This window comes from Erigeron canadensis, chromosome 5 (genome assembly GCF_010389155.1).
Source record: "Erigeron canadensis isolate Cc75 chromosome 5, C_canadensis_v1, whole genome shotgun sequence".
Lineage (NCBI taxonomy): Eukaryota > Viridiplantae > Streptophyta > Magnoliopsida > Asterales > Asteraceae > Erigeron > Erigeron canadensis.
Genome location: NC_057765.1, coordinates 34,803,043 through 34,875,131, shown reverse-complemented (window position 1 = coordinate 34,875,131; position 72,089 = coordinate 34,803,043). Strand labels below are relative to the sequence as shown.

General features: G+C 33.5%; 5 protein-coding genes across 6 annotated transcripts; 2 read left to right on the top strand and 3 right to left on the bottom strand.

Moving 5' to 3' along the window:
* Positions 1-25,010: 25,010 nt before the first annotated feature.
* LOC122600782 (pollen receptor-like kinase 2) lies at positions 25,011-28,006 on the bottom strand. The gene is made up of 3 exons (XM_043773543.1): positions 26,782-28,006; positions 26,105-26,489; positions 25,011-25,995 (listed from the first exon to the last, which is right to left on the bottom strand). Exons 1-3 carry the CDS (start codon positions 27,703-27,705, stop codon positions 25,343-25,345), a joined length of 1,962 nt encoding a protein of 653 aa, XP_043629478.1. The 5' UTR covers positions 27,706-28,006; the 3' UTR covers positions 25,011-25,342.
* Positions 28,007-29,209: 1,203 nt separating this feature from the next.
* Positions 29,210-34,489, bottom strand: LOC122601671 (cysteine-tryptophan domain-containing zinc finger protein 3-like). Its single transcript, XM_043774411.1, has 9 exons — positions 34,478-34,489; positions 34,018-34,368; positions 32,880-33,931; positions 32,467-32,804; positions 30,856-32,387; positions 30,490-30,647; positions 30,215-30,366; positions 29,945-30,093; positions 29,210-29,557 (listed from the first exon to the last, which is right to left on the bottom strand). The coding sequence occupies exons 1-9, from the start codon at positions 34,487-34,489 to the stop codon at positions 29,336-29,338; spliced, it is 3,966 nt and encodes a 1,321-aa protein (XP_043630346.1). The 3' UTR covers positions 29,210-29,335.
* Positions 34,490-39,025: 4,536 nt separating this feature from the next.
* LOC122600861 (BI1-like protein) lies at positions 39,026-41,932 on the bottom strand. Its single transcript, XM_043773637.1, has 4 exons — positions 41,547-41,932; positions 40,271-40,384; positions 40,019-40,176; positions 39,026-39,435 (listed from the first exon to the last, which is right to left on the bottom strand). Exons 1-4 carry the CDS (start codon positions 41,830-41,832, stop codon positions 39,229-39,231), a joined length of 765 nt encoding a protein of 254 aa, XP_043629572.1. The 5' UTR covers positions 41,833-41,932; the 3' UTR covers positions 39,026-39,228.
* Positions 41,933-44,219: 2,287 nt separating this feature from the next.
* LOC122601959 (F-box/LRR-repeat protein 4-like) lies at positions 44,220-50,353 on the top strand. Its single transcript, XM_043774687.1, has 8 exons — positions 44,220-44,703; positions 46,404-46,649; positions 46,766-47,172; positions 47,494-47,679; positions 48,300-48,492; positions 48,699-48,775; positions 49,262-49,415; positions 49,765-50,353. The coding sequence occupies exons 1-8, from the start codon at positions 44,434-44,436 to the stop codon at positions 50,059-50,061; spliced, it is 1,830 nt and encodes a 609-aa protein (XP_043630622.1). The 5' UTR covers positions 44,220-44,433; the 3' UTR covers positions 50,062-50,353.
* Positions 50,354-52,152: 1,799 nt separating this feature from the next.
* LOC122600918 (protein FAR1-RELATED SEQUENCE 7-like) lies at positions 52,153-58,931 on the top strand. Of its 2 annotated transcripts, XM_043773694.1 has the most exons (3): positions 52,153-52,486; positions 55,629-57,946; positions 58,532-58,931. In XM_043773694.1, exon 2 carries the CDS (start codon positions 55,637-55,639, stop codon positions 57,926-57,928), a length of 2,292 nt encoding a protein of 763 aa, XP_043629629.1. In that variant the 5' UTR covers positions 52,153-52,486; positions 55,629-55,636; the 3' UTR covers positions 57,929-57,946; positions 58,532-58,931. The 2 variants fall into 2 exon arrangements, with proteins under 2 accessions (XP_043629629.1, XP_043629627.1); XM_043773692.1 differs by lacking the exon at positions 58,532-58,931 and having other exon boundaries at positions 55,629-58,187.
* The last annotated feature ends 13,158 nt before the right edge of the window (positions 58,932-72,089 follow it).

Sequence of the window (72,089 nt, the reverse complement as noted above, 5' to 3'; positions counted from 1 at the left end):
TCTCCTTTAACCCTTGTATCTTCTCAATAGCCTTCTTCATATTCCACCTCATCGTGTCACGTGGTTCACAACAACGTATCCCGATCTCCAAAAGGTCTATCATCTCAATCTCGTTCTTCTTTGTCCATTTCATGCTTTTATCAAACACCTTGTATGTCCACTCTTCCTTCCCTACAGAGTTCGCCCATCTCCCCAAATCATTTTTGCTGTGCTTACCTTGTTCCAGATAGTCTTCTGGTAATTGACCAGTTAGTATCTCTAGTATCAAGATTCCTAGACACCAGACTTCTGTCTTCCTTGTCAAACCTACATCTTGAGTGAACTCACGTGACTTGTACGCTGTAAAGTGTTCTGTAGCTGCTTTCTCAGTGATAACAGGTAATAGGGCATAGTCTGTTAAAAGGGGATTGAAAGCTTCATCAAGTAGCACAGACGATGATCTTAAGTGGCCATGAGGGAGAGGTAGGCCAGGAAACTCGTGGTAAAGATAATCAAGCCCTCTTGCTATACCCTGGATTATCTTTAATCGTGTTGGCCAATCCAATCCTGGCTCACCATCTTTTCTTTTACCTGTAGATCGATCGACAAAACAATTAAGATAAATTATTTAAAGATCATATATCAAGATATCATTCTTGAATCGGTTTCACCTATCTGTACATAAAACAACGTATACCATGAAGATGACTAGCCAAGCTACCATTGACAGCAAAATCCATAACCAATAGCTTCTCAGCATCGCTGTAGTAACAAGCCACATATGACAGTAGATTGGGGTGTGACATACTTCCTAACAACATCATATGTGCATGGAAGTCTATTTTTTCTTCTTTAATACTGTCTAACTTGAATCTCTTGACAACAAGGTCCGACGCTACTCCAGACACTCTCGCCTTAAAAGAAGTTCCAAAACTCCCTTTTCCTAATGCTTCAGCCTCGCCTCTTAGAAGATCAACAAAGTCAAACCTTTGCCTATCGGCCCTAATGATGTGAAACGTCTTGCGTTTGTCATATGTTCTAGTATAATTTTCTTTTTGGTGGCCTGGACTCTGGATCCCCTTCTGCAATACCAAACGAATTCATATCGAATAGTCAAGACAGCCATTTTGAAACTATTATTTGTAACCATACATGTATCTAAAAACATAATGAACCATAATTAATCTAATGATAATTAAGGAAAGAAGCGACTCGATCAAGATATCTTAAGCAACATAAGATCTCTTAAGCGACCAATCACCCAAAAGGTTGTGGATTTTAGTATATTAGTTACCTGTCTCTTATTTTTACGTACAATACTCTACAAACGTGTCAATCTCGACCCAACCCGAAACCCAACCTGAAAAAAAGCAAGTTAGGGTTGTGAAATCTCGACCCGCTAACCCACTAACCTGATTTTTTTTGGGTTGACCCATTGGGTTAACAGGTCGACCCGCCAACCGGATAAGAATTTAAATTTATATAATTTTTTTAATAAGTTGACCCACCAACCCATTTGACCCGTCAACCTGCCAACCCATGACCCATTTGACCTAAAATTTACCCAACAACCCGCTAACCCACCAACCCATCAATCCATTTGACCCGCCAACCCGAAACTCGACCCGTCAACCCGCAAACCCGATTTTTTTCAGGTTGGTGGGTTGGTTTTGGGTTGACAGGTCATGTGTCAGGGTTAAATTTCTGATCTGAATTTTTTAATGGGTTGAGTTAGGGTCAGAGATTTTCAACCCGTTGACCCGCGAACCCGAACCCGAACCTGAACCCATTGACAGCCCTAACGCCATAGTTAGAAAAATCCTTTACCAAAGGGTTTCTATCGGTTAAGAGAACCAACATCTTTTCATAAACAAATTATGTCAATAGTAAAGGTGGTACCAAAAAAAATTTCAGAGACAAAATTAAAAAATTCATAAAAAATAAAATTAAAAGGGGTCAAAACGTTAATAACCTATATAAAAATTTTAAAAATTTCATTTAAATATACATGACAATTAAATCTAAATTTAAATATATTGACTCAGTAGTGTTTCACTATTTTGCAAAATAGTCTAGGGGAACTAATTCATGTTGCTAGCATTATGGATCTTGCTTTTAAAAAGGTACATATAGGGTCATTGACTGCGAGTTGCTTTTTAAAATGTTGCTACCATTTCACAAATTACTTATCCAATGTCATATTAATCTTTGTTTAATTACTTGGGTGAGATAGAAAAATAAGTGAAGAAAATGGTATAAATGGGTAAATGTGTGTGCTTAATGAATAATGATGAGTTAAGTCTATATATATATATATATATATATATATATATATATATATATATATATATATATACGAGCATAGTGCCCGCGTGTTGCGGCGGCTAGAAGGTGATGACAATATAAAAGGGAGACAGTGGTGAAGATCGAGGGAGGCGGTGGAGAAGGTGGGTGGCGGCGGACGGTGATAGAAAGTCGATGAGAGTGTGTAATGATTAGGGGGAATGAGAAAAGAAGGGTATATAAGGGTTTTATGCTTAAAAAGGAGTATTTTGGGGGGAAAAAAAGTACTTGATTTTAAGAAATCCAATACTCTCTATAAGGGAGTATAGATATACACTAAACAGTAAGGACGGTGTGTGAGGGGTGTTACTGTAGTTAAAAGTACACCCCCTCATGCATGAGGTACAACTTACAATTGCACAAAGAATTTAAACTAACATACTTAATGATCGTTACTTGTTGCTTGGATAATTAACGGTACTTACAAAAGAGTATTTAACGGAGTTTGTTTTTAAGTTTATGTATTTTAATATTTGTTACTAAAATTTTGGTTTGGTTCTTTGATTTTTAAGCTTTCTCTATCAAAAAATTTTTTCTTTCTTATTTTTACCAATTACTATTATTTTCTAAACTATGTATAAGGTACAAGTTGTCACTGCAAAAGATGGCCTTAATAAGCGTTAGGTGTTGCTTGGATAACTAACGATAGTTACAAAAGGTATTTACAGAGTTTGTTTTCAAGTTAAGTTTTTTAACTTTTGCTACCAAGGTTTTGCTTTACTTAATTTTTGACAAATAACTTTTGGTTTCTAAGTTTTTCCCATCAAAAATCAATTTTTTCCTACTTTTACCATATAACTTTTACTTTTCAAACTTTCGCCACATTACATAACTTTTGTTTTTAAAGTTTTGCCAAATAAAGTTTATTTTCTTAACTTTTGTCACGAGAGTTTTGTTTTTCTCCCGGAGCAACGCCCAATAGAATTACTTGTTTGTACTATTTTTCAAATGTGTAGAAATGCTTTCATCCAGTTCATTGTATGTAATAAACCTCAAAATTTTAATGAATGGTCTAAGCAACCGACTGGATGCTGATGTGAGAGTCTCTTATTATGCCACGTATTTATATTATACTAAATGAGTGGTGGGGGGTATACACTTGACACCCTTTAAAACTCTTTTTAGGCCTAAAATGTTCTCTCTCTTTTTTTTTCTTTCTATATTCTATCATTTTTTATTTGTTTATATTTAAAACTCTATCATAAATCTTTTTATAATATATTAGTTTAAGAAAGAGTTACGTCATATCCAACCGGTTGCTTCCGTTTAGTTTGGCATGTTAATTACATACAATGAAACGGGCAAAAGTTTTGTTTCACACAATTGAAAAAATACAAATTACATATATCCTTAGATACTTAACCCAATAATGATTATAGTAAAACAATGAGTTATGGTCCAAGAACCGGACTTAACTGGACATAAACAGAGCCGAACCAAGACCTTTTTTGCAAAAACGTGGAACCAAGGACCGAATTGTTGTCCTTAGTCCGGTCCATGTTCGGTCACACTTGGTTTTCGGTTATGAGATGTTGGATCGAAACCGAGTAAAATTTACATGAAAATTGCATTTTGAAAAACAAAAATAGCATAGCACGCCATATGAGTAATTTACGACAATGGCCACCTAAAAATAGATATAAATATTCATTGACAACATTATTTGTAGGTAAATTCTCAGTCAACGTGAACAACAAATCAACGATAGAGAGAATTGAAAATCATCAATATAAGATATGGATATAGTGATATGCAATATATGAAAGCCTACCTTTTTTATTCTACTACGTTTGCTGTTACTTTGTTAGCTTTGTTGATATAGAGACATACCGTACTATATATGAACAATAAATATGGAGAGAATCGTGAGAACTATTAGTTTTTATTTATCTTTCTCTTTTTGTGTTGTTTTTTAATTTTTATTTTCTATTTTCTCTTAACCAAAACCCATTCCAAAAAAAAATGTAAAAAATCATATGAGTTACGTGTTAGAAATTGTATGGATACGGTACGGACGTTGGCCTCATCCGTTCTAAAGAGGACATCACCTGACGCATATGAGAATGATATGGATTTGATGGGCGACGATCCAAAATATGGTGATGGTTGGATACGGTCCAGGTGTATCCTTAACTCTAAGGGCAAAGTCCTTTGAGATGATTTTTTAATGATTCTGACGGTTCTCACCATATATGTTGGTTTTTTTAGGGATTCTCACGGCAAAATCCTTCACTATATATATATATATAGGAAAACGTTATATATGAAGATTTTTTACAGAAAAAAATATATAAGTTAAGATATCAAGTATGTATATGAATAGACGATGCCATGATGGTGATTTTTACCGAGGGCGGATCTAGTGTATAACTAGGTGGACCTATCTAAGTTTCGAAAAACATTTAGAGATGATGTGATAAATTTTTTCGAGAACCTACGTATAAACTTGATGAGGACCTACCTATAAATCTTATTCTTGTATATGGGGAATAACATTATGTTGCTATGTATGTTACTGGAAAAAAGATATAGAAAGATGGAAAGAAATTTTCCCGGCCGACTGCGTTCTTTAAGAAGACGGAGATGGGAGATGAATTGTGCGGTTATTATTATTATTATTATTATTATTAAACCCTATACTATTTATACATTATAACCTATTTAAAGAGAATATGGGTGAACAGTAACTTTTTATCCATATTTGCAGGATTAACTTAAGAGAAAATTATATTTTTGGTCCCTTAAGTTGTTAGGATTTCCAGTTATTGCTCTAAAGTGAATTAATTACAAAAAACCCCCATAAAGTTGGTCAATTATTCACTTTTCACTCCGAAAACAAACGCCGTCTATTTAGTCCGCTAAGTAAGGGGCGGATATGTCATTTTGTTATCCTCCTCCTTCTTCCATACTCAAAACTAGCAACACATTCATCCTCTCACTAACTAATCATTTTCAAAAGAAAACCTTATAATATACTGTAGGGATAACTGTAGAAAATAGAAAACACCTTTCGACCAATTAATGAAAATAGCAATGACCTTTAAAAGTTTTACTTTTTAGAAATGAACTTTCATTTATTCCCGAAAATAGTATCATTTGACACGCGTACATGATAACATGGACATTTTTTTATTACGTGTCATTTTTTAATGACGTGGCATACTTTATAACTACAGACTTAGGGATGGCAACGGGGCGAGGATTGTCGGGGATCTCAATCCCCATCCCCGTACCCCATTGTAATCCCCATCCCCATCCCCGTCAAGGAATTATATTACATCCTTATACCCGTCCCCATCGGGTATCGGGGATCCTTGTCAGGTTTCAGGGATACCTTGGTTGAATGAACATAAATTTATCTTAATAGAAGTGTAGGATAATGTGTACTTCGACATTTCCTTTTAATGTATAAACTAATATATATATTAAGTAATTGATTAGTAAAGTATAACACATAAAAAATATTAAACAAAAGCTTTAAACTTAAAATTGATTATAGAATATAGATAACAACTTAAAGTGATTCTAATAAGTATATATATTATTTGCGGGTTCGGGTATGGAGACCGGGGATTTACGGTTTTCCATCCCCGTCCCCATCTTCATCGGAGATTAGATTTACATCCTCATACCCGTTCGTCCCCATCTCCATCGGGTATCGGGTTCCCCATCTCCATGGGGTACGGGTATTTTTTCCATCCCTATACAGACTAGACATGAGCAAAAATCTCAAAAAACCAAAACCGGACCGGTACCGGTACCGAATATCGGTACCGATGGTATTCGGGATCAGTATCGATATTTGAGATTTGGGTAAAACAGGATAGGTACCAACCGGTATGGTATTGGTTCGGTATTGAGGAAACCGAATAAGAGTACTGATTAAGCTTAGCATTAACGATTTTATTTTTATTTTAAATAAGGATCTGTATTGAAAGGCTAAAAGCCGATGCATTGATAACAGAGTACTAATGGATTTTTTAGTTTAAAAAGGTTTTGTTTGTTCTAAGAATATAGCCCTCCTCTTCAGACTTTATCTCGTGGACATGCTGCCATTCTTCTAAATACAAAAATTATCCTATTTTAGATGCTGCAAAATTGCAAGTATGTTTTATGTTTTGCTACAAGTATTTTAATTTCTGTAAAATTGCAAGTATGTCTACTCCTCCAAAAGTATATCTTACATATATATATATATATTTCTCTTTTAGTGTATGACTAGTAGTAACAAATTGCATGTCGCTAGAACATAGCTGAGCTATTGGTGATTGAAAATTAAAGAATTAATTGGCCATTACCTTATAGTCTACGTATTCTTATATGAGTTTGACAAACAAAGTCATATGTGAAATTCGGTACAAATATGGTACAAAACCGGAAATCCCAGTACCGAACTGTTTCAGTGAATTGGGTTCGATATCGGGATTTGATTTTGGGTATTTTCGGTTTCGGTATTTCTCGGTTTCGGTATGGTTCGGTACCGATATCATACCGATCTCATCCCTAATACAGACTATAGAAAAAACTTTTCGACCAATTTACGAAAATAGCAACTACCTTTAAAAGTTTCACTTTCTAGCAATAAACTCTCATTTATTGTAGGATTACTCCAACACCGACGACGGCGGTGTTGGAGGTGGAAGTGGTTTCTCGATTTCTTCAACTATTTAGAAATCGTCGGCGGTCTATTTGAGTGCGAGCTAATCTCTGGACATCCGCTATCTGGATCTATGTCATCTGTTGACGAACTATTCTTAAACGGTCCAATTCCGGCCTGTGAAACTCTCATCTCAGCTTGAACATCCTTAGAATCTCCCTCCAACTAAAACGGCGACGTTTTGACATTTAATTTTAGATTTTTTAATCTCGAGATAAATGAAGAAGTTCTAGATCTATGTTCTTTAAGATCTTCTTACACAAATTTTCAGATTTTCAATGCTTGAAATAGGATGAAACTCAACAAAAATCAATAAAATTAAGTCGAAATTAGCTTCAGAAGTAAATGAAGAGAAGAAATACTTTGTCAGCACCAAAACTGAAACAGAGCCATGTCATTTTTTGAGCAAAATGATACGGCTGATAAAAGTTACATAATAAATAAATAAAAATTAATGTCATATCATTAAAATAAATGTCACGCAATTAAAAAAATGTCCACGTCATCATGAATAAATGTATACGTGTCAAATGTTATTATTTTCATGAATAAATGAAGATTAATTTTAAAAAGTCTAATTTTTAAAAGTCACTGTTATTTTCGTGAATTGGCCGAAAGGTGTTTTTTATTTTCTACCGTTATCCCATACTGTAAAAACACATCCAAATACATCTAACTTTATAGGGTGTTTATCCACCCTCATCACAACACCCACGGTGGCTGATGTGATGGCATAAGATCTGGTGTTATGCGACTTGTGGTGGTTGAGATTGTATTTCATAGATTTTGTAAAGAGATCGAAGGGGGTAGCGGATTGGAGGCTTTGCAAATCTGTCGGAGTCTTCATCAGTCTTCAATATTAGGCATTTCCTCCCTATTTTTACGCAACCATCATTGTCGCAACACCATCTCTGCCCTCCATCTTCTTCTTCTTCGATCTCTCGCCGGAAAACCCATTTAGTTTTTTTTTCCAATTAGGTATTCAGATCTATTCTTGGCTGATATTTATTGATTTTAATTATATATTTGTTAGGTGATTTTAACTATATATTTGTGAAAATCTGATTATAATTATTCTTATTATTGGTTTTTGTATCGGTGAAGATATATACATAGATAAAGATTTTGGGTTAAATTTTTGATGGATGGATGGGTGTGATATAGATACTTGTGGATTATGTGTATGAATGTATTTATTTGATTTTGGTGGATTTGGAATAAATCTGGCAATATTTTATTTTAGCTCTTGATTGGATATGAATGATGATGGTTGTTGGTGTTGAAGGCGAAGAAGGAGAAGAGAATATGGTGAAATGACCTCACATTTAACGGACTAAATAGATGGCGTTTGTTTGTGGAGTGAAAATTAAAAAAATTGACCAACTTTAGGTTTTTTGTATAATTAATTCAATTATGGGTAATAGTTAAAAATCTTGCCAACTTGAAGGACCAAAAATGTAGTTTCCTATTAATTTAAATATAATCTTTGTCAAATAAAAATTAAAAATGAGCTTGGGTTCAATGTTTTTTTCTTTTTTTTGTTGCATTATATATTCGTTTTTATTTTCTAAACATTTGTTTTTTTTTTAACTTTTTCATTTAAATTTAGTTCAAGAATGAGCCGACGACTCGTAGGTACAGGTTTGGTTAAGGGAACCCACCGGAGCCGGTGCGAAACGAGTCTTCAAAAGGCAATTACTGTTCTCTTTTTTATTTTTTGATTTTAGTATTTTATTTTTGGGATTTTATTTAACATTTGGTTATCCCCGGCCAACGAATAGTAACAGGCTATTTTATTTCTTTGGAGCCGTTTTCATTTTCTTAATGGGCCACTTGATTTTCTTATGTTTTGGGCTTGACAAATTATGTTTTGATCTTTTAAATTGCTTTCAATTTGTTTACAAAAGATCACTTATTTTAATTGCATATTATTATTTTTAAGTTTGTAACATTTTTAAGATTATCTCATCTTATTACAAGTGAACTATTACATAGTATATATACACATAACAATAGGGTGTATGTTTTGAATATATACACCTAACCATCTCCGAAAAATGTGTTTGCAATACTTATTAGTTTCAATGTTTATTTCGGTTAATGTTTTTTTATTATAGATTATTTTTGTTTCACTTTTTATTTCGGTTGATGTTTTTTTATTATGGATTATTTTTGTTTCACTTTTTATTTTCAATGATTTGGGAAATTAGCTTTAATTATGTTTGTATTGTTAATTTGTTTTTTTATTTTAAATATTTTACGTTCATACTTATTATCTTTTAAAATTTATATAATATACTAATCTGTTATAAAATTATACTGTCGATTTTTTCTAATTTATAATTGCTTACTCATTAAAAAAATCAATATTAGCTCTGGTTTTGAACTATATAATGTTTTTAAAAGCATGTAATAATTTTTACATAGTACATAATACAATAAATATAATGTCTCCCGGGCAACACCCGGATAACGTATCTCGTTTGAACTATATTGTGTTTTATAATTATTTTTATTGAACTATTATATCTGAACTATTGTGTTTTAAAATTTATTTTTATTGATTATTATTATAATTAAACTTTATTGTGTTTTCAAATTTTTTTACAGTATATACAAACACTCTTAATAAAAAATAATATTTTAGTTCATATGAACAAATTGGATCTATTTATATAAACTTTTTTCATTTATCCGATTATATAAAGGTCGATTATCATCCCAATTTACGTTAATGCCTATAAACATATATTTATATACATATATCGGGGAGAGATCCAAAGATAAGGTTCTTAAGGTAAGAAAGGAGAGAAGGTTCATTTTTTTATTTTTTTTAGCTTGTTTTTTAGAGTTTTTTTTTATATTTTTTTTCACTTTTTATATTTTTTTTTAATTAATTCAATCCATAGAAAAATTTTAAAAAATAAATAAAAATAAAATATTTCTAACCCGAGTTAGTAAGTTATACATGTAAGGATATAGTACGGGCTTCGCCCTTAGCTATTATGGTTCCGCCATAAGTCGAGAGGCTTCACCTATAGCTTACGGGCTACGCCCTTTGGAAAAAAAATATTTTAAATTTTTTATATTGAATGAGTTAATTAAAGAGAGAATGAAAAAAAGGAAAAAAGTTTAAAAAACAAGTTAAAAAAAATTAAAAACGAACCTTCTCACCCTTCTCTCTTTAAGGTACCTTCTCATTTGATCTCTATCATATATATATATATATATATATATATATATATATATATATATAACACTGCAGTGAGAACAGTCTTAAAATAAGAACGGTGAGAACACTTAAAAAACATTATTTTGATGCATTAAAAGACCATAAAACTAACATAGTGCTTAACTAATTATAATTATTTAAATGTATAACAATACATTGACCTGTCAAATTCAAGAAAATCATGTTTTTTGTTTTGTGCATCCATCTTGGATGCATATTCTTCAAAATAATGCATCCACCAAAAAACGTGATTTTTTTTATTTTGACGGATTAATGTGTTGTTAAACACTTAAATAATGATAATTAGTTAAGCACTATCTTAGTTTTATAGACTTTTAATGCATCAAAATGATTTTTTTAAGTGTTATTACCGTTCTTATTTTAAAGTTGTTCTTATTTGATTGTCCCCTTACATATATATATATATATATATATATATATATATATATATATATATATATATATATATATATTATAAATATTATAATATATATACTATATCAACAAATTTTGGACCCGAGTTGACATACTTCATGGGCTTTCTAGTTCTATTCGACTAAGTCATCTAATTCGTTATAGTTATTCGTTTGTTGTTAGTGTCTGAACTCATTATTCATTTGATCCGTAATTTCGTATAACACAAATTATTCTTTTAGGGATTCAATTTTTATTCTCGAGCTGTCTAACCAGGTCCCAAAACTTTTTTACATGCTCGGGAACAACCTATGCGTTATAACTATACTAAAACCGCCCACATATTAAGTTTATGTAAATGTTTCCATTGTGGCCCGATAGGTCGTTCTGAACCATTATTATTTCTATCTATTTGAGCTATGTCGTCAAGTTAAAGTCAAGGATCTACCTAAGTTAGAATCCTAGATCCGTCACTGATTTTTACTAAATAGATGGAAGAATTTATGCTAAATAAAGGTGTATAAATAGGGTAAGGTTCATGTGAGAACTGTTCACATATAAACATATTTAATTATAAGTGTAATATGTGAACGAATATGTTCACATATACCATTTACATATGAACATCAACTTATAATATAGAAGTTTTTATGGTTCTTCCAATTCAAATGGTTCTCACATGAGCGTTTTCCTATATATATATTATAAATATGTGTATATATATATATATATATATATATGGGTTAGGTATTGTAAAACAAGTATTAAAGTTAAACAAGTAAGATAAGATCTTAACCCTTAGATCATGGTTAAATTGATGCATAAAGATTCATGAAGCAATTGATGCATAATGATTTTCATGATGCACGGTGATCTTGAGTGTTGAAAAGTCTATTGTTTTATTTGTTTTACTTTAATACTTGTTTTATTTTACCTAAAACCTATATATATACATATATATATAATATATATATATATATATATGTATATATATAGGTTTTAGGACCTATATATAGGTTATTTTAGGACCAATTTTAGAACACTTATTTTTTGTAACTTACACACCACCATGATCATCTACTACGATATACAAGATTTTTTTGTAAAAACACTAAGACTTTCCGGCCACCACGTCGTCGAAAAATCATGGGTAAGTTAACTTACACATGTGTAAACTAAGAGGTGGTCCTAAAATAACCCACCGCTATATATATATATATATATATATATATATATATATATATATATATATATATATATATATATATATTATATATATATATATATATAGGGGGACAATCAAATAAGAACAGTTTTAAAATAAGAACGGTGAGAACACCTTAAAAACATCATTTTGATGCATTAAAAGTCCATAAAACTAACATAGTGCAGAACTAATTATCTTTATTTAAGTGTTTAACAACAATTTGATTCATCAAAATCGAAAAAATCACGTTTTTTGTTGGATGCATCATTTTGATGATTATGCATCCAAGATGGATGCACAAAACAAAAAACATAATTATTTCGATTTTGACGGATGAATGTGTTGTTAAACACTTAAATAAAGATAATTAGTTCTGCACTATGTTAGTTTTATGGACTTTTAATGCATCAAAATGATGTTTTTAAGCTGTTCTCACCGTTCTTATTTTAAGATTGTTCTCACTGGAGTGTTACATATATATATATATATATATATATATATATATATTGGTTTGGACCGCAATATGAACATCCTTAAGAGTCCCACATTATCACTATTTTATTACTTCTATTTTCATTATACCTTTAGTCAAACTCTTTTGTATAACTAGAGAGTTACACGTGCATTATATCGTTTGAAGTTATTAATATAGAAGTAATTGATGTAAAAAAGGGACAATGTAGTTGTTTAAAAGGTTGAGTAAGTATGCTATAAATAGTTTCATTAAATATTATCTAAATGTTAGGCACATATATTTAAATTAATGAATAAATGATAGAGGTAGTTTGAGTAAATAGGGGTTAAAAAATATTTTAGAGTTATAATAAATAATTCTAGTATGTAGGTTGAGAAAGAGCTAAAACTTGAGGGTTGGATTGGGTATTTATTCAAAACCACTGGGTTTCAACCGCCACTTCTCAGGGAGGATCCTGGGTTCGATCATTGTCAAAACCAAACTTGAGATAATCAAAGGAGTATTAAGTGGTTGATCGAGATTCACCTGGATACTAGTCTGGCTAGGGGATTAGTGGGTACCTAATGATACATGTGATCAGAGGGTTCCCATCTAATTATCTTTATTTTTTGATGCAGTTTCTTACGCAATTTAATAGCTCGAGAACTAAAGATGAATCAAAGACCACAAATACGAAGTAAAACAAATAAGACATGATCTTGACCCTTGAAACATACACTACAAGAAAAATTACCTTTTAGTGGCACATAGTTTTTATGGTAGATATAACATGTCACTATAGCTTGCTCCGTTACTAACACATTGATTTATGCCACAAAAAGGGGATAAGTACCCAGAAATGCAGTAAACTATCGCTCAAAAGTTATTGTGTGCATAAACTTTAGGTCAGGTTTATTGTATTCAGGATACTTGTTCAATAGTCCTATAGCATGCAAAAGTGACTGGGTCAAAAGTTAGTCGGTCAACACTTTCACGTTGACCAATTGATTGCTTACGTGACATGCACACAATAACTTTTGGGATTAGTTTATGTACACAATAACTTTTTGGGATTAGTTTATGCACACAATTAAAAAAACAGATTATTTTTTTTCAAACTCGCCGGAAACTGCAAATACTCGCCGGCAAACTAAAAATCCGATTAAACCTTTGTTTTTTCGAATTAGACCCCGAAATTGGCACCAAGATACTCAAAAATCAGCCGCTAACAAACACTCGGCAAAAGTTAAACCAATTGAGACTCGCCGGAAAATTTAAAATCACCATAACTTTGTTGTTTCTTCGAGTTTCAGACAACAATTTTGAGCAGTTTGGTGTTGGTTTCAAGTCGAAACTCGAATAAACAACAAAGCTATGGTGATTTTATTTTTTCTGGCGAGTTGGTGAATTTTCCGGCGAGTCTCAATAGGTTTAACTTTTGTTGAGGGTTTGTTCGCGACTGATTTTTGAGTATTTTGGTGCGAATTTCGTGGTATAATTCGAAGAAACGAAGGTTTAATCGGATTTTTAAGTTTTCCGGCGAGTATTTGCAGTTTCTGGCGAGTTTGAAAAAAAAAATTTTGTTTTTTTTAATTGTAAGCATAAACTAATCCCAAAAAGTTATTGTGTGCATGCCACGTAGGCAGTCAACGGGTCAATATGAAAGTAACCGGTCCCACATAACCATAATCCCGTTTTATGTTCACAATAACCAAAACTTCAAGTTTTGGAACACAATAAAACTGACCTAGAGTTCGTGCACACAATAACTTTTGAGCATTAGTTGACTGCGTTTCTGGGCACTTATCCACCACAAAAAGATACTAATGATTAGTGACATAGGGGTGAGTTATTTTAAGAACTCCTAAAAAAAAAACTCAAAAATCATTACCACACATTCTTTTCTTCTTTCTCTCTATTCAATTAAATAATAAAATTCACCTAAATCATTCAAAATGTTCTAACTCACAAACCGTAAATCGTTAGACGAAACAAAAAGCATGGGTAGTCTTAAAATTTCGTCCTCTTTCATTAAAGATCCAATTCAATATACTTTTGACGACTTTTAAATTTTCGTTTTCTTTTTGGTAGTTACACATAACTTACACATGTGTAGGTTGAACAAAAATTATGATTCAAAACGGGCTTCGCCCTTAAGGATATTCATAAACCAAACCTAGTGGGGGTGATAGGTTATAGAGGGTGATAGGTCATAGGGTGATAGGTCATAGAGGGTGATAGGTCATAGGGTGATAGGTCATAGAGGGTGACAGGTCATAGGGGGTGATCTACCTAACGGGCTCCGCTCTTAGCCGTTATTCCTCCGCCATGGACTGACGGGCTTCGTCCTTGGCTACCATGGCTCTGCCATGGATTGACGGGCTCCGCCCTTGACCTTCATTGTTGTGTACATATGTTCATTTACTAATTTACATGTGAAAACAATGATCTTACACATGTGTAGGATGAACCTACACATGTGTAAGATGAACGCGATGGGAAAAAAAACAAAAATTAAAAAGTCTTCAAAATTATATCTCTAATGAATGAGGATGAAAGTTTAAGACTACCCATGCTTTTTGTTTTGTCTAACGATTTATGGTTTGTGAGATAAAACCTTTTAAATGATTTGGGTGAATTTTCTTATTTGTAAGTTCTCAAATAACTCTTCCTCTAGTGACATTTTCTCATATGTGTTGTTATAGGTCAATACCATTTGTGGCACTTTATTTATGTTTGTCACTAAATACTACATCCGTTGTTTATTGCAAAATGTTATCTATTTTATATTTTATTTCCCTTACTATTATTTTGATTTTTTGACCAAAAACATTTTAAGAATCAATTAATTATCCTTAAATATAATGACACTTTTTTATGCTCCATTCTCAAGTTATTTTTTAAGGATAAAAAAGAAAGAATTAGAAAATTCATTTATTTTGCATTCTTGAATTTTTTTATTTATTTTTTAAAGAAAAGAAAGGGGAAAAAAAGAAAACAATGGTTTTTTTTATGTAAAAACTTTCCTCTTATTTTTGGGATGATTTGGATGTAACCTTTTGACTAATATGTATAATTATCATTTTACCCTTATTTACTAATGAAAACCTTATGAGGAAAATGATATAATTGTAAAGTTATAACTTTTTTCCTTTTATTTTCTTTCTAGCTCAAGAACACTATTTTCTTTTATTTTTATTAGTTTTTCATGTAATTCGATAATGACTTTTTTGATATATAATTTTTCTTTTCTTTTCTTTCCTTATCTATTTTTCTTCTTTCTTATCCTTTAAAAAGAAACTCAAGAATACAGTGTTAGTTTCTTTTGATCCAAAAGCCAAAAAAAAGGCGCCCATATTTCCCTCTCCACTTTTCACATCCAGTCCCATCTAAAATCTACCAAAAATGGGCGGCTAACTTTCAAGGGTTTTGCTCTTTAAATTTTGAATTCCCGCCCGCATTATTGTTTAGTTTTTTTAAGGGGGAGAGGAAAGGAGAGGATATGATAAAACTATAAAATGCATTCTTAAGATTTTTTTAAGTGTGAAAACGGAAGGAGTGGAAAGTATTCAAGGGGGAGGTTAGTTGTTTTTTTCTCTAAAAGTTTTCCCCTCATTTTTGAGGTGATTAGGAAGGAAATCTTCTCTTCCCTCTCCTCTCCTTTGTTTTCTTAAGTTATCTAAACAACACAACTAAAAGAATAGTGACCATTTCTTTTAACTTTATATTCCCCCATCTATTATTGATTTTTTGTGGTATCAATGGTGATAGTGGATATGTTTAAGTTTAGTAATCTGGGTTTGTGATTTCAGCCTTGGTTTATTTTATCTATTGATTAAAATGTGTTCTGTGTATTGTTGGTTATAGAAATTTTTATGAATGACCGTGTGCATATCCGCTGCAGCTCATGTCTAAGCTTTATTGCACTTAAGTGGACTAGTGTCTAGTGGAGGACTTATAGAGTGAGGAGGGGCTTGCATATTATTTTGCCATCAAGAAGTCTAGTTGTAATTATTTTAGCATAGGTATGTTATCATTTAGCTAATAGTTGTAAACCAAATTAAAGTAGTTAAATTGAATGATTTCATCTACAATAATTTGTTTTTAGTTAATTTTGATCTTCCACTCTTGTAAATTCGAAGTTATTCTAACATGATTATGTTTTCATTAATGTCTTAAACTTTCTATTTTCTTATGCAGGCAATTGTTTGTTATTTTTCAAGAAAGAGTGAAGTCTATGTTTTTGAGAACAAATTAGTAGATGTAAGATATTAATGAGTATTATGATAGCCTAGTATAGTGATTGAGTATTTGTATTTAGTCTTTCGTTAGGAAAGTGTTGTAAGATAACATAATTCTCATTTAGAGTAATAAAGTTATACTTTTAATTTCTTATATGATGTTTTTTTGAGTTTTATTGTTTGCATTTGAACCAACATAATTCAATTGATGTTATAGTTGCTTCATAGTGTCATCAAATGTGATGTACTGGATCGAATGACAAATAATTAGAGTCACAATTTTTGTGTTTGCAATTGAATTGTCTATTATGGCAATGACAAAAGTGCCACTAAAGTAATGAAACTCTATAATGATAAAACCAAAAGTGTCACAGAAGGGTTTTAGTGTCACGACTACTATTAGTGACATTTTTTTTTTTTGTCACCCATTACTTAAGAGGCTTTTAGTGACACTTTTTGGATAATTAGTGGCAGATTTTGTGTGCCATTAAATGGCAATTTTTTGTAGTGATAGTTAAATTGATACATGAAGATTTATAAAGCAATTGATGCACAATGGTTTTCATTCAGTTAAAAATAATCTATTATTTTATTTGTTTTACTTTAATATCTAAATTTTGAGTATATAAGGACTCTAAAGTGGAAAAGGAATGTGATGGTTTGTTTTATATATGAGTGAAAATAAACTTATTCTTTATATTTTTTAATTATAAAAAACAATAATATAATAATAATATTGTAATTCATGGAAACTTATCTTCCATATATTATACCTATACATTGTGATAAACGATTATAAAAAGTACTAGACTTTAGACCCATATAAATATAAGGACATATAAAAATTATATTATATAGGTAGACAAATTTAAATAAACTCATAACAAAAGTAGTGAAATAAAATATATAAACATATGTTTGGTTTTATAAAGATCCATTAAAAATTATATCTTATTGAACTTTGTTAAAGTCCAAAAAAAATATTTAAGCTTCCAGCATTGCTAGTGTATATATATATATATATGGTAAATAAAGGAAACTTACTTGATAATTAAGTGCATTTTCAAGTATGTTCACAACTTTGGTCATTAAAGGACGTGTTTCACGGTCTCGATTTAAACATTGATAAGCAATCTCTGTGAAGGCCTTGAGTGAATTAGGTTTTATTCCATCCTTGATGTTACTATAAACAAGCTCATCTATTTTGTTTTGTTCGTAGAACTGTCGTACCAATCCTGTTAAAGGTACACTCTTATTGTTGCCATGTCCAATGCACAACTTGCCACAAAATACCTCAAATAACACCACTCCAAATGAATAAACGTCAGATTCTTTTGTTAATAATCCAGTCTCTAAATACAGCGGATCACAATAACCGATTGTGCCTACTGCATTGGAGACAAGAAATGTGTATTGTTGGTTAGCAGGACCAAATTTGGATAGACCCAAATCCGATATTCTTGCATTCCAATCTCATCTAATAATATGTTTGAACTTTTGATATCACGATGCAAACACACGTTGTTGTGTCCCAACAGAACTATGAAGGTAGGCTAGTCCGCGGGCTGCTCCGATACAAATACGAAGGCGTCGATCCCATGTTAGTTCATCTTTATCAAGATACAACTCGAGACTTCTCCTAGCGGCGTACTCGTATACAAGAACCTTTTCTCCACCATCGTCACAGAATCCTAACAGAGAAACGATATTTTGATGTCTGTACTGAGAAAGCATGATGACTTCTTTCCAGAACTCCGGTTCACCTTGCCCGAAAGCACGATTTAAGCGCTTTAAAGCAACCATGGTTTGCCCCTTGGAAAGAGCGAGTTCTCCCTTATACACATTACCGAATCCTCCTCTACCGATACAATGGTCATCGGAGAAGTTATTTGTTGATGATTTTATAAGCTCTAGTTGTATTTGAAGGTGTTCAAAATGTTTTATAAAAGGCATCATTTTGTTAACAATCAATAAAACGTAAGCACAACAAAGTCAATGGACTTTGATCGATTTCCTAACAATATATACTTTTAGCTATATACATTGTATATTGTATTGTATATATCTTATATATATGCATGGTATAAATTGTTACGAAAATATTAGTTCCATTTTATATCAACATCCGTGTATATAAATAAACTACACTCTTTTGACTAATTCTATAGACTATCAAATTCGTGGAAAAGGGTGACAGTGGACTTTTAGATGAATACTTAAAAAAGAGTGATATATTTACATTACTTTTTATTTATATACAACAATTATACATGTTTTACAACACAGTACTGTACAACTGTACAATGCATATATTGTTGTAGATGGAATTAAAAAAGTAGTTATAGATATATCATTTCCCATACTTAAAAGGTAATCTATACTCATATATAGAAAATATATATTGTCTATCACTATGTAGAAATTTTAAAACTTCTAACTTTTAAGTTAAGAAATCATTTTTAGCCATTAATCTTTAGCATGATGATAGATTAAAACCATTCATTTTGACAATATAGTCATTTAACACACTGGTTGTATCGCCAAAAACATGACAAATGGTCATCCCTTCACATTTGTGGTTCCTAAGGTCCTTTTATGTTTCTCTCTCCCTCTCTCTTTATTTTTCTCTATTTCACCGGATTTCAAGAATTCATCGAAGTTATAACACTCACCGGAGTTAATCACACATCTCAAAGCATAGGTAAAAACATGAATTATCGTTTCCGCTCTTAGGAGTCATCAGCCTGTTATCTCCAGCGTACCTTTGATTCGTTGAGAGGGGCAATTTTTCTAGTTCATCTTAACTAATGATCCATTTTTCTGTTTAGGTTTTCTAGTTAATTATTTTACTCTTTTAATAACAGAGTTGAGAGAGCGAAATGTCAACGTATTGAACTTCATTGTGTACGCAGATAAGCTTAAACGAAATACATATATGATACTTCTTATCATATTCCGGAAAAATTTGTACATCACTTTCTAGTTTGTTGTTGGAAAAACGATATTGCTAGAAATATCGCCGGAATCAATCAAAATTACAAGATTTTTAAAAATTCTGAAAACTTAATGTGTGTATGTATATCTGAAGAGTACAAGCAGCCATTACTCATTTCTTACATTTATTCGAATACCAAAAATAAAAAACAATAAACAAAAGAATTGTTCCTTCTAGGCAAGAAGATATTTCCGTCCCGGAACTTCCAAATCACCCACCAACCACACAAAACAATAAATCCACAACATTTCTTGCAATGTAATATTTTATTTGTACACGACTGAACCATCTCTATTTTTCTTCTTTTTTTTTTATAGTTTTTTTATTATCTGTCAACTATGATTAGCTATGCATAACTTCATTTTCGATTAATTTAATCCAGGTTGTCTTTATTAACCTTATTCTAGTTAACCTTCATTATTGTTTCATAAAAATATTAATCATATCTAACAAGTTGCATTATTATTAATTGTAGGCTTCATTTCAGATGGTGGAAGGGTTATCTATAAAGAATCTCAACATATTTTGCTATTTGTCAAAATAGGTCTTTTTATACCGTTTTACTTCCGTGTACAAGAGTAGTACGTTTAACTGATTCTTACCTTTTATTAAAAGACCTAGATACATAGACGATTTTCGTCTGTAAAATCATAAAAGAAAATATGTTTACTAGCTAGTTCAACGGGATTGATGTTTTATATAATCAACTCTAATTACATAGAAAAAATTGTTTTAAAGAAATACATGTCATTTGGAAATATTTTACTTACATCAAAGATTTTGTCTAAGACTTTGAGGGAATGAGGGGTGCTTGGTTGGATGTATTAAAATATAAAAAATGTTAAACAAAACCTTAAGGTTTCATTTAATGTGTATAAAAAAATTGTACATTTCTATATTAAAAGCTTACATTCTGAATTTTATGATAAGTGTACAACTAATTAATGCATCTTAACGAAAAGCCTAAAGGCTTCATTTAACAAAACCCGATATGATATAAGGAACGGAAATGATTATCATTAAGACTTTAATGTTGTTTGGTTTGTTATTCATTAATCATTACTCAAAATAACAAATTGAGCGTAGTAAAACTAGGTAATGAATAACTTCTTAATTAACCATAGTTTATGTAACTTCCAATCACTTCTTCAATCCTCATTCTCATATATGGTTTATGTAACTTCCAAATGATTTATCACAATATTTTTAAAAAATTCAATATTATATATAGAACATAAAGTATATATTTTAATCATGATAGTCAAGTACAGCCTGTACAGGTACTTCGTATATAATATAGTTTAGTTATAATTTTATTTAAAGTGAAAATTGTTCATTTAAAAACTAATTTTTTGTGAAAACTGGAAAACAGATCTAAACCATTCAAAAATGTTGATCTATGGCCCAGCTTCTTCTCTCCTCTTCCATTGTTGTTGCTGCTCCTCTCCACCATCAATTCCAACCACTACCATTTTCATTTCCGGCTACCACCATCATCATTATCTCCGACCACCAATCTTCCTCCGGCGATGGAGACGGCGACCACCAGATCTGTCTCTCTCCTCTTCCGGCGACGGCTCCGGTAAGGGCGGAGCCCGTACCGTCTTTTGGATCGCCACCCATCAAATCTATACGATTCTCATATGCGTCCCTTGACAACCAGTTTAGAATGGATGAGGGCAACTCCCGTACAGTATCTACCCGAAAACTAAACTGATTCTCGCCAGAAGAGTCGCCGCCATCGCCAGAGATGTCGCCGCCGCCGGATTTTTGGAAAACGTGATATGAGGAGGGAGGGAAGAAAGAGAAAGTAGATCTTGATCTTGAAAATAATTTGTTGAGATAAGTTTTTTAGTTTTCACCAATTTTGATGTTTTCAAATGATTTCAACCCTTAAAAAAAAAACATAAATGTGAACATCCATAATAAAATAAATTACTTTTAACTTTTTCAAGAGAGCATTTTTTTCTTTTGTTAACTAGTATTTAATTGATATATATATATAGTACGACATTAATGATGAAAAGAATACTAAGGCTCTTTTCTTGTCTTTCCCATTATCATTTTTTAACATAAACCAAGGAAGTCTCAAATGTTTCCTCCCATTGTCATTTTTTAACATGAACCAAGGAAGTCTCAAATGTCTCCATATACCAATTTATTTATTCATTCTTGGTGACTAGTATATCGTAGAGAAGTAAATTTAAAAAGATGCAAGTCTTGCATTAAAAAAAAAAAAAAATTTTGTTTAAGTTTTTATATATGAATGACTTAGAAAGGTTTAATCTTTCACTGAATTGTCAATGATCAATAATTGCCCACCTGACCACCTTAATTTCGTGTTTAAAAAGATTTTAAGAGGGGTGCTTATTTCTACTTACATTTCCTTAAAATACATTCATTAATCTATACATAAAGTATTGTACTTTATTGAGAGTTTAGAAAGAAAAAAAAAAGTTGGAATAAGAATTCTCGGAGTGATAAATCCATTATGATATTTAACAATCCATAATAATGTATATAATGTTTGTTATTAATATATAATATTATAGAATATATAAAATTATATTAAATAAAATTAAGCATTACATTAAAAAAATAAATACAATTTATAATACTATATAAAAATGAATTAGATTAAACCCGCACGTTGTGCGGGGCTAACTTAGAACACAAAAAAAAATACAATAACTGATAGTTACATCATTATTCAAAATTTATGATAATATAAAAAATTATCGGATTACGAACTATGCAAAAAATAAAATTATAGTTTATGAATATATGATACTACGTCAAATATATTATAGCATGACTAATGAAATATAAATATTCATGAAAATCATTTTTATGATATATATTTCTTATATATAATATAATAAATACTTTAAGGAAAATAAACATAATATAATAAACAATTTCATTTGAAAAAAAAAATAAGTATCATTGAATTAATAAAAAAAACACAGTATAATGTATATAAATATTTTGTACTCATAAAAAAATAAAAAATAATTATTAATGATTAAAATTATAATTGATGATTAAGATTAAAATTGATTATTAAGATTATATGACAACATAAATATAACAAGTTAAATGAAAAAATGACAACTAATTAAAAATCCAATGTAGCAAAAAACTAAAAATGTCACACAAGAAAAAACATATTCTCTCTTAGTTATATAGATATATTTTAAAATTTTATTATGTATATGTATACTTTGGAAATTTCAAATTAATATGTACGTATATTTTGAAAATCTTAGATTTATTAATGTTAATAATTATCTAAAAGACTAAAATTAGTAGATATACGTATATTTTGAAGTCTTTTAAATTAATTAATTAATATTAGTAATAGTTTTAGGAACAAATTGGCAATAAAAATGATGATTAGGATAAATGATTAGAATTAATTTAAATTACATGGAATGTTTAAATTTAAGAAATTAATGGAACAATGACACATAATGAAAAATCATACATGTCATTTTTTCATAATTAATCTCTCTTAATTATATAAATAGATAACCTCGCTATAAGTAAGACAATTTTTCAATATTTATAATGAAAAAAGAAGTTTAAAAAAGTGTTTTTTTGTCAGGTGAATGTGTAAATGTATTATACATTAATAATACAATGACATATTTTCTAATCAAACTATATAATAAATTTTTATCTCAGATAACTAATAGTAATAAACACAATAGTCATGTAGGAAAGATATGTGATAGCTAATTATTCTTTTCTCAAGCCAAGGTCCAACTTTTATTTTTTGTTATATTTTTAAATAGGACAAAGTATGACACAACAACTTTATATTTGCCCTCTCGCAAAAAAAAAAAATTTGGCTCTGTCCCTGATTCCGCATGTCTCTTTTTTTCTAATATTTCAATATGGGGTTAGAATTTTTATTAAGTAGTATAGATATGTGGAAAATGTAATGGTATTGAGATATAGTTGCTGAGTAAGTTTATGTTTAAACATTGTAATAGTTTTTGGGCTTTATGATTAGTTTAGATCTAAGGGGGTGGGAGTGTCTCAGCCATCCCTCCTCGCTTTTTCTTCTCCTCCCCGATCACTCCCTAATTGCAAGGATTGCTTCCCCGTTCCTCCCCACCCTTTTCTATTTATTCTATTTATTTTTATTCAAACAATATTAAAACTTTAACTTAAAAATAATTTAAAACAAATATTACTAAGATATTACTAAAATCATTAAAAACATTACATTACATTACTTTACTAAAATCATTAATAAAGATTACATTACATAATATTACTAAATTTATTAAAAACATTATATAAACCTAACACTCGAAATTGTCCGAGCTCACAGTATTGTCGTCGTCGTTACGATGAATGTATAGGAGACCTGGTAGCGTCGCCGGATTGAGGAGATATGTACTCCTCCTCCGGATCAGTATAATAATGTACATGCTGACCACCACCGACATTGCCTTGCGAGAATAACGTGTGGTCAAGCGTGGCTGTGAAAGTGGAAGAGGCATTAATTGGTAAGCTGAAAATTATTTTGTTCAGCCAGTCGATCTTCTGTCGAAGATATACAACATACTCAGTTTCGGCAGTGTTTCGAACCTGACCAGGAGCTTCAAGTTGGTTGATTTCGGCTTGGTAAGCCGCCTTCTTGTCGGATAAACTCTGAATGACGGTGTTCACTTGAGATCGGTGTCTGTCGTCGTTGACCATGTGGGCTTGCATCGCCATCTTAACATCCCTTAGATTCATGTTTGCCATGTTTTATGTGTGTTGTATGTTAAATTAACAGTTAAATGAAAATAATGGAGAAAAAAAAATTAGAAGAACAGAAGGTGAAAGAAGAAAGAAAAAAAAAAGAAGAAGAAAGAAAATGTTGGAAATTTCGACCGTTTGATGTAGGCCCATTTTGTTTAATTTTTTAATTTTTTTTATGTTTCTAACGGTCGTATCATAGGTACCACAATCGGTACCACCCTCCCCATCCCACCGGTACCGGCCGGACGGGGCGGTGTTCAATCCGGTACCAGACCGGTACCGGTTCCTTCACCACCGCACTCCGTGCACCCTAAGAGGTCATCCCAACTCTATATAGCGGGCAGGGAGAGGGGGAGGCCGAATTGTATCATTACATCAATCCATCATCCCATTGTAAGCAAATATCTTGGTTAATAAACAAGTATTTGGAAATTTCTTGTTAATGTCTCTGGTCGAATAAGAAACAAAAGGGTTAACACTCACAAATTTTCCGATATGTACTCTCATTTGGCTGCATCAATTAAGTACTCTGTTAGTAATTTAGTCATGTCAGTTGAAAATGGATTGGATTTACAAAGTATATGTCTATTAAGTGAATAGCTTCCCGGCTCCTAATATCAGAATTCAAAAGAAATATTTTCTAAAAGATGTGATCCATGGTGAACAAAAAGGGAACAGAGCATAGAAACAGGAAAACATGATCGTGTTTGCGAAACAATATGAAATCAAAGGATCAAGGAAAACAACTCATTAATTTGAGTGTCTTTAAATACAAAATGCTGAAACATATACAAAACATGAAATACGTTCAATGGGTTTTTGATTCCTGTCAAATTCCATAACCTTACATGTTATCTCAAAACAAATTCGTCTAACCCAGACAGATACGGTCTCATTGTTGTTTTTGAAAGTGATATCACAAATTCACAATACAAAGAGATATCTGGTCATGGATACTTACATTCTTACTCAGGTAACTCGATTCCCCCAGCAATCGCAAACATGAGAGCAGCTTTTCTAACATACTCTCGAGTAGCATTCGAGTCCTCTCCTTGGGCTGTGTCAGTTGTGTATTCTTCTTGGGGTATCACTCGAGTCCTCTCCTTGGGTTGAATCAGATGAGCACTCTTCATCATCATCTTCCCTCTCCTTCAACCCTTGTATCTTCTCAATGGCCTTTTTCATATCCCACCTCATCGCTACACGTGGTTCACAACAATGTATCCCGATCTCCAAAAGGTCTATCATCTCAATCTCGTTGTTCTCTGCCCATTTCATGTTTTTATCAAACACCTTGTCACTCCACTCTTCCTTCCCTACAGACCTCACCCATGTCCCCAAATCATTTTTTCCGTGGTCACCTTGCTCTAGATAGTTTATTGGTAATTTACCGGTTAGTATCTCTAGTATCAAGATTCCTAGACACCAAACTTCTGTCTTCCTTGTCATACGTACATCTTGAGTGAAATCACGTGACTTGTAGGCCATAAAGTGTTTTTTAGCTTCATTCTTAGTAAAAATAGGTAATAGGGCATAGTCTGCTAAAAGGGGATTAAAAGCTTCGTCAAGTAGCACAGACGATGATCTTAAGTGGCCATGAGGGAGAGGTAGGCGAGGAAACTCGTGATAAAGATAATCAAGCCCTCTTGCTATACCCTGGATTATCTTTAATCGTGTTGGCCAATCCAATCCTGGCTCACCATCTTTTGGTTTATCTGTAGATGGACAAAACAAGATAAATTATTAAAGATCATATATCAAGATACCATTATTAAGTACTGTACGTTGTCAGGTTTCATCTATCTGTAAGTAAGCAACTTATACCATGAAGATGACTGGCCAAGCTACCATTGACAGCAAAATCTGTGACCGATAGCCTATTATCACCATCGTCATAGTAACAAGCCACATACGATAGTAGATTGGGATGTGACATACTTCCCAACATCATCATATGTGCATGGAAGTCTATTTTTTCTTCTTTGATACTGTCTAACTTGAATATCTTGACAACATAATCTGATGCTACGCCCAAAGGTCTTGCCTTGTACGAAGTTCCCAAACTTCCTTTTCCTAATACTTCAGCTTCACCACTTAGAAGATCTTTCAAGTCAAACCTTTGCCTACCTGCCCTCATGAAGTGAAACGTCTCGCATTTGTCATATGTTATATTATTTTTTTCTTGGTGGTCTTGTGTCTGGATCCCCTTCTGCAATACCAAACGAATTCATATCGAATGGTCAAAACAATTATTTCGAAACTATTGTTTGTAAACATTTATATCAAAACATAATGTGCCCTAATAGATCTTATGAAAGGAAAGACGCAAGTCGACTCTTAGAATTTTAATTCTCAACTTTTTGGCAATATAAGATATCTTAAGCAATAAATCAGCAAAAATGTTGTGGTTTTTAGCATACTAGCTGTAGCTTTTAGCCAACATCAGGGCTATGATGAATACACAAAAATTGTTGTACATATGGTATATAAAGGAAACTTACTTGATAATTAAGTGCATTTTCAAGCATCTTCACAACCTCGGTCATTAAAGGACGTGTTTCCTGGTCTCTATTCAAACATTTATAAGCAATCACTGTAAAGGCCTTGAGTGAATCAGGATTTATTTTATCCTTGATATTACTATAAACAAGCTCATCTATTTTGTTCTGTTCGTAGAACTGTCGTACCAATCCTGTTAAAGGTACTTTCTTATTGTTGACATTTCCAATGCACAACCTGCCACAAAATACCTCAAATAACACCACTCCAAAAGAATAAACGTCAGATTCTTTTGTTAATAATCCAGTCTCCACATACAGCGGATCACAATACCCAATTGTGCCTACTGCATTGGAGACAAGAAACGTGTATTGTTGGTTAGCAGGACCAAATTTGGATAGACCCAAATCGGAGATTCTGGCATTCCAATCTTCATCTAATAAGATATTTGAACTTTTAATATCACGATGCAATACACGTTGCTGTTGTGTCCCTACGGAACCATGAAGGTACGCTAGCCCACGAGCCGCTCCAATACAAATATGAAGGCGTCGAGCCCATGTTAGTTCATCTTTGTCAAGATACAAGTCTAAACTTCTCCTAGGTGCAAACTCATATACAAGAATCTTTTCTCCACTATCGTCACAAAACCCTAACAGAGAAACAATGTTTTGATGTCTGTAAACAGAAAGCATAGTGACCTCCTTCCAGAACTCAGGGTCGCCTTGTCCAAAAGCACGATTTAAGCGCTTTAAGGCAACCATGGTTAGCCCCTTGGAAAGGGCGAGTTCTGCCTTATACACGTTCCCGAATCCCCCTTTTCCGATACAATGGTCATCAGAAAAGTTATTTGTTGCTGATTTGATAAGCTCTAGCTGAATTTGGAGGTGTTCAAAGTGTTTTATGAAAGGCATCATCTTGTTCATGTTCAGATAAAAGTCAAACACAAGTAATAATTGCTGATCAAGAACTACAAGTAGCTAGAGGCCTCTGGTATAGAACATGTTAAATAACTAATAAATTGTCAAAATCAATAACAGTGATGAATGAAAAAGTCAAACCCAAAATCTAGTCAGCCTTTTGAAAATGCAACTTCAACCTCCCTCCTGTGATGTAAGGATACCACCATCACATGATCCAGTTATCTTCTTTGAGAACTTTTGTTGGGTATCTTTTTAAATATATTAGAGCGGAGAAGATGGATAAGTGTAACTGTAGAGAAATCTTTCCAAGTGTAAAAAGAAAGATAGCAATCTAGATCAATATGTAAAAAGATAGCAATCTTTCAAGTATATATTACTCGTATATGGGAAGAGCGAGGACGGTTATGCACCCAATTTGGGTGACTCACATACAAATTATTTAATATTTTGATTAAATACTTGGCCCCTATGTTTTTAATGATTTAAAAAAATATATGTGAAGTTTTTTTACCCAACTTGAGTGTCTAACAGTCTCATATTCTTTCTCATATTATATTATATTATATACTTGGTTTAAGAGGTTAGCATTTACAGTATATTTTAGACTTCATAGAAATAATATATAAATTATTTGTCAATGACTTTGGAATATTCCATCCAGATTCAAGTCTTATTCCGATAGCTTGTTAAAAGTTAAAAATCATGAGTTATATCCTAAACATTCAATCAATTATATATAACCCTAACTAGATTTCTTTTTGCTGGTTTCAGATTACATCCACCGTCATCATCCCCATTCCAAACTTAGTTGACAACTAAAGACGAGGATTGTGCTTGTTGCAGGACTGACGAGTTAGTAACATTTTATATGTAAAGAAATATAACAAGGACAAACCATGTGAAAGTTTTTGGGTGTGATCGCCGATTGTCTCTTCACATTCAATTAGTTACTTAAAAGTTAAAACCACATGATGCTCGAAAAGATATCACCACTGGCGACTTTGGCTATGAGCATTAGCTCTAAGCTCTATACGCATCTTATTAGTACGCTATCAAACATGACACCAAAAAAAAAGGACAACAAAACTGTTACCATTGTATCTGTAGTATTGTACTATTTGAGATTATTGCTTATTTCATTGCTATTTTCTACTTTATTTGCATTCAATATCATCAAGCTTAGGCCACAAGTCCACAACACCATTGCCCATGTTGAAGCTAAAACCTTTCATTTACTTTAGCGTCATACCACTAGGCCAAAGGCCTTCCATCAGGTCCTAATCAGTTGACTACAAAATAGGAAACTTTTGACCAAGTGTCTTTTGATGGTCAAAAAACATCAGGTCCTACAGAATCCAAATTCTATTACAAATTCTACAAAATGTTGAGCTCTAATTTACGATCTGAAGGTAAGAACCAACACCAATTTGGTGTATCATGTTCTGAAAGCTACATAAAGCCTCTCCTTAATTCCATCTCACATACTCACCACCATCACTAAGTGCTAAAGGGTGAATTTATACCTCGGTCAAAAATGATATAACTTTTAAATTTAATGTTGTAATCCCCGATCTTGTTTTGTACAGATAGGTCAAAAATGATGCCGAAATGTTATATACAGCTCTGCTGCTAATTACTGCCTGTTTATGCCTTTGAAGCCTTCACGATTAATGGCCTCACGTGCATTTTGTACCAATAATACAACTTCTTTTACATCTTGAAAGCTGAAGTCAACAACTCTTTTGATTGAAGCAATCAATTCTTTTTTCTGAACTTCTGGTGGGACTGAACTTACAGCTTTGTAAGCATTCTGTGATTTCATAGAAGCCTCCATCGCTAGACTGACGTCGCTTGTCTGCAAATTAATTAAAACCAAAGTACATTAAGCTTCAAGAATCCGAACAAGCATACAGGCTTTAGGGTCATTAAGGGGTTGTTATGATGTATGTTTTGGAAATATAATTATGTAATATTAAGGACCAAAACTGACTTTAGTGAGAATATTAACAGGGACATAACTTATTACGCTTTACCCACCTAAAATTTGTGTTGGTACAGATGGTCTGAAATTGATTCTTTCAAAACTGATCATTTGACTCCCAAATAAAAGTATAACCATAAGGAAAATACTTTCTATTACAACATCATATAATATTTGTTGCAACTTCAAGTCACAAACTCACAATAACCAGATGTTAGATGCCAAAACGCATATCCAAAGCACATAAGAGTATGAACTTACAAAATCAAACAGCCTCGTGAAGTTAGCTTGGTTTCGAGCAACGGAATGGTTTCCAGGATGTGCAACGATCTTAGACAATATGGTCTTATCCGCCATTGCTTGATTGTTAAGATTATCAACATCAGATGCAGAAGAAGATGGTGACTCACCTACATGGGTGACAATTTATGTTGGTACAGATGGAACAAAAATATAGCCTTTGTGCCAAACAAGACGGGTAGGCTAAATTGCTAAATCTCTGATTATTAAATTGCTAAACTTGGGCATTACCCTGAGTAACCATTTGCATACTTGTTTGCAAGTCTTGTCTGGTCACCAAACTCTTGCAATAGACTATCCTCATACATGCCACTTCCATGCATTTATAAGCCAATGCTGTAGAAGCCATCTCTTTCTGTTTCTCAAATTCTTGAGCACAAACCCTGCAATTTTTTATAAAAGTCATGAGCTAGAGCATTTAAGCATGCTACTAGTGACATTCAAATTTTATAATAAACATAAACAAATAAATATAGATACCAATAGCAAGTATAACTTTTACTTACTTGGAAAGTCTGGCGGAAGTGCTATAAACATATATTGGATCCACACCTTTGGATTTGCTAAAATCAGTGGTGCAGGCCTCCAGTAGTGAAGCGGCATAAAGAAACCTCAACGCACAGTCAAGGAAAGCATTTGTGCACTCATAATCAAATCCAGAAATCTGCATAATATAAGATAGATTAGAATAATATTGAAGAAATCACAATAGCAGCACTAGTCCGTAATTCTCGTATTTCTATAAATGAGACAAACAGCAGAAGCATGATCGTCTAATAAAAATATATAATATATGACTAAAGTAGACAAAAAACAAATTCAAACGCCTTATAATCCCTATAATATTATGACATCAAGCAAGGAATACAAACCTTTAAACGATCAGCGTAGTCCTTTGACTCCTCGGCTCTTTTAAAGGCAGTCAAAGCAGCTTGGCTAGATGCATGCTCCTTCAAGGAATGAATAACACCAAGATCCTTCATGGTACCGGAATCAGTCACAAGAGTTTTAGCATTCTGATTAGCAGCATCTCCTGGATGTTTCATAATCTTTGACTCATTTTGACCAGAAACATCCAAACTGGTTGTTTCCGAGGATCTAGATGGCGGATGGCAAACAATAGCTGATTCACTTTGCTTAGCTGCAGAGGATGGGCTAGCCTCCGCTTTTGGCTCTACCTCGTTTAAGTCCCTCCTCTTTGATATGTCACCCACAAATGCTTTTCTCAAATCATTTTTTACAGTTGAAGTCATTTCTACAATATTCGTTTCACCCAATTTAAATTCACATTCAGTATGCTCTGTCAATAATGTCGGTTTCTCATCTCCTAGACTTTCACTTGTTCGTTTTCTAGGAATCTTCTTGCCAACGCCAGAATCAATTAAACATTTCCGTCTCACATCACCTACTACTTCAACATCCACTTCAACCTTTCTGATTTTATTTGGAAACGGTTCTTGAGCAGGCAAAGAATCAGGTGCCTTTAGCTTTATTTTTTGAACAGTCGGTCTTTCATCTTTATCCTTAGACATTGGTAAAGATCCCTTCCCAGAACTCTGTGGAATCATAGAACCAATACCAATGCCTTTCATGCAAATTTTACGAGGAACAATCTCAGTGTCATGCTTCATCCTAAGACTATTTCTAAACTTGGAGGCTTCTTTATGCTTGGGATCCACTTTGCCGCCAGATCTTTGACTTCCGCATATGTCTTTTCTTGGAATCTCAATCCCAGTACCACTTTCCGCATGAGCTTTTCTTGTGATGGTTCTTCCAGCAGGTGAAAGCTTGCCCAAATTAAGAGATATGATAGGAGATGATGAAACTGACCCTACAGGTGACCCTTTCCTTTCTTGAAAACTGGCCCGTCTACAAGAACCAGAAACTTTTGAAGAACTTGAAGTAGCAGCAAGAAAAATTCGCTTAGATTCCAAATCCTTAGGAGCCACTTTTTCTATATATGTATCCTTCTCGTGACTTGTGTCAACCAAGTTCTCTTTACTAGCCGATAGCTTGATTTTCATTGTTTTTCCTCGATCTTTTACCTCAATGTTAGAAGTCTTTAATCTCTTCTCATTCCTACTACCTATTCTATCTTCACTGCTTTCCAATATGTTTGAGTAATGTTGACTTTCCTGCCAGTCTTTCAACTTTCTCTTCTTTGCATGCATTTCCAATTTTTTATCTGTCAATATACTTTGCAAGGAGGAGCGAGTACATTCTGCCTCTTTCTTGACAGTAACTACCAACCTTTCCCTTGGCCAACGACCTCCATGGCTAGAGTACAGTTGCTCGCTTTCTTTTTCCACATCTCTCTCACTTTCTGTCTTGATCGTATTTAAAGTTACAGTTTCATACCCATCAAACTCTGTCTTTACTTTCAATTTTTTAGTCATCGGATCACCTGCGGCATTTTGCATAGGGATATATTAGTAAAGTTATCACATTAAACAACATACATACACTGTATTCTTCATACTCACCTCCATTCACTTTAGCAACATGTCTTCCTGCATCAACAGGTTTTTTATCTTTCTCCCACAATGGCTGGTTTGCATGACTCGAACTTTTTCTTTTATGTCTAAACTCCATTGATGAATGTGAAGTTTCTATCAGACTGGGGTTGCTAACTTCAGGTCTGAGATTGTTCTTCTTTAATCTACTAGGCATGATCTCTGAATTAACATTTGAGTTCATATGGTCAGCATGCACTTTATTAACTTGAAGGCTGTTCTGATTCTGAGAAAGTATATGAAGATTCATTTCCTGAACTGCCCTTGTGGTTTCATCCTGAATGATATCACAATAGTTCTTGCCAGGCCTACATAATATACAGAATCCGTTGTTCACCTGAAAAAGTTGAATATAATATCAAAGAAAACAGATAGGAACTCACAGCCATGTTGACATGCTACACTGCCACTTATCAGGCAGATTCTCTGGATCGATACCAATAGGCAGAAGCCTCCATTTCTCACAACGATCACATAATACCCAATGGTCTGAAGGAACTTCTGAACCCCCAACTGCTTGCTGAAGGAAGGGCACAGAAAGATCATTTTTCTCAACCTGTTCTTTTACCGCCTCATTGCCAGTAGGCAATTCTGATGGTTGTGTTTGTATATGGTCGTCCACACTACTTTCAAGTATCTCTTTATAGCTATTACGCACCCTCACAATATCTTTTAGACCACTCTTTTTGTCTTTCTCTGCTCCAGAGATACTGGACATCGAGTTTTCCTTAGATATTCTGACCTTTGGAACTCCCATTAACTTAATATTTCTTGCAGATGGCCATTTCTCAACACTTTGAGAATCTTTTGCTTCATGTTGTTCATGTTTGATGGCTGTAGGAGAATCTTTCTCTTCAAAACGACATGTCTCATGGTTAAAAACATCAGGGTCATTTCTATAAACTGAACAAACCACATTGCCTTTGATCCCGCCACTTCCCTCTGAATCAAGTGAAAGCTTTTTGACATGTTTCTGTTCATAGCTTCCATCTAACTCCTTGCTGGTAAAATCAGGGCTGAACAATTTGTCTTCAATCAATTCTCTTTGCGTTTCTCGTTTCTTTACAGGTATGACTTTCCTGGCTGCTGCTTGATTTGTTTTAGATGTAGAGCCGGATGACAGCTTGACTTTGAAATCATTGTTCAAACCCTGTTTTCTGTCAAGGGATTCTGTTTTCGCATCTTTTTCTGAAAATGTAGCCTTATCACCCTCAGCACCAGGACAGTTCTTGTTTTTAGTTCCTACAACAGATTTACTTTTACCTTGTGAACTTACTTCCTTTCCTTCCATCTGCTTCACTTCTCTGAGAACAGAAGATGAAACATTAACAAATATGGAAGCACTTCTATTTCTTTCCACTTTTGGTAAGCAAAGTAGACTCTCATTTAGCGGTGACACTAGCTGGTTTCCAGGGACAAAGATAGAGGTCATATCCTACAGCATGACAACAATAAGAGGCAGGTAAATAAACCTTAACAAATATAAGACAGCAATAGTAAGATAAGGACAATCATACTTACACATAGTATAGTGCTAGCAGAACCAAAACGGTTATCATGGGAGTCAACTGGTGGCACAAAATCATCGGCATTAATCCCCGTTGAGGAAGAAGAAGTAAGTGGTCCAAGACCACTCAAAAGTTCATCTTTTACCCTTTTAGATTTATCAAAACCAACTTTAAGTCGAACCTTCATTGACCTTTTCACACTTGGGTTGGCCAAATTACTGGTAGTGGTTTCGGTTTTTGATGCATCTTGGCTAGCCAAATCAACAGCAGAAAATTGATTTAAATCAAGAATTTTGTTGGGCTGATCTGACGCAGCAGCTGGTCTTGCAGGGCATGCGGGTGTGACTGGATTTAAAGGAGTAGCCTAAATGGTAAAACAATCCAGAAATGTCAACTAAAACAAAAATTCCCAATCAACCAAACATAAACAAATACAAATATAAGTAACAAAAAAGATCAATATACCTTGAAACGGAAATTTTCATACGAACGTGGGCTATTAGGATTCACAACTTTCTCAAGAGGCTTCACATGAGTAGGAAGTATGGGAGGATGCTTCTCTACGGGTAAAAATGATCCATATTTACCATATAATGGCCCTGCCAAGAAACTTGTTATAGGGTTGTCACTTTCTGGTAGAAAAGTTTAATTATGGGTGGCTTACCCAATAACTCTGGAGTATACAAGCCTTCAAAATCTTTCTGAAAATGACCCAAGACATTTTCGAGCCTCTTTCCCTAACGGAAGCAAAACATAATTGTTACTAACACTCGGCGACAATTAAAAAGGATGACAAATAATAGTTGCAAAGAGAAATTTATAAACATCAAAATCAGTTTCATAGAAGGGCCCACAAACATTTTCCTCTTACCTTCTGTATCAAAATATACTATACCATATTCAACAAACGGAAAATACATTGGTCATCTACATATAACAACCTATTGATTGACCAAATTTGCCAAACGATATAACCAAAACTTATTCCTGACAACATCAGTAATTTTAGCTCAGCAAAATGCATCAGCACAAACTAGTATGTGTCTAAACACAACCACATTTATATAACAAATCCTAAATAAGCAAAATGCCATCTTGAAATAAGCTAAACCAGATCAGAACTCATTGTCATAAAAACGTCTCAAATTTAGTAAAACGGACCATCCACAAGTTCAGTTTGAGTCATACTTTTATCACATTTTGTTCTTAGTTATATTTGGTACTCAAAATCAAAGCTTCCGAAACCATTAACAATCCGGAACCCTCGACTCAATGACCAACATTCATAAACCCAATCAACAATGCAGGTTATTTTCTTTAAGTTTTTTTCGATAGTCCAACCAATGTAGTTCTCTAAAACCCAAAAAATGACAAGGAGTCCAATTTCTAACTTCTAGTTTCCACTTTCAACAACATAACAGCACATTATTACAAAAAAACTAAAACTTTTCAAAATTTTATACAACAAAAAAGGTCAAAACTCTTACAACGTAAGAGAGAGCGATATCGGGATCATTATTATCGGCAAAACGAGCCTCACCTTCTTCAAGCTCAGTATTTTCCATCTCTCTAAACCCTAACCCTAAAAAATTTTACACACCCACCCCCCCTAAAAACCCTAACCTCGTATCCGAAAGTCCAACATAATTTGATCACATTACACTAAGTACCACTCTTATTAATTTAAAATTTTCAAAAAATTAAAAATTTAAAAACCCTAAAAAAACACAAATGAGGTTCTTCTAACACTGTCAGAGAACCCTAACTTGATCGAAAATAGAAATTAATATTAAAAACGATACGTATATATGTGTAAGTATATATGTATATAATTATGGAAATTATATATATGTGTAAAATACTAAAGTTAATGATAATTTTAAGAGACTGAGGAATTTGATTAATGGATTGTGGCGCAGATGATCGGAAACTTTGGGTTTCGATTTTTGGGTTTTAATTTTTGTTTGTAATTATTATTATTGTTATTACATGTATATTTTGTTGCTGTGATGGTACAAAAAGAAAGAAAGAAAAGAGGGGGGAGAAGGGTGTTTTGGGGTTTTAATATATTTTACTTCTTTGGGCTTTTGAATTTCAATTCAATTCCTTTTCTAGTTCTCTTTCAACTATCTTTGGCCCAAGATTTTAATATGTATGTGTGATTCTATATGTTTTAACCTTAAAAAAAAATGATAATATGTTTATGGAACAACAGAACTTTACAAATACACTAGCTAATTACCTCGAGTTTAACTCGGACATACTAATTAAAATTTTTAAAAAATGTATCATCACCATTAAAGCTGTGATAAAATTATTATAATTTTCAAAAAAAAACATTTGTTATACAATTACATCATAAATTATAAAAATAAAATAAATTATATGACTGAAACTATTTATGACATCGTAAGTAAATTAAACAAAAAAAAATCAAGCTTTAAGAAAAAATGTGGAGGTAACACATGATTATTTTTATAAAATGTTTATGTCATAAGAATCTTCTTTTATTATATATAGAGATAGAGATATGACGTGTGATGTAAACCATTAAATAAAGAAACATACAGAAAAGTGATAAAAATATAATAAAATGATTTGATTGGTGGAAAGATGTATTTATAAATTCTTGTTTGTATTTAGTTTGTAAGTTTATCATCATTTATCACATTTTTATATAATAAATTAAATGATAAGGTATAAAATATTTTAAATATAATCCAAACAATATTTTCTATTTCCATCATCCAGTCTTAAATTTATAAGGAATAGAAATAAACTCATCATTTAGTCTAGATGAATACATAAAACTCTAATTATCTTGTATTGGTTTAAAAAACTTTATAACATGCGTCTCATGACTATATATATTCTTACATTTTAAGATTATTGTAAACAAAAATGTTAAATACTTTATAAGATTTGTTAACTAATGCTTTTGGGCACTAATTACTATTTTTATATGAATCATAAATACTTGATTATATATTTAAAGAAACTTTGACTTCATTAAATGCGTTGGGGCACTAATTAACTTTTATTTTAACGTTCGTGTTACGGGACGGCTAGCTGTTACATACATACAAGCAGGCAGTCACTAGCGACTAATCCACAAAGTCAGGGATCACATGGGAGGAAAAACTCATCAATTTAACCACTACAGCAGGCACGACGTTAAATTAGAGGTAAAACCTTGTCTGCTCAGACTCGAACTCTGGTCTCACAGGATCCATGCATCATTGTAGGATCCATCCATCAATTAACTTATAATATTTTATGTGCTTTTTAATTACTAATAGTTTAAGTTATTTCATAAATTACATTTTAAATATTTGTTAAATTGATTATTAAATATGATGATTAAGAAAATATTAAGTACGGCCGATATTTTAAAAAAAATCTCAATTAGATATTAAATAGTAAGGGTAGTTTAAACTTTTTGTATATTGAAAATGTAAGTAAAATAATACCATAAAAGAATAGCTAAAGACTCTTCATAAAGATTTATAGATATAAAGAACAAAATGTAGTTTTTATTTATAAAACAAACAAATTCTCTTTCTAAATAATGAACTACTCTACACTAATTTAAATATTTTTAATTGGTGAAAATTTGGCATATCTTAACCAAACCATTCACGTGGGCTCGACGAGCACTTGTATGGTCCGGAGATTTACTTATTTTATAGTTTACCTAATATATTTATAATATCATTAATAATATTATTTAGAACATACAACATTCAACTTGTAAAATAATTACAACATTTTTTTACATCAATTACTTTGATATCAATAACTACCACGCCACCGCTGCCGTTGTATTGCGCGGATATCACTTAGTATTAGGTAAGGGTAATGGTAAATGGTAATGAATGAGAGAAAGGATTAATGGTTACGAAGGCTGGAAGGCGTGATTACCATGTCTTGAGAGACGTTAATGACAAAGTTAGGATTAAGTCAATGTCGTTAAATGAAGTATTTAATTTAGAAAACATGATTCAAGCAAATTACTATTCTTAGCTAGCAACTAAGGTATATGCGTTGTTTTGACTTTTGAGGTCAACAAACCAGTCTCTCACTCTCATAAAATGACTTTTTCAATATTCCATTATTGTAATAGATGATATATTGATATAATTAGAAAAAAATTATAGTTAAAGTTTTATCATCAATAAAATGTGTTTTTTTAACTTAACGAAATGTGATGTAAAGTACTTTTGTTTACTAGTGAAAGTTATATAATGATGGATTCTAGTTTCGAACTTCCAATATGAACCGTTTGAGAGAAAAATAAAAGGTTAGTAAGTTCTTAAGAGTGATATAATAACATATCGATATAATATTATAAGCGTTATAAGTGTGATGGTGTGAACCTTTGGGGGAGCTCTCAAGTACAATGTCTTCCACTAAATTCAAACCTCAGTTGTGCACAAGTGATAAGAAGTTAATATAATACAACATAAGTTGTCTGGGAATAAAAATGTCGATAATTGCTGGAGCGTGAAAGTTCTGACTTCTGAGTCAAATTCCATTATAAAAGCAATTGCTTCCAGCCTTCCACTGCAATGAAAGTTGCTTTGGATGTTTGGTTACCATCTTACAATCTAACCTTCAATTAGGGGTCTATTTTATCTTTGCTTGGTGATGTATGTTTGTTGATCTGGATTACTGCAAGTATATGGCAATGTAACCTACACCTTAGTAGTTGTTTACTTGTTTATATCGATATAAAATAAGATTTGTTAACCCTTCAAAATAAAAATTTGACAATCTATACCTTAGCCAAAAACTTGTATCATGCATCAATATAGATTTTATAGTACATTATTTATCTATACTTCTTTTAAAAACAAACAAAAAATTACTGTAGGTCAAATGGTCAATCCATCCAAATCAAATCCTTTGACCCACCCATTCTGCCACCTCAACCACCTGCAAATAGGTCTCACTCACCTGGGTAGCATAACCATCCATATTCACATACATAAAAGTAAGCAGAACACTGTTGGTTCAAGACCTAGGAGAAATATAATGTTCAAGTATACCACAAAGAACAATTTGATTACAATACTTACATGTTACGGATCATAATTTGCTCGTTATCAAAATGCAGATATAATATTTTACCAGAATGTATCGTCTTTATAATTCCATAAAAGATAAATGTTCAAGCATCCCAGGAGTTATTTAAGCAAACCAGTATCAGCACACACCATAATGCCTAATTGTCTCCTTGTCTCAGCATTCTTAGGATTGTAAGGAACAGATTTAGTATGTCGAGATAAAGAGTGACAGATGCCCAAATGTATTCATCGTAAGTAAATCTCTTAATCAAGTTCTCGGTGTCATAGATTATGTACCCCGAGAACAAGATAGCACCAAATCCACCGATAATGGCATTCATTGCAGGTCCAAGAGGGAAGAACATCTACACCACAAATCCATACATTGACAAGACCATATAAAACTAGTTAGAATAAATTTATTTGTGGAGAAAAATTGTGAAGCAAAACCCAGGAGATAGACAATATCAACCCATGTAAAGAAAACGAATCAACTGGGTTGAGCGTGTCAAAAATCGGCTCTTGTGCACAAAAATGCTAACAACATCATGTATAGATTTTTTTATGAGTTAGCATGGAATAGGTTAAAGATAATTACTAATCAAACAGCTCCAAAATGTGTCAATGGGTCGGCCAAACCCAGCACAATCTGTTTTGACCAAAACCCTTTTTTTTCCTGTTACCCAACAGCCCATCTGGCAAATCAACAACTAGATGACATGAACTTCTTCAAAGGCCATGCCCAATCTGTGGAAGTATAGAGTTTGACCAGACCACGAGGAATTGTGCAATAAGCGCTTGCATAAACCCATTAGACAAATTGGAATAAGAATAGTCTATCACATCATTATTACCTAAAAGTTGTATTGTGTATTTAATCATGAGATTGTGTGTGTGTATGTGTGTGTGTGTGTGTGTGTGAGAGAGAGAGAGAGAGAGAGAGTGTACCTGCATAAAAGTAGTGACGAGGAGAATAACAAGGCTGGTGAACAAAATCGGTCCCAAGAAGCTAAAGTCCTTTCCCTTCTTTGATGCCCAGAAAGTGTATGCGGTAAGAGATGAAACCACTGCAGAGGTTAAAATCAAAGCTTCTAGCACGATCTTTCCTGCATATATTTAAATTGGATATTTGTTAACACAAGATCTTATATTATGTATAAATCATGTTTGTGAGTAAGAGACGGAGTCAAGAACAAGTACCATCGGTGTTGGCACAGCTTACACCAACAGTGAGACTCAGAGACGCAGTAAAGAGCCCGAGGAAGACCAAGTTGAGTGGATGCTTTTGTTGATATACATGCAACGGCCACAACACTGCAACAAAATGCCCAATGTTTCATACAATAAAAAAAAAAAAAAAAACAAGATCAGTAATTGCACAAAATGATTAGTAATCATAGCTGATGTTGCTAAATTGGTCTACTGGTAGGTGTCATGTATACTAAAGCATCAAATCTAAGGCATCAGCCCAACCGGATTTGTTTCATCCTGTCCCAGAAAGTATCAGCCTTTTGGAACTCCAACCATATCCACTTTGAGCTGTTACCAACCCAGTTACCCATTCAACCAAACCAACTTTCGCCTTTTAAGTAATACTTAGAGTTCATTGATGTCTGGTTAGTGAAAGAATAAAGTTAATACACCAAAAATTATGCAAAACCATTGGATTTTGAGTATTTGTGTGTCCATCAAGTGTGAAGGTACAAAAAGGTCAACTGGTCATCCTACCAAGTCCCAAGGTTAATGGAGACGACTTCATGGGAAAATTCTTACAAGAGACTATAAACTTCAGATTAGCAGAGCATGAAACCGAAAACATTTCAATAAAGCTGCAATGAAATCCACCAACCCACCAACTTTGGAATTGTATCAAGGAAAGTTTCTTAAGATAACACCATATAACACCTATTCTTCTTGTTGAGTTGTACCAAAGTTCATTAATTCCTATACTGAACTTGAAAGACACCAACTTTCCTAAATTCCAGACGCAAACTAGTTAACCAAACTCCAGCTACTCAAAAGGAACGTCATCAACAAAGACTCAGTTCGTTGTGTGCGTGAAGAAGGGAGTCCGCACACCTGCATGTCGTGGTTCTAGGTATTGAAGAAACTTATGGTCCCAAAACAACTCAAAGACGCCAAAAAACTATATTTTGAGTATCGGGATCTTCGTTTTTAAACAAAACTTATTTTATTATTTTCCAAGTTCGTTGCTTTAAGCTCCCAAAAGTCGTAAAAGGCTATTATCAATCACACTCATATTACAGAAAACAAGACCAAAAAAAAAAATACAAATTAAAAAAATAAAACATATACCAGTGGTCAGTTACAATTACAGATCTATAAAATATCACAATTGTAAACATAAACACCAGATCTACAGACAATTTTAATTTATAACATATCAGATCTAACAGAAATATACACACTTGCATAAATATAGATATAGATATAAAAAGGGATTAGGGTTTCGTACGGATGAAAGGAAGGAAGACAAGAAATATCAACAACCCAGAATTGCCGCGGAGGAGCTCATTGATGGGAGCATAGAGGACGGTGAAGAAAGAGACGGCGGTGGTGAGGAGCATCTGGGCGGCGAGAATGCCGTAAACCTTACGGATGAAACCCCAACGAAGGATGTTTTCACCATGGCTGATTCCAGGGTATAAGAGTGTTCCTTGTTCAATATCGCCTTGTACTTCACGATCATCATCATCGATTTTTGAGCTGTTTATTCTGGTGAATTCCATCATTTTTGACATCTTGATGGATATCAATTTGTGTGTGTGTTGATTGTTGAAGAAGTGAAAGGCCGGCCTGAGATATTTTTATATGTGAGTCGTGTGAATTTGTGGGTTTGGTTTGTTATTTGGGTTAAGTTAGGGATCCGAATATACTTGGTTCGGTTTTTTATAGGCAAGTAAAAAAACAATACAACTTTTCTAACACCAATGTGCTCTTTGGTTGAAAACGAACGGTTGACAAAAGTTTTTCAGTTGTCTCGTCAATTTTGCATTTTCTATATATGAGATCTAAATAGCTGATTATAGAACGTATGCCAACATGATTCTGCGACAATGGTAGTAGTGGCGGCACATATGGCAATGGATGTTTCCGGCGGCAATGATGGGTGGTGGTGGTGACGGTAGAAACGTGGTTATTAATGTAAGAGTAATAGACAATTGATGTAAAATGAGTTATTGCATATTTTAAGGGGTAATGGTTAATCCTTTTAATTCATAAACCTAATTTTTCTAAATCATGTGATGATAACGTTTAAAAAATCAAATAGTAAAATTATGAAAGATATATTAATCATTTTCACAAGTACTATGTTGCTCTTAAAATCATAGGATGATTAATCATTTTCATATATTAAGGGTTAATGAATCAATGTTGTAAATACGATTAAGAGTATTATATGTAAATTGTATGAAAATATCTAGTGAATTGAATAAAGTTAAAAGGTAAACGTTTTTAATAAGTGATTTTCCCCCCTTAGTTAGTATAAATATAGATATGAGAAGGGATAAGCAGTACAAATATAGATGTGCATGTATGTGTAAAATAAAATGATGAAATAAGTGACGAGCATCAATGTTGGTAGAGTGTCGAAGTGTGTCAGTTTAGAAGATGTGACGTTGAGTTGACATGACTGGTAGAGGAAGTGAATAAGATATTAGAAACTCTCTAACGAATCAAAAGTTCTAAAAACTAATACTCTAATAGCTTTGGTTTTAGTTTTCTCAACATCGAACTATTTTGTTTGGTTTCAGTTTTCTATGAGACTTGATTCATAAAATTAAAACAACTGAAGGTCTATAATATTTGAAGGAGAAAGTTAGATTCAACATAAGCAATACCTTGTTGGGTGCTTTTAGAGCCATTTTTGAAAACCAACTTCCGCCTCAACCTTTTAAAACATATAAAATAGTCTCTCATGGAATGAAAAATATGAAAGTAACATCACTTAACTTGGATGAAATTGTAGTACAAATCATTTGCGAATTAATTTATTAAATATTACCATCATTTCATTAGTATATTGGCTCTAATATAATATCACAAGTAAACTCCATATGTAAAGAATTGTTTATTTGAAGTTTATTACTTTATTTCGAAAAATGATAAAGATCAATCATTATTCTAGGGCTAAGAATGAGATGTTATTTTGTATGAAACATTAAATCAACTTAACCTATAATTTGGATATCATTTTTTTTTTAAAAGACCTAATGTTACATGTAAATTGTCAAGATCAATGAATACACCAACACCAAATGAGAGATAAGAATTTTCTAAAGTTAAGATCAACTTTATATGTAATGTTGAACCAATTTAATCTTTTGGATTAAAATTAATGATCAAGATTCAAACTTGATCTTTGAATCTTGATTTTTAATTTTAAGCCAATGGTTAAGATTGATAACTTTACCTATAAAGTTAATATCAACTTTAGAGGATCTCAATTCCCGAATAAGATATACATAGTGAGTTCAACATCACTTGAGTTTAACTCATAACATCACCAACATCAATGATTCAATGTTAGTTTTTATGGTCACTTCTATGTGTCATCTATATGGACTATTCCATCATCACGTCTTGTTGACGCATTACCAATAAAATTACCGACATCGAAACCAAAACAATCCATAAATTAACAACCAAGGAACTAGACAGATTAAGTTTATTTCCTCATATACTTTAGCTGACGCAATTGATTACAAGAAAGTGATTCTGCAAAACGTTGAATCAACACAGTATAAGGCACTGCCAACAAAAATAAAAGCGGAACCTCAACCACTGGTGGTTCCATAAATAAAAATGTTAATATTCCGACAAGTATTGAGTAAAATAAAATCATTTTTTTTTTTTGGGAATAACATGAATAAAAAAATTCTCATATATATATTTTTTTAAACAAATAGGCTTACTTCATTGGTAAAAAAAAAAAAAAAATAGATACAAAGTACAATAAAAAAAATCTAAGCCAAAAAATTCTCATATGTGACTTTTATTTTAATTTTAATTTTTTCTTGAGTCATTGAGTCATGATGGACATACCACAACCACATTACACAAAGTTTCATTCTCTTACCAGATGAACCAAATCATACCATATGTACCATATAAACCAAACAAAGCAAAATACTATTCTTGTTCATATCAATCAAATCAAAATCAAAAAAGAATTAAAACACACTTCTAACACTTAAAAAAGCAAAACATGTTCTTTCTCTCACCTTCCAACTTTCTCAAAAAAACAAAATATCCAAATCTAAATCGATATATATCATCTTCAACCTCCCCCTATTAAGCCGCCAATCTCTCAAATCACCCGTCTCTATAACCCAAAAACCATGAGAGCCCATCATGATTTGATAAACACAATCTTACCCGACGAACTGATCCTCGAAATCTTTCGCAACCTCGATTCCAAATCAAGTCGCGACGCATGCTCCCTTGTCTGCCACCGCTGGCTGACCCTCGAGCGATTCAGCCGCGACACGATCCGAATCGGCGCGTCTGGTAGCCCTGACGCACTCGTTCACCTTCTCGCTCGCCGATTTCCTAATGTCACTAATGTTTATATCGATGAAAGACTGTCTGTTTCGCTCCCTGTTGATTTTGTAAGTCTTGTATATATCGATTTTTTGTGTTTTTGTATCGAAATTAGGTTGCTTTTTTGAATTTTGTTTATGTTGGTTGAAGGGTTTGTTGGAAATTAATGAATTATATCATTTTTGGCCTGTTATTTCAGTTTTAAATCATCATAATAATAAGTTTATAAGATAGAAAATAAGTCACAAAATTGGGATTATCGAATATAAGCTGAACCCGAATAAGGTAACTGTCTTGAAAATAGGATAGGCTAAATACCAATGAAATGTGGAGGGTATTTTTGGGACTGGATTTTTTTCGTATTTGGTATATGTAAAGTAGAAGTAATATATTGTTTGGATTGGAGGCAAGATAAGTTTTGTTTTTTCAATTAGTGAGTAAGGTATACTAGCTGTGGACATGTAGTGTGGTTTGTTAGAGTTGATTGAGATCGAGAAATGGTTCGGCATTTTACTTAAAGACTTTACTAGTCTAGTAAAATAAGAAAGTATGTAACTTTGGTCTCAATGAGAAGTAATAAAACCAACTTTTCCAAGAAGTACCTGCATAATGCACCAGTGGCAGATAGGTTACTGGGTTAGTTTTGTAAATAAAAAATTATAGTGGCTGTTGGGTTGTGTTGTAGTAAGGGAGGATGAGAGAGAAAGGTTGGCATGTCACATTTTTGGCGTGCGATGAAATCGATGGTGATGTTGCCATTTCTGGTTTGTCGTCTTATGCTTTATTTATATGATATATTAGAAGTGACGTAGATATAGCAGAAAAACGTGAAGATATTTGTCGTATCATGGTTGTTGATGTTAAACTATGTAATAGAGTTGAGAATTGTATTCAAAATCTACGTAATTGTAGTGGGTTTGGGAGATAAGATGATATGAAGGAGATAAATAGTACCTTTAGGAATTCATCATGAGAATCAAGGCCACAGATATAAAATGTTTGTTTCCTTACAATGAGGGAACGGGATGTTATGGGATCATACCAACTTACGTGAGATTTGCAATCAGTACAGAATCCTGATCTAATACAACCAAAAGGGTGCACTTTTTAGTAAATTGATGGATTTACATTGTCTTACCATAAAAACCCCGCATTACTTAAAGTTTGAAAATTAAGTTTGGCAAGAATGCAAGGAATAGGATTTGTGAATCAATAAAGGGAAGTATGAGTCTTTGTCATCCTCTTGATAGGATGTTTAGTGCCCGAGTAAATAAAAATTATGTAACTTTAAAGAATCCCAAATACTGTTCATACAACCAGAAATGACCAAATGATCAGAACAACCTTAATGAAGACTATGATTTCAAATGCTTGGTCCTAAATCACGATGCACCAAGTAACTAGTTTACGTATTACACATTGTTTACCTCATCTTATAAGCGAAAATGCTTGTTGCCTAATTCCGCATTTTATATCAGAAAACATGCATGTCATATACAATATACTTGAGCTCAGTTATCTGGATCATACACATTTTATGGCAGCATAAGCTTTGAGTTGCTTACACAAAATGTTAAGAAATACGCAATCAGTGTGATGAATATTGTGAAAACTTTAAAACATTCCAGCAGATTGCATGTCATTGCTTATCATCTTCACTTCTTGAGCTTCGGCTGTATCAGTTAGTTATGTGATTTGTATATTTAATGAGGTTACAGACTCGGGTTGAATCTGGTCATTCATAGTAATTTATCTCCACTGGATTCAGGGAAGAAGGCGCAATGCTAGACACTCTGCTCTTTCTTCAGTTAGGCTTCACTTTCTGCCCGAGAGAAGTGAGGCTGGAGCTAGTGAATCAGATTCATATTGTATATCAGATGCTGGTTTGACTGCTGTTGCTGATGGATTTAGCAAACTTGAAAAGTTGAGCCTAATATGGTGCTCCAATGCAACAAGTGCTGGCCTAACATCTGTAGCTGAGAAGTGTAGATTCTTGAAATCGTTGGACCTACAGGTAATACTTTAGATGATGGTATTTTTTAGTGTTTATCGGATGTAAATGTTTCACCTAATGAAACAGATAAGTTTTGAATATCAAGTAATTTATAGTCTTTTAATTCTCTGCAACAGGGTTGCTATGTAGGAGATCAAGGTCTAGTAGCTATTGGCAAGTGTTGCAGGCAACTCGAAGTACTAAATTTACGATTTTGTGAAGGTTTAACTGACACTGGTTTGGTTGAGTTAGCTTTAGGATGTGGCAAGACATTGAAATGGCTCGGTGTTGCTGCATGTGCAAAAATAACTGACATGTCATTAGAAGCTGTAGGGTCTCATTGTAGCTCTCTTGAGACCCTATCATTAGACTCTGAATTTGTCCACAACGAAGGGGTGCTTGCGGTTGCAAAAGGATGTTCTCTTCTGAAAAATCTGAGCTTGCAATGCATTAATGTCACTGATGAGGCTTTGACTGCTGTTGGTGTCTTTTGTTTGTCACTGGAGTCGTTAGCGCTGTATAGTTTCCAGAGATTTACCGACAAGTTAGTTTCCTTGAGTTTATATGCTTCTCACTCATGACCATTTTTTCTTATGATGTGCCGCATATCATATGCATCATTTTCTTTTTTTTTTCTTCGGAAATTTATTAAAGACAGATATATTTGTCTTCACACATCAACTTGTGATGAACATGCACATTTTCTATTTCACGGGATTCTAAGAGCAACACAGTACTTGTGTTGAATTGTGAATTAAGCTTGGTACTAGTTTCATATAAAATTGCTTCTGAAATCCCTGAAGTATGAGAAAAAAAAAGTTAGGTATCTTAGGTGTTCTAACTATGTTATCTATTGGCATAGCAGGAGTCTTTGTGCCATCGGGAAGGGATGTAAAATGTTAAAGAGTTTAATGCTTAGTGATTGCTATTTCCTGAGTGACAAGGGATTAGAAGCAGTTGCAGCTGGATGCTCTGAACTTGCACATCTTGAAGTCAATGGCTGCCATAATATTGGCACATATGGACTCGAAAGCATCGGAAAATCTTGCATGTAAGTTATTTTATGAATCAGTTTTTGAAGTTCTTGTTACTTCGTTTGTTGCTTTACTTACCTTATCCTCTTAGGGAAGAAGTCAGTAGGTCACCATTTTGTATTTCTTTTCTTAAAGTAATACTCTGTAAAGATTTGATCAGAACCTATACGTTGTGCAAGTATGTTGTATGGTATGAATTAATTTTCTAAAATAATGGAAGTGGCTTTAAATTATGAATAGTTCTGTTTCAAGCGGAACAAGATCACTCGATAAGTGGTTCATTGATAAATGAACTAAAGTTTATCCTTAGCAAGAAAAAATATATTTCCCACTGCCTTTAATGTAAGCAGGACCTACGTACATGTCATAACAGTTGTACAGATTAAGTCATGTGATTTTTAGGTGAAATTAACAGCTATGATTTATGATAAATTTACTATTCACTCAGGATATTGATGATGTAGAGAATAGCACATGAAGGAAATTTGAATAAAAACTATCTAACAGATTTGTAACAGCAATTAGCTAAGAAATAGCAAAAGAACAGCTTAAGCACATTATGCTGTTACAATTAAAATGGAGATTTGCTGTCACCCCGATCCATTTGGTTGAGAAGTTAATACGGGTACATTTGTAGGCGCCTTAGAGAGTTAGCTTTACTATACTGTCAAAAAGTAGGAGATGAAGCCCTGTCTGAGGTTGGTAAAGGTTGCAAGTACCTGGAAGCTCTTCACTTAGTGGACTGCTCGATCATTGGGGATGATGCCATATGCAGTATAGCTACAGGTTGTAGGAGTTTGAAAAGGCTTCATATACGCAGATGTTATGAGGTACTCTATCTACGCTCTCATTTGTACTTGCATGACTCATTTATCCATTATCGGTTTTTTGTTATCCATCGCTTCAACTTATCAAGCAATTTAAATGCTAGTTTGATATGGTGAATAATTAAATTTAGTGTTTTGCTAAAATTGTTAGCATCATGCATGTCTGTTCTGCCATTGTAGTATTAATGTGCATCTTACTATATTCATAGGTTGGGAGCAAGGGGATTATAGCTGTTGGCAACAGTTGTAAATACCTTACAGATCTTAGTATTCGTTTTTGCGACAGGTAAAAACTTACCGGGCACACTTATAACTTATTTTATTTTTTTATGTAATCTGGTGAAGTGGTGAGTTCAGTATTATCTATAACAATGCCAGTATACCTTGAATAATCTGGACACCGACGAGTTCCCTTGGCGATAATAAGTTATCATGCAGATATTGAATGTTGCTTTTTAGGGCCTTTAAATGTTTACTTACCTTAAAGTTTGTTCTTCGTGGAAAAACATATTTTTTTAAAACCACAGAGTTAAATTGTTTAAGAAGACTTTGACATTGATTTCAAGTTACGCACATGAATTTGTAATCCTAAAGATTATTCCCTTCATATAAATGACAACTTCTGCTGCTGCTTCTTGACTCAAAAAAGTTACCATATTGCGGCAAGTCTTCTAAATAGTGGAACCTTGTTACTTCTATGTGCCATATGCTTTAGATATGCTATCTTTGTCAGTTTTAAATTAATTGTCAACTATATTGACTACATTGCCAGGGTAGGAGATGAAGCTCTGGTTGCTATTGGCCAGGGTTGTCCCTTTTTACGTCATCTAAACGTTAGTGGCTGCCACCAAATCGGAAATGATGGAATAATTGCGATTTCAAGAGGGTGCCCACAACTAAGTTATCTGGATGTGAGCGTTCTTCAGGTGACATCTCTCTCTCTCTCTATATATATATATGTGTGTGTGTGTGTGTGTGTGTTTGTTATGCAGAGGCCACCCATGTATTTTTGTATTAAGGCCACTTAAACTTTTAAACGACATTTCAGGCCACTCTTAAAAGTTGGTTTTGTTTATGCAGTTTTGAGACACACTTTTGTGGGAAAAAATGCCCTTAGTCCCTTACCTCTAGAAATATTAAAGTTATACAATTTAAGAATACCAGAAACTTGTCAGAAAAAGGGTAGTGTCAGGAAAAAATGAAAGAATATTTTAGGGCATTATTTTGATGTTTGGGTATAAGGCAATCGTTTTAACATGGCTTGTGTGTGGACAGAATTTGCGGGATATGGCGTTGGCAGAGGTGGGTGACGGATGCCCCCTACTAAAGGATATAGTACTATCGCATTGTCGTCAAGTAACAGATGTTGGTCTTGCCCATTTAGTTAGAAGATGCAAGCTGCTTGAATCTTGTCACATGGTATATTGCCCAGGTATTACATCAGCCGGGGTTGCCACGGTAATATCAAGCTGCACAAACATGAAGAAGGTTTTGATCGAGAAGGCAAAGGTCAGTGAGAGGACTCAAAGGCGGGCAGGCTCTGTCATCTCCTATCTTTGTGTTGACCTGTAGCAAGGGAAAAAGGCACATGGGTTTGACTAGTGTTATAGTTAAGTTTTAAATCCTTTTTTTTTTTTTTTTTAATTTCTGTACTTTCTTTTTAACCTTTGTTTAGATTAGAAATGAGAAGAGAAACCTCGGGTGTATCTTATGGTCTTTTGGGTACAATGTTGTAATAAGGTGGGTGGTATATTTATTTGTAGGCGACCCTAGTTGGTGGAATGGTGGTGATCAATAACATGGTTTTTAGCATCAAAATTTTTAGCATTCTTATTTTTATCCTCTTAAGAAACTTTGCGATTTATATTTAGCCACCAAATTTGTGTTTAAGATTTATGGTGTATTATTTAATCATGTGTTTTTCTTTAGTCTGATGGTTGACATGTTAAAATTTATCAGTCGCAGTCTATACAATGTTTTGTTTTATCCCATATAACGCTAGTTACCATTAAAAATCATGTGATATTGATAATGAATAATATTTACCTTAGTTAGGGTTAACATAACAAGTCAGACATTACACTATAAGACACAATACCTATATGACTTGGACAAGAATAAAAAATAATAACTAATCGTGTCAATTTTTCTCCACATGACCATGATACGACAACTAACAAATAAAACCGGTTAAAAAACTTGTGAAAATACCGTTCAAGTCTTAAATTGGATACGAAAACAAATGTCTCTAGAAGTTCATAATCATCCATGTAACGTAATAATCCTTGATGCAAGTGTTTAGACATTAAAGCCTTCACTAATATACAACTCACGTAACAAAAAACAAATCTTAACATTCACCATAAACGAGATGAAACTTGTTAACGTTTTTGCTTATCTTGTTATGTTATCCAGACACAAATAAAATATGATAATTAAGAACACCTTAATTTCAGTAACAATCCGAAGTGTAAACTTCATTTCATGTATGTTAACAGCTCTTGGTCAGAAATTACGAGCCCAAATATTGAAGTTACACTTACAACTAAGAAGAGTTATTCTTATATATATATAGGAAAGTTATTTTTAGTACAAGGGTTTAAAAAAGTACAAAAAGTACAAGGTATTTTCTTCTTTTTCTTCCTTCTTCCTTCCGGCGACGGGGACCATCTCCGGCGAGAGTTACACATGTGTAACTAACTTACACATGTGTAAGTACAACTTTTTTTTTAGCATTTTAGGTTCTAAAATTTCTAGGTTTTTTCCTTCGCGAGACAATCACCACCAGCCACCATCATCTCCGACCACCCCAACCACGGTGCCGGCATCAAGGGCTCCGCCCGTACCGTAACAAACCGTCACCATCTCTTGGATCGCCACCCATCAAATCCATACGATTCCTATATGCGTCCCTTGACGGTCAGCTTAGAATGGATGAGGGTCTCTGGCCCGTACCGTATCCACTCGAAAACGAACCTGATTCTCGCCGGAAAGTTAACTTACACATGTGTAAGTTGTAGTTACACATGTGTAAGTCTCGCCGGAGATGGTCGCCATCGCCGGAGAATCATGGTGGTGGTCGGAGATGAAAGGAACAAACATGTGTAAGTTAACTTACACATGTACTTTTTTAAATGCTTGTACTATAAATAACCCACCCCTATATATATATATATATATATATGGGTCAATCAAATAAGAACAGTTTTAAAATAAGAACGGTGAAAACACCTTAAAAATTTTATTTTGATGCATTAAAAGTCTATAAAACTGACATAGTGCATAATTAATTATCATTATTTAAATGTTTAACAACACATTAATTCATCAAAATCAAAAAAATCACGTTTTTTGTTGGATGCATCATTTTGATGAGTATGCATCCAAGATGGATGCACAAAACAAAAAACTTGATTATTTCGATTTTGACGGATGAATGTGTTTTTAAACACTTAAATAAAGATAATTAGTTCTGCACTATGTTAGTTTTATGGACTTTTAATGCATCAAAATAATGTTTTTAAGGTGTTCTCACTGTTTTATTTTAAGAATGTTCTCACCAGAGTGTTACCCCTCTTTTGTATAAGCGGTAGATAAGTTTTTATATGATGATGATATATATCCTTTGATATGATATGAGACCCCACCCTTGATGAACACACCCACCCAAACACACCCGCACTCTCCTTCCTTCCCTGCTTTCCTTCTACTCACACACGCACATATTTATTTACTAATTAATTCGTTTGTATTCCAATTAATAATCAATTCCTAATATATACACACGCACCCAAACCCCTATATACATACATATATACACTTATATATATATCTATTCTCAAAAAATTCCCCCAGACTTTGTATTCCAGATCAAATCGACGGCGAAGATGATTGATGATTTATAGCAACGGAAAATGATTATTATATTATCATATCATCTGCTGATTAAACTATTTTTCCAATCGCTAAAACCCTAACCAAACCCGATATGCTAAAGGTATATTATTTTCCATTATTATTATTATCATCATTATTATTATATCAATTATATTATTATTAGTTTTTTTTATTTTTATATAATTTATTCTGCATTTTATCTATTACTTTTACATGTATGTGAGCTTTTTAATAGAACTATATTGTCTGTTACAGGTTTATGTAAAATTACTTTTTTTTCTCTTCATATAGTTGACTTTTATTATTTAGAATGCCTAATTACTATATAGGTCTTGCTGCATGCTAATTAAAATGTGTGTGTGTGTATATATATATATATCCTATATGTATGAATTTGTAATGAACATATGATGAGCTGACAATGAAGTCGTTGGTTGTAGGATATACTCGGAAATGATAGTTTACTTATGTTAAGAGTTTGATATTATTGAAAGATGCATGTATGAAGTATCGAGCCTAATCTTATAGTTTTGGGACATGATCTGATTATATTTATCGAGTAAATTCAGTTATTCGTAGTAGAAGAAGAGGTACTTTCAGGAGGTAAGAGTAAGATTTTAAAAATGAGAAGGATATATTTTAAAAATGAGATTTAAGAGTAGTAAGTTATGTCATTTGAACCTCAAGTTCTCAAGTAATGTTACATAGCCTTTGTCGGAATGATTTAGTTGATTGTCTGGAAGTTGGGCCAGGTAAGGTTTGGCATCTTAATATCTCATCGTTATCTGGCTTGTAAACCCCCACCGGGTGGTCTGGTGGCAAGGAGTCTTGTTTACTCATAAGACGTCTCGGGTTTGAATACCTCCCTAGGAAAATATCTTGGGGCAGGGAAATGGTTGGAACCGGCCATGGGCAAAAAAAAGCCGGTTGGACGTTGCATTTAACTATTTAAGTAAAAAAAATGCCTCTCCATCTCCGGGAAACTCGAACTGGGAAAACCCTTCTCCGTTTACTTGTTTATCATTATGTAGCTTGTAGTTTTCATAAGTTAAAAGTGAATACGATTAATACATTGTGATTCATTACTATTATAAAAATTGCCTTTGATTCTGCCTGTTTTATCCTTTCTCTGTTGTCACCTGTCATATTGTCCTGATGATGTCACCTCTTATTTTACCTGTATATTCTCAAACATTGCTCAAGAGTATTTTCAGACGCTTGTCTTGTAGTCTTAACCTCTGTCTTCCTAAGACATCACCTCTCTTTCTTCACCTGTATTATACCCCGTAGTGCTTTAAGATAAGGGCTCGACAGGTAAGATGTAAGTGTAGCAAGTTCCAAGAAGTTATGTCTATCTTGAATCTTTTAGGTTTTTAAAAGGTGAACAGCCTCTGGTTGATTGATTTAGGCGATCCTTCCAAAGTAAGATCAGTTAAATTTTAGGCACTTCATCAATATCTCATCTGTTTCAGTTCTGTGCTTTCTTAAAGCTTTCGTCCGATTCTTCCAAATTACCCCTAGTCTTTTTTGACATTTATCTTATAGTCCCCAGTCTTCATGTATACTCAAACACTACTCCAGATTAGTAAATCTATACATTCTCGAGGATGGTTTCTTTCTTCCTTCGTTGCTATCATTTTTCTTTAATACCAATGTACCTAGTTTGGTATATGATATCATTTATTCACTAATAATGATTAATGTAATTACTTTTGGATTAGAGCTTTCATGATCTGATTTGAGTTAATGTTAGTTGCATGAACTAAGATAGTCGACACTACAAATAATATTTGGCGCGGACAAATGTGGTGCGACAAATTAAATATGAAAGTCCACACTAAAAAGTGTGAACTTTAAGAATACCCCAATTTTAAGTGTGGATTAATTTCTACACACATTTAATTCTTCATATTTTTACACATAAAAAGGCGAGACAATTTTTTTAATTTGTTCACGCTAACTAAAAGTTTGAACAAATGCAACATTATTTGTTGTGCGAGCAATGTCACATGGATCATCTTATGTTAAAAATGCGTGACATTGTGCACATCATGTTATTGCCATGATCCTAGCTTTAAGTTATTACTTTTTACAATTGACCTGCCAATGATGCTCGATCTACCACAAGATTCCTGGATTCTGTATTTTTGAACAATATGTAACTACAAAGTTGAGTACTCTATTTAATAGAGATTTACCTTGTATCCTAAATCTCTATATAATTCCTTTGTCGTGTGATTAAGTAGATAATGTGGGCCTTGGCTCATATATGACTAACAACCACAGTACTATGATAGACTGGTGTGATGTGTTTTATGCTCCTAAGCGCCGTGGTATTTCAAGTGTAAAATTATGAGTATCATTCATCTGGTATAGAGAATGCTGGCAGTAACCATAACTTGTTTAGAGATAGAACTTGACTTTGGCGTATTTGTGGTCACAGCCTTGGTAATCGGCAATGTATGTTAAAGTTTTGAAGCATAATAGATAGCGTCCTTTCGTCAGCATTGTTAGAAATATGAAAATTTTAAGTTAAATCTTTAGATTCTCATTGAGATAATATGGCAGTCAAAATTTGATAACTTACAAGAAGCTTTTTAAGCAAATTTCTGGAGGTTTTTTTCATAATAGAAGTTAGAATCGGGACCAGAGTGTTGAATTTTTTGGTATATGGAAACTAACAGAAACCTGCATCAAAGTTATAATCAAGGATATGTAAATGTACTTGTGATATTGGCATCGCGACAAAATTTTAAATGAAGTTCCGTTAAAGTATACTTATATTTACTGGGAGTTACTATTAGATGCTGATTACGTCACTCTTAGCCAACAAGATTTTTTAAATTGCCATCATTTAGATATCTGACTGGTAGTCATTCTTCTTTTAAATTACGTCTTCTATCAAAATTTTGCATCAATTTTAGGATGGAGGGAGTTTATGGTTTCGATTATAACCACATATATGCAATTGCAAAACTGTTCGATACCAAGTTTTATCAGCCAAGGTCCTTGGGCTAGCCATATGAGAGGTGACCCATCAACCAAAAGTCGGGGGTCTAGTCTCATGATGGACAAGTTGTAGATGTTTGTGAGAAATCCTGTGTTTCCAAGAAATAGTAATTTATCGATAGTTCATGCTATTGGGGTCATTTGAATCATGAAACTAGTTATTAGTTGCGTTCTGGTATTATTTTATATAGCTCTAATATAATACATGACCCAGTGTTCGCATTATGTTTCAGGAGCTGATATGAATAGGCAGAATCTCAACACCATGACTGTCAGAGCTAAACCAGGCCAATCTGCTTTTAAAACTAATGGCCAAAGGGAGGATGGAGGAGTGTCTAGAGTTGAGCCATACGTAGGGTTAGAGTTTGATACAGCAGAAGCAGCACAAGAATTCTATACTTTCTATGCAACTCAATCTGGATTCAAAATTAGAATCGGACAGCTTTATAGATCCAGAGTTGACGGATCGGTTATTTCAAGAAGATACGTGTGTTCAAAAGAGGGTTTTCAGACCAATACAAGAACTGGTTGTCCTGCTTTCATTAGAGTACAAAAGGGTGATTCTGGAAAATGGGTTCTAGCAAACTTAAAAACAGAGCACAATCACGATCTCGACATTTCAGGTGAACCCCGTCACCACCATATTATACAAAGAAAAGCTCATCCTGCTCCAAAACCTATATCCGTTGTGTCTTCAAGAACTGGAATCAGATCACTTGACGATGATGATCCGTCAGGCGCCATTGATCTAAAACGACTCAAGCGAGAAGAATTCGATCCAGAACCTGGAGGTGAGCCATGCAAAGGTCTTGATTTCGCATCTGCTAATGATGCTTACAAGTACTACCACACGTATGCAGCTAGCATGGGTTTTAAAGTGCGAATAGGTCAATTGTTCCGCTCCAAAAACGACGGGTCGATTACCTCTAGAAGATTTGTGTGCTCTAAAGAAGGTCACCAGCACCCTTCAAGAGTAGGCTGTGGAGCTTTCATGAGAATACAAAGGCAAGATTCTGGTAGATGGGTTGTTGACCGTCTTTCAAAAGAACACAATCATGAACTCGACTCTCCAGAAGACACAAGTCGGAAAATGCCAAAGAGTTTTAAGGAAGAACTAAGTAGCGGGCTGGAAAATTTAGATTTGGTAGAAGCAAATGGAGGCCTTAGTTTAGTCACAAGAGATAGAGGAAATGGTATTGGAAGTCGGTGGTATAATGTCCTCCTTGACTACTTTCAAACCCGTCAGGGTGAAGATACTGGCTTTTTCTATGCGTTAGAAGTGGACAATGGTCGATGCATGAGTGTATTCTGGGCTGATGGACGGTCCAGATTCTCATGCACTCAATTTGGTGACGCCGTTGTATTTGATACATCATATAGGAGATCGAGTTATACGGTTCCATTTGCCTCGTTTGTTGGCATAAACCACCATAGACAACCGGTGCTTTTAGGATGTGCTTTAATCGCTGATGAATCTGAAGAAACTTTTACATGGGTCTTCCAAGCGTGGGTTCGAGCTATGTCTGGAAAACGACCGGTGTCCATAATTGCCGATCAAGACAAACCAATCCAAAATTCAATTTTGCAAGTGTTCCCTGGCACCCATCATCGGTTTTCCCAATGGCAGATCCTTGCTAAAGAACATGAAATCTTAGGGTCGTTATTATCCATGGAAGAGTTCAAATTCGAATATGAAACTTGCATTTCTCAAAGCCAAACCGCTGGTGAATTCGATTCTGCGTGGAATGTGCTCGTGACAAAGTATAACTTGAAGGAAAACACTTGGTTAAAAGAAATGTACAGAATGAGAAAAAGTTGGGTCCCATTGTATATAAGGGGGACATTTTTTGCTGGCATCCCAGTTGACGGGACCATGAAGTCCTATTTTTCCACATGTTTGACTCCCCAAGTCCCACTTAATGAGTTCCTTGTACGTTACGAGAAAGCAGTAGAACTTAATCGCGAAGAAGAAAGAAAGGAGGATTTCAATTCGTACAACTCAGAAACCGTTCTACATACAAAGGATCCTTTAGAGGAACAATGCAGACGGCTGTACACGGTAACCGTCTTCAAAGTATTTCAAAAAGAACTCTTAGAAAGCTATAGCTATGTTGGGATAAAAATAAACATCGAGGGCGCCATCAGCAGATATTTGGTGCAAAGATGTGGTAATGGAGACGAGAGAAATACTGTTGCTTTTAATGCTTCAAATCTTAATACCAGTTGCAGCTGCAGGATGTTTGAATTTGAAGGTATTCTCTGTAGGCATGCATTAAAGGTTTTTCAAATTATGAACATAAGAGAAATCCCATCTCGTTACATATTGCATCGATGGACTAAAAGTGCAAAATATGGAATTCTTCGTGATGCTGAATCTGCTGGTGGGTCCCATGATTTTAAGGCGCTGATGGTATGGAGTTTAAGAGAAGAAGCCCACAGCTATATTGATGCAGGTGCAGCTTCTATAGAAAGATACAAATTGGCGTTTGAGATATTGCAAGAGGGTAGACGTAATCTATGTTGGCAAAATTGATGAGCATATCGAACAAAGGTGTGTAGTTCTCATCTACCTTAATTTCGTTACTTTGAAATTTCAGATCAGGTGTAGAGTTGAAAGATTCTAATATTATGAAATTTGCTTGCATGGATGACCAGATCTCTGGTATTTAATTCCTTTAAGTGTAATTTGGTGGTTTTTTTTTTTAATTCCTTAAATAGAACAGAAACCATGTCATTCCTTTGTAACTGGCAGTTAGCTTTTTTACATATAAGGTAGCAAATGTTTGTGATAATTTCTGTTTCGCCTTCTATGGGTCATTGTTTGGTCGTAAGTACCATATTTTAGAGGTGGTGAAATGACGGTTTTGGGTGGGTTCATGTCAAAGCATAAACTTGCTGGTTTGAGAAAGGATCAAAGGACTGACCCAAACACCTAAATGCAATACTTTCTTATGCATAAAATAACGTGTCAAAAATGATTTCATTGACTATAATTATGCATTAGAAGTGTAGTTTTGGGCTTTTGGCTGTATTTGATCCCTTTCACCTTATGGGTGTGTTTCCTTTTAAGCTCCAACTCACCTGCTAATAGGTAATTGTGTCAAGTTTACCAAATGTTTTTGTTAATATGTTTCAGAATTTGGGCATCCAGCTGTGTTAGGATGTGCAGACTTCACCTAATTAGAATGCAGTTAGGTTGTATATCATCCTTGGGTCTTTCATGTGAATCAGGTTTTGACCATTGTATTTTCATTGCAAATCCGTTACTATACCCTGAGTATGCGAACAATAGCGGAAGTATGTGCTCTTTTTTGTGTTTTTTTAACAGCTAGTAAAATCTCTTCGGGGTGTCGGTAAATATTCAATTTTGTTTTTGCGTATTTTCTATCATGAAGGTGGTAAAAACTCAAAAAAGTTGTATACCATGAGAGTGCTTTTGTATTATTTAGATGTTGAATAGCCGTGTGCAGTGAAAAAGATATCATATTCCTAAATCAACCCATTAATGTAAATGGTATAGAGATGTATTGGTATTATTAGCTTTGAGCTGTTGCATCTCGTGTTCATGTTTGAGAAGATAAAAACATTAAGTATATCAAATTAATAATAATTCTAGAAAAAGCAGTTAAGCCTTTGTATGCTTGTTTTTTAGCTTTATATTATATACAGATTACAGACCCAGCTTTTGTTGTATAGCTGTATGAATTGCTGTGTTTGCCCTTCTCACGAGTGAAACATGACTTAACTTTATCTGCAACTTGAGTCCAACACTTGTAATCGTATAGTTCATTTAGTTCATTTCTGCACTCTTCATGCCGAAGGACAGATGTCAGACGGTTCTATTAAGATCCTGTGCTTGGAAATTCCGCTACTGTTGATGTTGGCGCATGAAGGTTGAAAAAAAGAGTGGTTAACCTCCAATGCTATGGACATTATCAAATACGTTGTGTTGTCACGCATGCCACATCAGCTTTTTTATAAACTACTATCAAATTCTATAAACTTGCCACTCCACTTTTACCAACTTACCCAATGATAAGTATACCGTACAATGATAGCAGTCTAGAGTTGGAGACTGATTAGTTAAGAAGCTTTAAATCATTGAAGTCAGCAGCCTCGTAATTTGCATGGCTATGCACAATATAGAAGATGATATAAAAAATATGCTGAACATCGGCTATGCACAATATAGAAGATGATGTAAAAAAATATGCTGAATATCTGATTTTCCAGTAGGTCTTTGTGTCATACAAGCTAACAAGCCGTAACCTCTAAATATTTGTATTTTCTTTGACATCTTAAATGGATTTCAACTATCTTCATGCATTTCTATTTTTATTATTATTATTCAAGACTTGTATTTGGCCAAAATTTCTCCAAGCGTCAACTAACTGATACATGGTGTATGACTTGTGTTTAATAAAAAGGGAACGAAATATGAGGTTGTTAGACATTTAAGTTGGGTGAAAAACCTCTTATATGCCATTTTTTAAACTATAAAAAACATGAGGGCCCAAACATATATTCAAAATATTAAAAAATTAGTATGTGAAAGGTTTTTCACTTAAGTTGAGTGCATAACAGCCTCATACTCACTTTACTCTTAATAAAATAAGCCATTCCAAAAAAAAAATAAAAAATAAAAAATTAACTGATACATAAATCTTTATAAAATGGGTGATTGTATATATTTAAAAATTCTTTAATTAAAAGAAAAAGAAATTTTGGCAACACCCATCACGGTTGAGATGTAAACATGACGAAACATGAATAAACTTCTTCATACTCGTTTATTGAACTTGACGAATATAACATGAACAGATAGTCGAACATAGAATGGTGCCCATTTCCGTGCATTTGTGTTCGTGTTCATAAATGAAAAAAAATAAAATAACAAAGCTAACGGCACGTAAACGAAAAAAATGTTGTTTGTTCTTGTCTCATGACACGTATAATACTAGTAGGAGCCTAGGAGGAGGGAACTTTAGTACACCTAAATTAAGAAATACGAACAATACATCACACTATTTTTTATTTCGAAATTAGCTTAGCTTAGCTAATGATTGATTTCTTTCATTCTTACTTCCTTCCTAGCCTCTCCTTTTTTTTTCATACCACAATTAAAGCAACTTGTTACGCATAGTACACCTTGTAAAACTATTTTCACTTCTGGTTTTCCGAGTCTTTCTGGGACTTCATTTTCTTTTTTATTTATATATAAATATTTTTTTTTGTTCATTAGTACATATATTTACCACACAAAAGCTGTTAGACTAGATCTCTATCTTCTTAATTCTGTTTGCGCTATGTTCTTGATGATTTTGGTTGATCGTTTCGAGAAATGGTAAGACACTTTCCCATAGGCAAGAGTCGTCCTCGAAACAATCCAATACTATCACACACATTATTCGTTTTTGCCTTCATCGTGGCTACCATGGCTATAGTTTCGTTTCTTTGTGGCAAAAAGAAAACCAAACGAACGGGTTCATCATCAAATAGACGAAAAACAACAAAAGCAGACGAGAATACTGAATTACTCGTCTCAAAGACAAGTGATCACACAAATGAAACAACATATGTTAATGTCGTCGAAAATAACAACAATGATTCTCATCCACCGCCCGAATCAACGATAGATAAAAATGAGAATAAAGAACTTCCACCACCGCCGAGATTAGCTAGCATAAGAGCGTCCTCTTACCACGTTGGAGGAAGCTCACGATCTCATGGGGCAAAACTAACATCAAGTATGAGTATGAGATTATCGGGTCCATTAAAAGGGCTCAAGAAAGGCGCGAAAAAGGATGAAAAACGTGACAATCAAATACTTGAATTTGAAAATAAACTTTTTACACGAGAGGATTCGGTTTGGAAAAAGACTATTATTCTTGGGGAAAAATGCAAAATTCCTGATGAAGATGAGGATGATATAATTTTAGATGAAAATGGACAACGAATCACGACGTTTCATAGGAAACCATCATGTTCTTCTTCGATGTCTCGACAGAGTTCATCATACATCAATCAAGATGTGATCCTTGATGAACAGCAACAGAACCGAAAGGATCTGATCAGTTAAAAAAAATTTTGTTCACATTTTTTTTGTTTTGTGTAATTTGTGTTACAAAATGTTCATCTAAATTAACTAGATGAGTTCTATATATCAATATTTGAAGGTGCTATTCTTGTGTTCATCAACATTCATTACATTACTTGGGTGATAATAGTAGATGAGTTCTATAAATACCCAGTTGTCGGAACATTCAATGGGATTATCCTATTGGTTGTTAAGGATTATATTTCGTTCGCGTGCTCGCCATTAGGTACCTTTGTGGAAGAGCGTATGATAATGTACAATCCGTTTACCGGTGTATATGAGATATATCATGATCCATATTCCCCTTTATGTGGTGAAATCCAAGCATACGGATTTGGTTATGGTGCAAACCCAAATGAGTTGACATTTGTTAGGTTTAGTGTTGGGTTATATAACTATTATCAAATCAAATCACAAAGCGCGTAACGGAAGATAAGATCTATGCAGTTTAATTAATTAACCAAAGTATAGAATGTGTACCTTAAATTTGAGAGATTAAAGCAAAAAAAGGTTTAAATTAACCTTTCTATGATTGCACACACAACGTTGGAATGTATGTATGCTAGTACTTGATCACGAACGAACAACCCTTTGTTAATACCCTTTTATTCGAACTAACCAAAAACCCGAAACCCTTTGTTTTTTGGAGAATAGGTCGAAGCCAAGAGAAGGGAGAGGAGGAGAGATTTTTAGGGTTTTTGATTTCCCTTTAATTGTGTGTAAAAAACCTTAAGAATTTGTTTGTATTTATAGCCTCACATTAACTTGAAAAACAAGTTTAGGGTTTTCTAAAAACCCTTTGTGTTTGGCCGTCCCCTTTAGGAATATTCTAGAGGGTTTATTAATTTTTATTTTAATCACAATCATCTCCTCCGTTAAGTCCGTCAGTCAAGTACTGTTAACTATTAACATTTAACAGACGACCGTTAGTTTTTTGTGATCAAATTAATTAATAAATTATATTTAATATATTAATTAATTATAGTTACATTCACGTTGAGGTGTGACCCCGTAGGCTTAAATACTTTCCGAACATACGTTCATTTTACGTGATCATATTCCAACATTTAGAAACTACAACATTTCAAAAAGCACTTGGGGTACTTCTGATGTATTCAATCTTAAAACATGTTCATGGAGCCAGCCAGAATTCATTTAAAGGATTCAATTTGATGAAGAGGTACGGTAGGTAAGTTTCTTGAAGGATATTTGTATTGGATGGAATCTTCCAAGGTCATGGCACTCAATGTTGACAAGATGGTAATTTCATACATACATCTACCTGATTCCGCTATCGATAAACAAAAGTGTTTGGGTACGTGTCATGGATGCCTATGGATGATTGTCAACACTGGTGTCAAGACTCTCAGTTATGATGTGTGGGTAATGAACGAACAAGATAACTCATGGTCAAAAGTGTTGGCATATGATCATATTATTATAAGTCGCATGTCCGGGAATAGTTTAAGCCTATGGAGTCACACAAAATGACACGGTAACTCGATAATAACAATTGATATATTAAAGTAATATATTAATTAGTTTGATCACGAAATAATTAATTAAACATAATTAAAGGGTTAATTATATTTAATTGATTAAAAAGGAGGATTAAAATGTGAAAATTGAAAAGTGGATTTGGACCTAAGGTCCATCATGGGGGACGGTTTGTTAAGGGCCTTTTAAGCCTTAACTTAACTTGTTTTTCAAGACAATATTAACCTAATTGTTCCCTATAAATACAAGGGTTAATTCTAGGTTTTCATTCATTCATTCACAAAGCAAATTTCCTCCTTCCTCCCTCTTTTCTTTAGTTCGGCCGAAGCTATCACACCCCACCTTAGGCGGAATCGTAGGATATGACGAAAAGATATAGTTATAGCACATGGACTTTATAATAGAGTCAAACTAAATGAAATTAAAATAAATGTAATTTCCACAAACGGAAAGTCTTGGCAACACGCCTCAAATAGCAAAGAAGTAACAATTGCAAATAGTGTTCAATGTTTCACATGCAATCTAGGAGTTCATGAAGGATCTCTTTATTGGTCTTCCTAAAGTCCATAAGCTCAATCTTCTTAAGCATTGTTATTACCTGAAAATTAATGCTTGAAAATGTCAACATAACGTTGGTGAGTTCATAGGTTTAAAGGAATACAAATGAGTTTGTTGTGCATGATATATCAAGTTTGGACAATAGTGTAAATATAAACATGTAGTAGCATACTAAATACTGATCAATGCCATCATAGTTATCCAACAACGCAATCCCCATCACTTCTGCCAACAACGCAATCATGCTTTAAATACCAACAACTACCAGCCGGAGTATAAAGTTGGTCGATAGTTTTCCAATAGTCTTCAATAGATATCAAAAGACATCTATTGCATCAAAGAAATCAATACAAGCAAGCTAGCATACACATTTCATAATTACACGTATTTGTCCATGAAAACAAACAAGTTTTTGACACAGCTAGTAAAGAAATGAAAAGTGTTTTGAGCATCATTTTCCCCCAAAGAAATAATATAAAAAGGGGCCACGAAACTCACCTCAACAAGCAAGTAGTTATGCAAATCCAACAAGGTCGCTAGAATCTACACAACATATAAATATGAACAAGTTACAATTATGGACATGGTCAAAAACCGTCCATTGTAACCCGTATTTGATGTAATACACATATGGCTACTTTCAAAATATTCACAACTGATTTGTCATATATTATTAAGCTACAAGTCACATAACTTAAAATATGGTATTTGTTTTAATGATTTAAGATTAAATTCTACAAGTTCATATTCACTGAAATTTTTGGTAACTTTATCTATTTTTTATTAGGATGAAACGAACGATTCAAGATTCCAAATCTTAACTACTGTTACCTTAGAGGGTTATATACTTACATGAATTTTACATAATTTATTTGGCACGTTAACTATTTTTAAAAATTCAATGATTACAGACTAGTCAGAAAAATCACTGTTTGCGCACAGAAAAGTTTTATAAAAGTTAAGGGCCTTCGAAGCTTCAAAAAAATCCAATTTTTTTTACTGTACAATCTTAACATCTCAAAAACGTTTCTGGAGAAAAATAATTTTCCAGTTCATAAAATCGACCAAGATATGACTATTTGAAGTCGACCAAAATCTGTTCGGAAAACTCAGCTTTGCACAGTTTTGTTATAAAATTCGTTTGACAACCTTAACCTTCATATTTTGACACGAAACCACTTCCACCAGAAACTAGACTTCCTGAACTTAATTTTAGACACCAAAAACATGACTTAACCATCTTCCATGACCAAGATACGACCTTTTAAAGTTAACAAACCGAATCTGTCCAGATTCAGAAATAAACTTTCAAAGCTTTCCAACACCTATTTACATCTGTTATTATGACTTCCATGCCTTCATAATTGAATTTTCTCTAATTACATTAATTATTATGATACAATAAATACATAAACTTTTAACATTAATATGATTTATACTTCAAGCTTTTGATTTAACCCTAAAAAAACCCTTTCATTCATTATTATAAATTTGCCATAATATATATTCATCAAATAAGTTACTTATAAATAAAGATTAATAAATAAAAAGATATGCTTATATATATATATATATATTAATAAATAAAAAGACTAATATATATGAAAAGAGAAGACAAGTGATTTTACCCCAAGATTGATGATCTTCTTCTTAGATACCTTAAAAAAGGAATAGAATATAATTTTTAAGAATTTTATTATTAATTGTAATTTAAATCAAGATTCAATAGAATTATAATTAAACTTACCAAAGTTTGCTTTGACAATGAGATGATTAATAATAATAAAAAAAATATTTGATGTTGTGATGTTTTGGTTGTTGATCGACAAAAGAGAAAAAAAGAATCAAAAAGGGTTTTTGGTTTTTTTTTTTATTTATTTATTTAGGGTATAGTTATTATATATATATATATATATGAAGATAAGTGTTTTAGTTAGTTTATGATTAGACTTAATGCATCATAAGAATTCTAATGGAATTAAAATTTCTTGCTCACCGTAAATTGTTAAAATATATATGACCGAAATTTTTTTTTTACTAAACATATGATATTTTACTATTACTATTACCATCTTACTACTTATACTGATTATATATTATTTTTATAATTATTGATTTTGTTCACCACTAAATAGCGTATACTAATTTATCAATGTCTAGAAATAAATATGACTAACAACTACAAGTCTAGAAATTACGGGGATAGTTATAGTCATCTACGTTTAGGAAGATCAAATATCTAATTCCTAAACTATTGAATTCCAAGTAATAGAAATCCCATATTGGAAATGATCACCACATTTCTATGCTTATTATACTATATAGGCATATTGACTAGTCAAGAAATTTGGAATATAAGTTAGAGAATATAATAAATTACCAGTTTTGGTGACGGATGTCACAGTCTCCCCTACTTGAGAGAATTTCGTCTCGAAATTTTGTTGGAGTTACTGTTTGAAGTCGTAGCAACAAATAGATGTGGATATTTGATTTTCATTTGATCCTCTCGCTCCCAAGTAAACTCTGGCCCTCGCTTTGAATTCCACCGGACCTTGACAATTGGAATCTTACTACGTTTTAATGTCTTAAGTTCTCGATCCATGATCTCAATTGGTTTTTCCACAAAATGTAACTTGTCATCAATCTTAATGTCGTCTAGCGGTACATGCAAACTTGTATCCGAGAGACACTTCTTGAGATTTGACACGTGGAATGTATCATGTATCCTACTTATTTCTTGAGGTAATCTTAAACGATAAGCTACCGGACCAATCCGTTCAACAATTTCAAACGGTCCAACATACCTTGGTGCCAACTTTCCTTTCTTTCCAAATCGAACCATACCCTTCCAAGGCGACACTTTAAGTAACACTTTATCATCAACATTGATTCTAAAGGCCTTCGCCGTTTGTCGGCGTAGCTCTTTTGGCGGTCTCTAGCTGCTTTCAGTCTTTCTTTGATTTGAAAAATCCTATCTGTTGTCTCTTGTACAATTTCCGGACCAATCAACTGACTTTCTCCAACCTCAGCCCAAACAACAGGTGAGCGACATTTCCGTCCATATAAAGCTTCAAATGGAGCACACTTAATACTTGAATGATAACTATTATTGTACGAGAACTCAACTAGAGGAAGATGAATATCCCAGCTTCCCCCAAAGTCCATCACACACGCCCTAAGCATATCTTCCAAGGTCTGAATAGTACGCTCACTTTGACCATCGGTTTGAGGATGGTAAGCCGTACTCAAGTCTAAACGTGTTCCCAATGCCTCTTGCAATGACTGCCAAAATCGTGATGTGAAATGACTATCACGATCAGATATAATAGACACCGGAATTCCATGCTTTGCCACTATCTCTTTTATATAAATCCTTGCCAACTGTTCCATTGTGTAGCTCTCACGGATGGCTATAAAATGTGCAGACTTTGTCAATCTATCTACTATCACCCAAATCTTGTCATGTCCACTACTAGTTCTCGGCAGCTTTGTAATAAAATCCATGGTTATTCTTTCCCATTTCCATTCGGGAAGTTGTGGTTGAACTAATAAACCCGGTGGTTTATTATGTTCAGCTTTGACTTTCAGACATGTTAAGCATCCACTGACATAACTGGCTATATCTCTTTTCATTCCCGCACCAATACAAATCCTTAAGGTCGTGATACATTTTATCAGCTCCCGGGTGTACGGAGTATCTCGTACTATGTGCCTCGTCCTAAATCACTGTTCTTAATCCACCTGCAAGTGGAATCCATATTCGTCCTACAAAGTACAGTAGTCCATCCTCTTTACGCTCCATTTGCTGATCAAGGTCACGTAACCCTTCTTTTTCTACATTGATATTCTGCAATGCTTCATCTTGAGCCCGACTTATCATTGATTTTATATCCGAATGAATTGTCATGATCAATGCTCGTACTCGCTTTGGCTTAATTCTTTCTTTCCTACTTAACGCGCCAGCCACCACATTTGCCTTACCTGGATGGTAGCGAATCTCACAATCATAGTCATTAAATAATTCAATCCATCGCCTCTGTCGCATATTCAACTCCTTTTGATCGAAAATATGTTGGAGACTCTTGTGATCGGTGTAGATCACACTTTTCGTCCCATAGAGATAGTGCCTCCAACATTTGAGTGCAAAAACCACTGCACCAAGCTCCAAGTCATGGGTGGTGTGGTTTTTCTCATGGATTTTGAGTTGCCGAGAGGCATGAGCAATCACTTTACCCCTTTGCATTAGTACACATCCCAAGCCTTGATTTGAAGCATCACAATAAACTACAAAATCGCCCGGACCATCGGGGAGGGTAAGAATAGGATTCTATTCTTTGTTAATTAATTTGATTGCATATATGTTTCGATTTCTTCCGTTGCGTTTACTCGTGATTATGTATGTCTATGTGTTCATATTCTAGCAAAAAGCATGTTCGTTTGCAATAGTTTTGGAACCTCAAGAAGATCCCTATCCAGCTCGACCTATCAAAATTACACAGGACGGGGGAATTATAATATTTATAACCATGGATGACCACCGGCATATGATCATCTACGATACATCAAAACACTCATATACACTGCGAAGTGTCAAGAAGAAGAAGAAGAAGTTGAAATGGGCATCAAATACAAGAAGAGTCTCACATCGCCTAAGACTATATGTGGTGTTTCAAGAGCAGTACGAGAACTAAATCTAAAAGAGGGCAAAATTAAAAAATCCATGAAAAAAAAATCTAAAATTCACAGCAAAAGTTTAAAAGTCCGTGGAAAGATTCAAAAACTCAAGACAAAATTGAAATTTCGAGGGCGGCATTGGCCCCTATTTACCCCCCTTTGGTACCGCCTCCCCCGTGTTTGATATGTCTTCTCGATCGTTATCTTATATTACTAGTATATGAAGTAAGTTTGTAAGCTTATCTATTTTTGAATTATGCACATTTGGATCTGTTTATGAATCTTTGATTTTTTCCTTATCTAGTTGACTAGTTGGTTCATTTGTAAATTACGCATGCAGAGTATTCGCTTATCTATATTAATATATATCATATGTTTTTTTTGTTGTTTTGTATAATCTGTAAGAAGTAGACTAAGATGGGTATTGAACGGTCGGGTGAAGAAGTTGTGGGGAAAGATGATAAAGAGCTAACCATGGTTTACCAGGTCAAGTGGAAGCTGTGGAGGTGGGTTTAGTTGGGGTTTAAAAGGCTGAAGATGGTGCTGAAAAACAAAGTTTGTTGACTAAAAAAGAGGACAAGGGAGCTGAACAAATGAAGAAAGAGACTTTGCAGCCAACAGTTGAGGTTGGGCATGTCTTGGTATTTATCATATTTTCTATGTAGGGTTAAGCAAGCACATGGAGGGACTAACAAATGATGTCGATGAAACGGTTTGCACTCTTTCTTGAAACCTTTGTTTATGTTAAAGAAACTAGTACAAAATAGAACGGATTATAATATGGGCACTAATTAGATCAAGTAACAACTGTCTATGCTAGGCTTTAGGTTCTCACAGTTTCTAAAATTTGATCACATAGAAGTTGATCAATATGAATTTAACTGTTACTATACATATCTGCAGTGAAGAAGCTATGTTTATTCAAAGAGGATCTGGTCTAACAGACTAACAATAGTTTGATGGTAGCTTAGTTCAGAAATTAGTGTCCAGTTCTTGCTGTGTGTTTGTATATTGCAAGCCTAACCCAACTGATTTAGTTAGTCGTGTCAGGAATTTGAACCTCTTTATGATGCGGAGTGGAATCTATAGGCAAATGGAAATTGTTAAGGTTCATGATATCTTGAATGTGCACAATAAATATTAATAATAACAATAATGTATATCGATTTTCTTGTACTTCTAGATAAGGTTTTTTGAAACCATAGAGGAAAAGACATCACAGATTGTATAGTTTGGCTGCACACAAGTTGATTATGAAAAGATTGGATTATTACTGGTGTGGAGGTAGGTTTGGACTAGGCCGCCCACTTATGATTAAATATGGACTATTTTAGAAACAGTACAGGCCTAAGTGTGGAGTTTTGTATTTACCAACGGAGAAGATAGGTGGTATTGACCTGGAACTAATGTTTTAAATACCGGTAAATATCAGCCGGTACCGGAGATTACGCCAGTATTTTAAGTCCGGTATTTTCACTATTCAATATCGGCCTGTATTTCTCTTATTCCCGGTATTTTCCGGTATTACCATACCGGTATTTTCAAAAAATAAATTTTGATTTTTTAAAAAATTATTTTTATGATACTTTAATGTTATATTTTGTTATTTGTGAATTTTAAAACCTATATTTTGTTATGAAATATATATTTGGTATTATTTTTGAGTAAATTATAATTGCATTTTGACTATTTTTATTAAATTTTAACAATTTTTGTAGGATTTTTACAAAAAAAATATAATAAATAAAAAATAGTCGTACCAGCCGGTATTTCCGGTATTACCGATAATACCGGAAATTTTTTTCACGCCGGTATAACTAAAATACCGGTTTTTAAAACATTGCCTGGAACAGTGGAAGATGAATTCTTAGTTAAAAAGGTGAGAGAAAGGACATCTCATTCGTAAAGCTGTAGGGGTATACGACGAACTTTTTCTCTTTGAATACTGGCTTCCTCCACGAATTAATCACTTTGGCGGGAGGGAGATAAAAAAAAATTGCAACAAAAGCACAGATGATCTCAAGAGGTATGCAGGTGAATAATGCTGGGCGTAAAACTTGCTGCGCAACATCATGTAACACATATCTTCTTGGGCTACCTATTTGCAAAGTTAGGTGGAAAATGGTTCATATGGGTCAAACTGGAAAGAAAAGAAGTTGCGTTATTCACTTATGCATTTATTAGTTTTAAATGAATGATAGAAAGTTATAAGATTTTAAAGTTGAATGATTACAATTGAAATTCCTTTATTTTTGTTTTGGTGCAAAGTTTATACATATATTATTACTTTAGAATATACAAATTAACATTTGTACTCATAAACTCTCCGTTAATCTTATTTGATAAGCGGTATTGATATTCATTCGTTATTTAACAAAGCTATCTATCTAAATACTTTACACGGGTTTACGTATGGTTTATCTTAATTGTGCGTAAGTTTCAGCAAAATGGTTTATTATTTCTTTACTAACTAACTAATCAACCCGGGTTCAACCCGAGCCGTTCAATATACGTAAATATGGAGATGATAATGAAAGAAATGTGCTAGTACGAATCTTTGCTAAAGCAGATTCCCTCCCACCTAGTTCGCGGGGGAGTCACCAGGCTATAGTCTATGTGGTAGTGACTCAGAGTACTTATTCGGTACATGGGATCAGAGGGTTCCCACCTATTTACCATTTAACCTTCACAGTGAAGGAAAGAACAACGCCACTTGATATATGAAGAACTAAGTAAATATATATATAAGCACTGTGATATACATGTCCAATAGAACAATTGTATCATCTGTTCCTTTTGTAACCTTATATATATATATATATATATGATATTCATACAAACCTCAACTTACTACATTGATCGATATGCATGGATAATAACAAATGCACACTTCCAAGTACCAAAAGCTTGAACAAAAAAAAAAAAAAAACTGTTGTATATGAATAATCAAGATAGGATCATCACCAAGTGATCGATTTCCAATATCTGTAACACCCAAAAAATGAGAACGAACTAAAGATAGATTAAAACAGACAAAACGCATCCTTAATGTATAAGCTCATAGAAAATGAATTTAAATCCTTACTGCTGAGATGCTACAAAGCTTATATTGTACTCTACATGAGTAAGAAACGGATAGATTATGATCAAATCACGCCATCAGAGAGTCCAACTACACCTGTTCGTATATGTTTATTGAGAAAGTGCGGATAGATCTTAACATTATCGGATAAAAATAAACAATCAAAGCTTTACCTATATAAATATAGGGAAAAACCAATATGCTGCTAGAAGCAGACTGCTTCTAAGTTTCGCCCTGACAAACTCCCCCTTTGTTTTTCACATGTGTGAATATAAATCTCCCCACCCCTGAAAATCATGGTAGAAGCATGCTTCTAACAACATACTTGTTAACCCCATAAATATATACCATTAAGGGGACAGAGTTGCTGAGCTTTGTAAAGTTTTTATTTGGCTATTGAGTTATTTAGAACATAATAACCTCTTTTTTCATTCATTTTGATAGCATTCTATTACATTGTAAAGCACACTTCACTATCAAAACAGTTAAACCAAAATTACCACTAAAAGACCAATCAAGTGTGGTTGATGAAATAACTATAAGAAAAAAGAACGTCATCAAAAACAAAAAAAGAACGTAGTAGTAAATGGTACTCGTGATACCTCCAAGATGGATGATAGCCTTAAAAGTTAAAATTCTTTAAAAAGGGAGACTGTGATTCTTCATTGAATATGTAAAGTTGGCTTACTTACCCGGCTTCAATGTCGGTTTGAAATTTTCTAGCTGCCACCCCAAATGATGTTAAAAGGGAGACTGTGTTTTAGAATAAAAAATATGATAAAAGAA

What these genes read in the sequence shown, in the direction of transcription:
- LOC122600782 (XM_043773543.1), bottom strand. Translation starts at nt 27,705, where the DNA reads ATGAACAAGATGATGCCTTTCATAAAACACTTTGAACACCTCCAAATT. An exon ending in AAAATGCACTTAATTATCAA is followed by an intron (nt 26,490 to 26,781) that starts GTAAGTTTCCTT and finishes TTGGTATTGCAG; the next exon opens with AAGGGGATCCAGACACAAGA. An exon ending in CTTGGCCAGTCATCTTCATG is followed by an intron (nt 25,996 to 26,104) that starts GTATAAGTTGCT and finishes GTCCATCTACAG; the next exon opens with ATAAACCAAAAGATGGTGAG.
- LOC122601671 (XM_043774411.1), bottom strand. An exon ending in TGTTGCTAAAGTGAATGGAG is followed by an intron (nt 32,388 to 32,466) that starts GTGAGTATGAAG and finishes AAAATGCCGCAG; the next exon opens with GTGATCCGATGACTAAAAAA. An exon ending in TATGCAAATGGTTACTCAGG is followed by an intron (nt 30,094 to 30,214) that starts GTAATGCCCAAG and finishes TCACCCATGTAG; the next exon opens with GTGAGTCACCATCTTCTTCT.
- LOC122600861 (XM_043773637.1), bottom strand. Translation starts at nt 41,832, where the DNA reads ATGTCAAAAATGATGGAATTCACCAGAATAAACAGCTCAAAAATCGAT. An exon ending in AAGCTGTGCCAACACCGATG is followed by an intron (nt 40,177 to 40,270) that starts GTACTTGTTCTT and finishes AAATATATGCAG; the next exon opens with GAAAGATCGTGCTAGAAGCT. An exon ending in TCGTCACTACTTTTATGCAG is followed by an intron (nt 39,436 to 40,018) that starts GTACACTCTCTC and finishes TTTGTGGTGTAG; the next exon opens with ATGTTCTTCCCTCTTGGACC.
- LOC122601959 (XM_043774687.1), top strand. Translation starts at nt 44,434, where the DNA reads ATGAGAGCCCATCATGATTTGATAAACACAATCTTACCCGACGAACTG. An exon ending in ATATACGCAGATGTTATGAG is followed by an intron (nt 48,493 to 48,698) that starts GTACTCTATCTA and finishes CTATATTCATAG; the next exon opens with GTTGGGAGCAAGGGGATTAT. An exon ending in TGGATGTGAGCGTTCTTCAG is followed by an intron (nt 49,416 to 49,764) that starts GTGACATCTCTC and finishes GTGTGTGGACAG; the next exon opens with AATTTGCGGGATATGGCGTT.
- LOC122600918 (XM_043773694.1), top strand. Translation starts at nt 55,637, where the DNA reads ATGAATAGGCAGAATCTCAACACCATGACTGTCAGAGCTAAACCAGGC.